Source organism: Colletotrichum orchidophilum, assembly GCF_001831195.1.
Source record: "Colletotrichum orchidophilum strain IMI 309357 chromosome Unknown Scaffold_1.1, whole genome shotgun sequence".
Lineage (NCBI taxonomy): Eukaryota > Fungi > Ascomycota > Sordariomycetes > Glomerellales > Glomerellaceae > Colletotrichum > Colletotrichum orchidophilum.
In genome coordinates, this window is record NW_019172957.1 from 393,124 (window position 1) to 457,115 (window position 63,992).

General features: G+C 40.3%; 15 protein-coding genes across 15 annotated transcripts; 8 read left to right on the forward strand and 7 right to left on the reverse strand.

Moving 5' to 3' along the window:
- Nucleotides 1-16,933: 16,933 nt before the first annotated feature.
- Nucleotides 16,934-17,509, reverse strand: CORC01_00071 (uncharacterized protein; the record flags this gene model as incomplete). Its single annotated transcript, XM_022611729.1, has 2 exons — nt 16,934-17,149; nt 17,429-17,509. 2 exons carry the CDS (start codon nt 17,507-17,509, stop codon nt 16,934-16,936), a joined length of 297 nt encoding a protein of 98 aa, XP_022481734.1.
- Nucleotides 17,181-17,555, forward strand: CORC01_00072 (uncharacterized protein; the record flags this gene model as incomplete). The annotated part of the gene is made up of 2 exons (XM_022611730.1): nt 17,181-17,374; nt 17,414-17,555. The coding sequence occupies 2 exons, from the start codon at nt 17,181-17,183 to the stop codon at nt 17,553-17,555; spliced, it is 336 nt and encodes a 111-aa protein (XP_022481735.1).
- A 1,204-nt stretch (nt 17,556-18,759) lies between these two features.
- CORC01_00073 (uncharacterized protein) lies at nt 18,760-21,130 on the reverse strand (the record flags this gene model as incomplete). The annotated part of the gene is made up of 7 exons (XM_022611731.1): nt 18,760-19,061; nt 19,206-19,497; nt 20,038-20,158; nt 20,441-20,535; nt 20,625-20,714; nt 20,940-20,972; nt 21,056-21,130. The coding sequence occupies 7 exons, from the start codon at nt 21,128-21,130 to the stop codon at nt 18,760-18,762; spliced, it is 1,008 nt and encodes a 335-aa protein (XP_022481736.1).
- A 147-nt stretch (nt 21,131-21,277) lies between these two features.
- On the forward strand, nt 21,278-21,890 carry CORC01_00074 (uncharacterized protein; the record flags this gene model as incomplete). The annotated part of the gene is made up of 3 exons (XM_022611732.1): nt 21,278-21,290; nt 21,383-21,534; nt 21,603-21,890. The coding sequence occupies 3 exons, from the start codon at nt 21,278-21,280 to the stop codon at nt 21,888-21,890; spliced, it is 453 nt and encodes a 150-aa protein (XP_022481737.1).
- A 1,158-nt stretch (nt 21,891-23,048) lies between these two features.
- Nucleotides 23,049-23,591, forward strand: CORC01_00075 (uncharacterized protein; the record flags this gene model as incomplete). Its single annotated transcript, XM_022611733.1, has 1 exon — nt 23,049-23,591. The coding sequence occupies one exon, from the start codon at nt 23,049-23,051 to the stop codon at nt 23,589-23,591; it is 543 nt and encodes a 180-aa protein (XP_022481738.1).
- Nucleotides 23,592-24,564: 973 nt separating this feature from the next.
- Nucleotides 24,565-25,336, forward strand: CORC01_00076 (uncharacterized protein; the record flags this gene model as incomplete). Its single annotated transcript, XM_022611734.1, has 2 exons — nt 24,565-24,567; nt 24,644-25,336. 2 exons carry the CDS (start codon nt 24,565-24,567, stop codon nt 25,334-25,336), a joined length of 696 nt encoding a protein of 231 aa, XP_022481739.1.
- A 5,155-nt stretch (nt 25,337-30,491) lies between these two features.
- CORC01_00077 (uncharacterized protein) lies at nt 30,492-30,755 on the forward strand (the record flags this gene model as incomplete). Its single annotated transcript, XM_022611735.1, has 1 exon — nt 30,492-30,755. The coding sequence occupies one exon, from the start codon at nt 30,492-30,494 to the stop codon at nt 30,753-30,755; it is 264 nt and encodes an 87-aa protein (XP_022481740.1).
- A 2,691-nt stretch (nt 30,756-33,446) lies between these two features.
- Nucleotides 33,447-34,550, reverse strand: CORC01_00078 (uncharacterized protein; the record flags this gene model as incomplete). The annotated part of the gene is made up of 3 exons (XM_022611736.1): nt 33,447-33,627; nt 33,760-34,027; nt 34,109-34,550. 3 exons carry the CDS (start codon nt 34,548-34,550, stop codon nt 33,447-33,449), a joined length of 891 nt encoding a protein of 296 aa, XP_022481741.1.
- A 2,699-nt stretch (nt 34,551-37,249) lies between these two features.
- On the reverse strand, nt 37,250-39,818 carry CORC01_00079 (uncharacterized protein; the record flags this gene model as incomplete). The annotated part of the gene is made up of 5 exons (XM_022611737.1): nt 37,250-37,877; nt 37,922-38,553; nt 38,713-38,944; nt 39,012-39,592; nt 39,804-39,818. The coding sequence occupies 5 exons, from the start codon at nt 39,816-39,818 to the stop codon at nt 37,250-37,252; spliced, it is 2,088 nt and encodes a 695-aa protein (XP_022481742.1).
- A 1,541-nt stretch (nt 39,819-41,359) lies between these two features.
- CORC01_00080 (uncharacterized protein) lies at nt 41,360-41,891 on the forward strand (the record flags this gene model as incomplete). The annotated part of the gene is made up of 2 exons (XM_022611738.1): nt 41,360-41,499; nt 41,618-41,891. The coding sequence occupies 2 exons, from the start codon at nt 41,360-41,362 to the stop codon at nt 41,889-41,891; spliced, it is 414 nt and encodes a 137-aa protein (XP_022481743.1).
- Nucleotides 41,892-42,849: 958 nt separating this feature from the next.
- CORC01_00081 (uncharacterized protein) lies at nt 42,850-42,990 on the reverse strand (the record flags this gene model as incomplete). Its single annotated transcript, XM_022611739.1, has 1 exon — nt 42,850-42,990. The coding sequence occupies one exon, from the start codon at nt 42,988-42,990 to the stop codon at nt 42,850-42,852; it is 141 nt and encodes a 46-aa protein (XP_022481744.1).
- A 354-nt stretch (nt 42,991-43,344) lies between these two features.
- CORC01_00082 (uncharacterized protein) lies at nt 43,345-44,160 on the reverse strand (the record flags this gene model as incomplete). The annotated part of the gene is made up of 3 exons (XM_022611740.1): nt 43,345-43,645; nt 43,702-43,805; nt 44,155-44,160. 3 exons carry the CDS (start codon nt 44,158-44,160, stop codon nt 43,345-43,347), a joined length of 411 nt encoding a protein of 136 aa, XP_022481745.1.
- Nucleotides 44,161-46,901: 2,741 nt separating this feature from the next.
- Nucleotides 46,902-48,599, reverse strand: CORC01_00083 (uncharacterized protein; the record flags this gene model as incomplete). The annotated part of the gene is made up of 2 exons (XM_022611741.1): nt 46,902-47,581; nt 48,062-48,599. 2 exons carry the CDS (start codon nt 48,597-48,599, stop codon nt 46,902-46,904), a joined length of 1,218 nt encoding a protein of 405 aa, XP_022481746.1.
- A 5,034-nt stretch (nt 48,600-53,633) lies between these two features.
- CORC01_00084 (uncharacterized protein) lies at nt 53,634-54,394 on the forward strand (the record flags this gene model as incomplete). Its single annotated transcript, XM_022611742.1, has 3 exons — nt 53,634-53,856; nt 53,916-54,000; nt 54,073-54,394. The coding sequence occupies 3 exons, from the start codon at nt 53,634-53,636 to the stop codon at nt 54,392-54,394; spliced, it is 630 nt and encodes a 209-aa protein (XP_022481747.1).
- Nucleotides 54,395-61,852: 7,458 nt separating this feature from the next.
- CORC01_00085 (uncharacterized protein) lies at nt 61,853-62,312 on the forward strand (the record flags this gene model as incomplete). The annotated part of the gene is made up of 2 exons (XM_022611743.1): nt 61,853-61,892; nt 62,239-62,312. The coding sequence occupies 2 exons, from the start codon at nt 61,853-61,855 to the stop codon at nt 62,310-62,312; spliced, it is 114 nt and encodes a 37-aa protein (XP_022481748.1).
- Between the last annotated feature and the right edge of the window lie 1,680 nt (nt 62,313-63,992).

The following is a 63,992-nucleotide window of genomic DNA, read 5'->3' on the forward strand; positions in this document are numbered from 1 at the left end:
TTATCTTTAGTTTTCCTTTTAAATAAAGACGTCGTTTTAAAAAAGTAATAAAAAGACTTTTTAAATATTAAATCTATTTTAAGTATTAATTATATAATTAATTTTAATATCTATTTTAATTATTCTAAATATTTTTATAGCTTTCTAAATTATTTTTGCCTATTATACGATATTTAATAAGGGTAATAAATCGAAATTAATCCTTAAATATATTTTAAAAACTAATAGGGTTAATATAATTTTATTAAGTTTAATAATATTGTTTAGAACTTTAATTACTATTTTAAAAATCGTTTTTTTAATTTATATTATAATTAAGTTTTTTAAATAAGATTTTATATATCCGTCGTAAAAATATATATACTTTTTCTACTTTTCTTACTACTTAATATACTTTAATTAATATCTCTTTATACAATATATTTATAATCTTCGTCTATGCCCTAAACTTTATTAACGTAAAATTCGTCCTAAAGTCGTATAAAATATAATTTAATAGTTTTATATATATATAAATCTAATATTTATATAGTATATTTTAAATATCTTATATAGAAAATAATTTTAAAAATATTGCCTTTTAAAAATTAATTTTAGTATTAATAATATATAGGATATTTTTATCTTTTAATCGTACGATATTTATAACAATTTTATAATTAAAATAATAATTATCTTTTAAAAAAAACTTAAATCTTTTTAACACTAGGTCGTATAACTAATAATAATAATAAAAGGTTTAAATTTTTTAAAAAATTAATTCGTTTATATTATTATACTTAATATCTTTTAAAAATCAATATAATCGATCCATACAAAGGTACTTAAAACGTTAATATAATTTTTAAAATTAACTTTTTATCAAAAATACTTTTATTTTTATACGATTAAAATTAAAAAATAAATATCCTTATTTCCTTAGGATTAGGATTATTATACCGTCTCGTCGTATAATAATATTATTTATATTATTAAAATATACCCTTAAACGGTCTATATTTTATAATAAAAATAAAAAAGGCATTAAAATCTCTAAAATATAATAAATAATTCGTTTAATAAGGTTTTTAATCTTAACCGACTTTATAAATATTATATTTTTAATCATATTAAATTATATATTTATAAATCTTAAATTTTAATTAATTTTCGTATAAAGGTATTCTTTTAAATATATTTAAAACTAAGGTTTTTTTATTATTAAAAACTTAATTATTTTTATATCCTATAATTCCTTTTAATACGTCGTAAAATACGTATTATATAATAAAAAAAATTAAATATTAATAATTTTAAAAATAGTAAATATATCTTATCCCGTCGTATAATATAAAAATATTAATATCGTAAAATATATTAAAATAAATTCGTTATTATTTTTTTTTTCTTTATTATATAAAACGTTTTTTAATTAGCTTTTATATTTTAATAAATATACCTCGAACTCATCGTACGTATTCTATTATATTTATAAATAGTTTTAAAAAAATTATTTTTTAATCTAGTTACGTTCTTTTATAAAATAATTCCGAAATTAATATTTTACTTTTTTATATATAAAATATTTCTTATTTAGGAACCTTTAATATTAAAGCGTTAAGCTAAATAATTATACAAAAGGTTTTATATTATTCTTTAATTTTTAAAATAGCTTTTTTAAAAAGAGTAGTTTTAAATAATTATACGATAGTTTTTAAAAGCGGCGAAAATTTAAAATATAATAGTAGTTAATATAATTAATATTGTATAATATAAAAATCTTATTTATAACTATTTAAATAAATACTTATAAATTTGAAAAGAGCGCTTTATATATTAATTTTTAAGAAATTATTATTAATTTTAGTTTTAAAATACTGCGATATATTTTAATTATTATTATACGAAATATAATTTTTTTTTAATATTTTTTTTTTAAAATACGTTATATAATTTAAAATTTATTTAAGAGTATCTTTAGGACCTTAATAAATATTTTATTTAGGTTTTCTTTTTTTATTTATATAAATATAAGTGTTATTTAATTAGTTTAGTAAAGATTATAATTAATATTAGTATTAAAATAGCTGTTTAATATATTATAAATCTAATCTTATTTTTTATTTAATTTAATATAATATAAATAAAACTCTTCCGTACGATCGATAAATATATTTAAAAAAACTATATAATATTAATTCTTTATAATTCTAAAGCGACGATAAAAGTTAATAAATATTTACACTTTATTATAAAAAATATTATATAGTTTTTTAATATAATTCTTTTCTTTTTTTTATCTTTTTTAAAATAAAGTAAATATAATAAAATTATATAAGCTATTTTAAATCGGTCGTTTTAATAAAAGGTCGTATATAAATATAAGTTCTTTTTAATTTAAAATTATACGATAAGGTATTTATAAAAAAGTTTTAACTTCTTAAGAAAATTTTACTTTTAATAGGGTTTATTATATAACTTATTTAAAAAACTCGCTTAGGATTAATTAATTAATCGTATTTAACCTAATAGGTTTTAATTTATATATTTATTTAGTTCTTTTTTAAATTATAATTTATAACGGTAAAAAAGTAAATATAAAGATTATTAATATATAAAAAATTAATCTCTATATATTTTAATATCGTAAAGCCTCTTTTAACTTTTCTTTAAAGGTATTTATAAATTATATAAATTAATTAATATAGTTCTTACTTATTAATATAAAAAGATTACTATTTTTAAAAATTTATATAAGTTTTTTTAAAAAAATACGGTTTATTTAAAAAAAGTAATCCTTTATCTATCTTTTAAAATCTTTAAAAAGCGAAGTTTATAATAATCTTTTTATTAAATTAAGTTAGATAATATCTATTAAAGTTCGTACGAAATAGGTAGTTATTTATAAGTTTAATAAGTTTATACGGAAGTCGACGGGGTTATCTTAAGATATTAAATTAATAATATTAATTTAGTTCTTTAAAAGGATTACATTCTTATCGCTAACGTTTTTATATGTTTATATTGTTTATAATTTAAAATCTAATTTAGTTAAAAATTCGTTTATTAAAGTATTAACTTTAATCTTTAATTAAACTAATTTATTTCTTTCTTTTTTAATAATCAAGGGTCTAAAAATAATATTAATATAATCTTAATAAGTAATAATTATATCGAATCGTATAATATTTTATTAAATTTATTATATAATAGCGTATACTATTAATTTTGTTAATTATATAAAAATAATTCTTTATCCAGTTCTATTTCAAAGCGATAATAAAGAATTCTTTTTATATAAAAATTAAAATTAAAAATCGTCTTAAACTTTTTTTACTTAGTTCTATTAATAAAGTAATATAATTTTAATTTAAAAATAAAATATAAAGAGCTCGTATGGCTTAATTTATAAGCTTAAGTCTTATTTTTTTATATTAATTAATTTATAAATTATCCAATATAATTTATTAATTAATGTTAAACGGACTAAAGGGGGATATATATATAGATCCCAATAATAAATTAATAATTAAAAAAATAATTTTATTTTATAATAATCTTTTTAAGTTCGTATAATAAAGAAAGTATTTTAGAATATATCCTTATATATAACTAGAGCTAGTTACGTATCGGAATATCTACGTAACTAAATAGAGGTTTAATCACTCTTAATATACTATACGTTTAATCCCAGTTGTTATTATTCTAACAAAGCCCGTATTAATAAAGATATGAAAAACTATATTATATATATAAATATCGGAATATTGATTATTTTTATCGATCGATAATAGCTTATTTAATATATTAAAAAGCCGGTAGTTAAGTTAATAAGAATAAAAGAAGTATAAGGGATTAATAAAGAATTTATAGTTATAAAAAAAGCTATTTTCGATTTTTATTTATTTAGGTTTATTTATAAAATACAAGTTAAAGTTTATTTATTAATTATAGCCGGGATCGTTAATAACTTTATAGTATAAGTATTATTTAGTATTTTTTTATAATATATATAGGTTTATAATAGATTTTAATAAACAGATAATTATTTTTTACTTAATATATAATATTGTTTTAAATATATTTATTAAAAAAAGATTTTTTATTACGTATAGAGTTATTATAATAAATAATTATATAATTTTATTAAGCGAGTATAGAATTATATTTCTTAACTTTATTAACCTATTTAAATATAACAATAGCGATAACAAAAATATATTTTATATTTTATAAGGAATTAATATAAAAGCATACAGAATTAATATAAAAGTATATACCTTATAGCGGTATATATATTTATTATCTTAATTAGTTTAAAATTTTATTATTAATATATTTAGATTCTACTAGTTTATTTTTATATATTCTCTTTATTTTAAATTTCCTTTATTATTATAATTTTTATACTTAATATTAATATATATTATTTTTAATAATTAAACCTTAACGTAATTTACGCCGCCGAGCTATAAAATATAGCTTTAATAACGTAATATATTTTTTAAAACGCTAATATATAAATATATTATTATCTCTTTTTTTAATTAATAATCATTTTAATATTGGCTAATTTTATAAAGTTAGCGATTTTTAATTATATAATAACTTAATTAATAACTTATTAACTAAGCTATTATAAAAAAAACGATTATTATTTTATTATTAACTTTATTATTTTAAAATCGAATTAAGACTTTACTTTAAGCACCGTTTTTTTAATAAAACCGACTCTTTTTAACTTATTATATTATTTTAATCTTTTCTTATTTATAACGCCTTTTTTTTTAATATCGAGTATTTTAAATCTACGCTTTATTTTATATATTATTTTTTAAAAAAGATATAAAATACTTAATATACTATTCTTTTTTATATTTTATTAAAATAAAGTTTATTATCTTTTAATAATAGCTATTAAGACTTTTAATAACGTATTTTAAAATGTTTTAATAATACTCTTGAATTTATTTAATAAATTATTAATATTAATAAAAAGTTAATAACCGCCCTTTTTTAATAATATAAACTAAGCTATTATTAATAAAAAATATAAGGTTTTTAAATAAACCTATTATTTTTATATTTATTTTTATAATAAGGCTCTTTTTTAAATTTACTATTTTTTTAAATTATAACTTTTTATTATATATAATTTAAAAAATCCTCCTCTTTTTTTTAAATATTATTTTAAATTTATCGATCTTAAGTAGCTTAAAGCCTATTATAAAAGCCTTTTTTAATTAACTTAATATATTTATAAGGGCTAACGGACTCGGTATTATAAAATAATATAAATATAATTTTTAAATAAGTCGGTTTATATAATATTCGTTTTAATATAATCGATTTAATAAACCTAGTTTTTTAAAAAATATAAGTATTTAATAATAAAAATCTTAAAAGTACGGCTATTAATAATAAATAATTATAAATATAAAAAAAAAATAGTTTTTATATTATTTATTAAACCTTTATTATAATTAATATAATTATTAATTAAGCTTTAAAATATTTACTTATTTTTTATATTAAAAACTTACTTAACTTATTAAAAATTTTATTAAAAATATAAGCCGTCGTATTAACATTTAAATATATAACGTCCGTATTATTATATAAAAATAATTCTTAAATTCTATATTTACTTAGCGTAATATTTATAATATTAAAATACGCTTAAATTAAAAAAAGCTAAATAATTATTTACTAACGGCTATATTAATTAAATTATTTAATAAATAATAAAATCTTTATATTATTAAATAAGCTAATAATAAACTAGACCGCTTTATTAAGCTTATTTAGACCTTTTTTTATTATCTCTAAATATAAAAGCGATTTTTAAAAATAATTAACTTCGATAATATTTATAATATTAATCGTTTTAAACTTTTATTATTTTTAAATAATTGAGTAAACGTACTTTAAATCTATTTATAATATAATATTTAGTTTTATTAATAACGAAAAATTAAAAAGCTTTCGATTTCTTTTTAAAAATATAAAATAATTAATTAAATAATATTTAATTCGTCGCTTTATAATTATTATTATAAACTATAATGAATAAATAAAAACTAGACTTAGCGAAAAGTTTTTAAATATTTAATAATAATTTTATATTTATTATATTAATTTTAATATTATATTTAAATCTAAATAAAAATAAATTAAAACTAACGGTAATAATAATAATAATAATAAATTTAATAAAAAAGATCTTTATTTAGTAATATAAATAATAACGGAGCTTAATAAAAAAAACTGCGTTTATATTAATATAATAATAAATTAAACTATCTTATATACTTATTATAGGGTATATATTATATAAAAGCTTATTATTTTTATTAAAATAAAATAATCTTTTAAAAAAATATAAAAAAAGCTTTATAATAAGTTTAATAATTTACGCTTAATTTTATAATATTTATATTTAATATATTTATTTATAAAAATACAATAAGCTCGCTATTTTATTCGCTAATATTAAAATTTTAATATTTATATTATTTTTAATATTAAATTAAATAATAATAATATTAAAAGTTATTTTTTTAATAGTTTTAATTATTTATATCGGCTTATCGACGTTATATAGGATATAATTAATAATTAAAAACTATATTTTTATTAAACTTATATAAAAAATAAAGTACTTACCGGCTAAGATTATCTCGGCCCTTATTTAAAATATTTTAATAAATTTTAAATTATAATTTTATTAAAATATTTTAAATTAATTATTAAATAATATTAGTTAATATATAAAATAACATTTTTTAAAAAAAAGCCGTTTTTATTTCTTATTAAAAATATAATAATAATTATTTTATATTAATTAAATTAAATATCTTATACTATTATAAAAAATTTTTAAAAATAATAAAATCGTTAATTTTTAATAAATAAAAAGTTTATTTATAATAACGGTTTGAAATAACGTCTTTTTTTAATCCCTATTATTAGATTTTAAATTTAAAAATTATAATATTTTTTTATAATAAACTAAAAAACGTAGTATAATAAGTTTTTATAAAGTTTATATTACTTTAATAAGGTTAATAATTTTAATATTAAATTATTATAATATAAAATAACTAAAGCTCAACCGGCCATAAATAAGGCCGCTTATTAAAAAACCGTAATAAATTTTCGTTAATTAAAAGCTTATAAAAAGCCGGCTATTTAATTTTTAATTAAGCTTTAAGTTAATCTTAATAATAAATAAAAAGTTAATTTAATATTTTAATAGAAAAAAATAAAAAAAAGCGTATAATTAAAAAGCCGTTATAATTTAATATTTAAAAACGATAAAATAAATAAAAAATAACATTAAATAATAATAAATAAAAGAATTTATGATTAAATTATTTTATTTATTATTTAAATAATTTATTATAAATTAATGTTATAATTAAAATAAAAGTAATTATTTATTTATTCTTTCGTTACCCCTAAAGATTTTATAAATATTTTATAAAAAATAATTTAAAATATGTATTATTTAATAAGAGTTTTAGAGTTATTAAGTTATCGAAATATTATTATAAATACCTTTACCGCTTTTATAGGAATATATTATAATTTTAAATTAATTAGGATAGTAAATATATATATCGTTATAAGGTATATGCCTTTATATTAATTTTATATGTTTCTATATTAATTCCTATTTTATAATATTAAAATTAATTTATAATTAAATTAATTTATACGCCGTTTTAATATTTAATTAATTTAATAAATTAATTTTTATTAAATAAAGTTCGAAGCTCGGCGGTATTATATTTTATAACGGGAATAAAGAAATAGCTTAAATAATCAACAATATTATTTTTTTTATTTATATATCTTTAAAAAAGAAAACCGTATAAATTAATAAAAAAATACGTTTTTTTAATTATAAATAATTTTAATTATAATATATTTAAATAGTAAAAGGACGTATTAATATACAGGATTTTAAAATTAAAATTAATGTTAATAATTAAAAATAAATACGGCGTCGAGGTATATAATTAAAATTAGTTTTACATTAATAAACTTATTAAAATATTTAATAAAATCGATTTTTATTATAATTATAAGATTATTTTTATATTAAACAAAAATAAAATATATATTAATTTTTTAAATAAATAGTAGAATTAAAAATACTTAATTTAAAAGTTTTTATTAAATATTATTAATAAAGTATTCGCTAATATTAAATTTAGGAAACGATACGTTTTAAGTAAGATAAAATAGATAATAAGGCTAGTAGTTATTATTTATTTTTATTTTATTATTTAAAAATACGATACGAACGGGAATAAAATTAAAAAGCGTATTATGATTAATATAAAACCGGTTAATAAATAAATAATATTTAATATTTATTTTTTATTAAATAAAAACGATATTATAAAATTATTATATAAAAAAAAAGTAATATTTATATTTAATATATTAAGGTTTTTTTATTAATTAAACGTATATTTAAAATACCGCGACTATATAATTATAATTAGCTTTCGTAAATTAAAATATTTTAATATAATATTAATAGGATTTAAAAGTGTTTTAGTATATATTTAATAGTTTATAAACTAATTATTTTTTAAATACCGGTATTTTATATAAGTATATATTAACGATATTATAATTTTTAATAATAATAAAAAGGAAAATTTTGAATATTTTAAAACCGTTATTAATATTTTTAATAAAAACTATATTTATATTAACGTAGCTAAGTTTTTTATTAAATGTTTTAAAATAATATTTTTTAAATATATTATAAATAATAATAGGATTTATAAAATAAAGGATTATATATAATCGTTTAAAAAGTTAGTTTTTTTACGTATATTTAAAAATTTTAAAATATATTTTAGTATAATAAAAATAGCTACATACTGAGATTTTTTAATATAATATAATATTTTTTTAAATAAATAGAAAATACGCTTAAATATTAGCTTTTATATATAAAATTAATTAAAAGAAAGTAAATTCGCGCTTCTTATATAAAAATTATTATAAAAAAGATTTTTAAATTTATATTAAAAAAGATCGAAATATAAAACGTTTTATAATACTTTTTTTATATTTAAATAAAAAAGACTTATTATAAATTAAAAAAACCGCTATTTTTTTAAAATTAGTACGTATTTTTTAAAATTTAGTTTAATAATATTTTAATTAAACGTCGATTAAAATAAAAAAAGATCTTAAATAAAGATCTTATTTAAAAACATATTAAGCCGGTATTATTTTTTTAATTTATAATTATAATTAAAAAATAATATCGCGTTATAAAAGCCGAAATAATTATAATTATATAAGCTATTAAAAAGTTTAAAAAATTTATATAATTTAATTATTATAAAATAAATATTTTAATTAACTACGTTATTATAAAAAGGATCGTTATTTATATTTTATTATATATAATAAATTTTAATAAAATTAATTTTAAATTTACGAACGTAATAAATTATTTTGTTTAATTTAAATTACGAATTATTCATATTTTAAAAAAGCTTAAAATTATTTTAAACGTACTTTTACAGTTATTTATTAAAAAACTTAATTTTATAAAGCGTTTTTTTAATAAAAACTAATTAAGAAATATTAATTTTAAGGAATTTATAAACGTTCTTAACATAGTAATTTAATATATTATAAACGAAGGCTACGGATTAAGGATAATAATAATTATAATTATAATACTATTATAAGATTTAATATAAAAAATTATTAATAATGATTAATATAATAAATAATTACGTTTTATAAAGGGTTTTATATACGTTATAAAGAATTTAGGTAAAAAATATTATATATTATTATAAACTATTATAATTAATAAATTATTATAAAAAAAACGTTAAGGAGTATAGCGACCCGTTGCGCCTTAGTATTTAAATAAGAAAAGATTATTATATTATATTATAACTAACGATAGCTATCGACTTTATATTTTTAAATTAATAATTTAAAACATAATTTAATTCGTTTATAATAAAAACTTTTACGCCGGGTCTAAGCCATTATTTATAAAATTTAAGAACTTTTATTTTTTAAAAAAAAAGATTAGTTATAAAATATATTAAATATTACTTAATTTATTATAAAAATTAAATATATTGTACGTTATTTATAAAAAGTTTTTAATTTATCGTATTTATTAATATATTATATTATATAATTACGATCGATTTTATTATAAATATATTAAAAACTCCTTCGTAATATAGTTTTTAAATATTATTTAATTTTAATATATTTAATATTTTTATAATAATAACGTATAAGTTTTTTAAAAAGTTAATAGTTATCCTTAGTAATATTAAATATAAAATATATTATTAAATAAAAGTATTATTTTATACTTTTTTATTATATAACTAAGGTTTTTTTTAAAATATTATTAGTAATCGGGATTTAAAATTCGTTTTAGCTATTTAAAAAAGAATGTTTAAAATAATAGGTATTAAGCTTTTTATTTTTATTATATATTATTTTTAAATAGATAAGTAAAATAAAGAAAATAATTAAAAATAAAAATTATTATTTGTTTTTATGTTTTTATATTTATTAAAATATTATAAATAAATATCTTCCCGGCTTTATAATATATATTTAATAACTTATTAATTATTACGATTAGTTAATCGTTAACAAATTTTTATTAAATTTTAAATTTTAATCGGTATTAAATTATATTAAATTAATAGCGCTTTTAATAAGATTAGTAAAAGTATTCCGTAAAGTTTATTAATAAAAAGCTATAACGTTAATTAATATTATTAAAATAATTTATAAATAATAATATAATAGTAAATATTAAAACGTATTTTTTTATAAAAACGATAAAGTTTTTTTTAAACTTAATAATAGGTATTATTTTTTAAATAAGTTTAAAAAAGAATAGTTATTTATATAAGTAAGACTTTTTTATGTTATATACGTAATAAACTTATTAATTTATAAACTCGACTTTTTATTATAATAAAACGTTTATTTTATTATATTTAATATATAATTATAAAAAGCTTTTTAAAAAAAAACGATTTTTTTAATAAAATAGAATCTTTTTTTGATTTTATAATAATAAACGGTATAAATAAATATAAAGTTAAAAAACTTATTTAACGCTAAGTTACATAGCGTAGTAAATACTTTTTAATAAAGTATTTTATTAAATAAATAAATTAGATTTTATTTAATAATATTCAAAAGCTATATAAAAACTTCGTATTAAATATAAGTAATTATATTAAGAAATTCTTATAATAATAAATTTAATTAATTAAAAGGATAAATATTATAAAAAAAGAAAAAAACGGCTAAACGTAACGGCGTAAATAAGTTATATATAAAATAGGACCGTACGAATTAATTATAAAATTTTATATTTTTTTATAAATAAACTCCGTATATTATAAAACGTAAAATAAAACCTTAATTATTTATAGCCTTAGTTTAATAAAAAGGCTTTTAGCCTTTTTTTAATAATTTAAAATAACTTTTTTTTATATATTAATCTCGTGCTCTTTTATATAGCTACCGCGGTTGTAAAACCTTAAGATGAAAAAGTAAGTATTTACCTGGGCTCCTGCCGTTTTAATATCATTACTTTTAGTATTTAAGGAAAATCCGCTTAAGGGGTCTATAGACACAACGTGTCTTATTAAATAATATAAGGATCGGTCGAATTTAGGCTATACGTAATAATGTCACGCTTCTCGCGGTAACGGAGACGTATAATCGGTATTGCCTAACTTATCCTCCGACTCTTGATCTAAATTATTCGTCATTCTTATATCGACCCGCTATTTCATAATTCTTATTTTAAGTTTCAGATTGATAGTCACGTGTAGGGTCCAAGGTGCTGTCTCTCCTATGTAAGCGCCCATGGGTGTGAGGGGAGGTCAGTGGAGCCGGCGCTTCTTTGCGCTTAAGGACTTTTCTAGGCTAGAGACATTCTCCGTATTGTCGTTTATTAGCCTTCGCTTTAGCTTTCGCTTGAATATTTAGTTGAATGCGGTCGCAAATTCGTGGCTAGGCTGGTAACCGCCATGTTACACAGCGAAACGGAGGGTGTGGGCACTAATGTGCAGAAATTTTGAGAGCAGGTAACTTATGACGAGGCCGTTTTTAACGGCGCCGGTGAGTGGGAGACAAAATCGAGATTAAATTCCCTTTGGACGAAGACTACACAAACTCACGTTTTTTACTGTATTCTACTTTTAACAAGACTGCTGCTGCTGCTACAAATAATTTTAAGCTCACCAAGCACCCAAGTGGACATGTTCAGTATACATGATTTGTTTTGGAAATTCTGAGATGCTGCACTTTTGGTCTTGGTTGGCCCTTGGCTTATAGTACAGAGAAAAAGGTTCTCGCACACTCAAACGGTCACCCTATCCTAGTTTCGGCTTGTCACTAACAGCCTGACTGTTTCCTTCTATACCTTCCCGGGCTCTTAACTCTTGACTTAGCGCAATGCTGCGTGGCTCCTTTATTCCGAGTGTATCGCTTCGATGAGAAAAGAGATGTAGGAAGTGTCAACTGATGAAGCTAAGGGTTGAAAAGATAATAGGAGCGCCGTAAAAAGTCGGTTTTGGAGTGAACAAAGAACTAGGCAGCTTTTGCAACAATGGTATCGTCTCCGCACCGTCTCCGCTGCTCACTTTTGGCTTTTTTTGATCCCTCACTGCGCAGAGTATTCTAACATGACTAAGGAAGCACTTGAGGTCGAGTCCGACTGAGTAACCATCCTCGCGACATCCTAGCGGTAGTTTTTGCTTCTGAATCAGACTGCATGTGCGCGACTAGCAGGAAGCATAAAAATTCTTACTTCGGCGACCATCTCCACATTCTGCAATCTGACTTCGCTCCACTTCTACTTCGTTATTTACAGCAGGATACTCTGCAGACTTTGAGACCGGGAATAGCTCTCTTTTGGACTTACCGACGGCGTTGACATGCTCATTCACCTAGGTTTTACTCCATCTCACCACCGGATGCTGTTCCGTTGTTTTAGGCACGCTATGAGATGTAACAGACAAGGGACGTTGATCTGTACGCGGGCTGGCTATTCAAGAAATGGGAACTTATGGAAAAGATTACCTGAACAGCAGGCGACCTTCTTACGTATAGCGGAAAAGCCTTACACCTAGAGCGATGCGGTTCGAAATTCCTAACGACACCTCAGAGCCTGAATTTCTCATCTCTCCTATTCATAAGTCGCCCCAACGAAAAGGACTAACTCTATTGTCTGTCGTCGTATCCAAATAATTACTCACTTTGATATTGGATGGTTGCATAATGGCGTGGCACAAACTCCGCAGACAGTGCAATACCAAGAAGGACTGACATGTGCGTCGCATTCAGGGGTAGGGGATAAGAGTCTCACCAGCGGAGGCAACGCCAATTCAAATACATCTGTGCAAGGATGCCTTTGGAAGATGATGGACTTTTGTCACCTTGTCTGATACATACGACCATACCCATTGGAAAACTCGGGATCCCGTCCGCTCTCCCATAGATAAGCCAATGAGGGCCGGATTAGTAGTTGGGTCGTTGACGACCAGCGAATACCTGGTGTTATATGTACGTTACTTTTTTTGTTCATCTCTTCATTTGGTCTTTCGCGTGATAAGTAAGCAAGGACTCGTCTTGATACGACTACCACACCACAATCAACTAAGGTCAGTTACAGTGGTCACTGATCTAGAAACGTCTCTCTTTTCTACACTTGAGATCTAATCTTTAACCATCACTTTACGTGCTTGTGCCAATGTGATTACTGCTGTGGTGGCAGCAGCGAAAAGATGAATTAGTAGTCGTAATGCCGCTGCGTTGTCTTCCTGGGCTTGGAATGACCGGTGCTATTGCCGATGACAATCGAAATATCTGTCAATGTTTCTAAGTTCATAAGGTAAAACCACCTTTTAATATGCCTTTCAATGTGCTCCCTGTGATCTCCTGTCGATTTACGGGCTAGCCATAGATGTACTGAAAAAGCCTGTGCGATAAACTTGCCCGCAATACGGCTGACCTACGTCTTTCAGCTCCCTGCTCGAGGTGTTGTAACCTAAAGTGAAGGCTGGCCCTATTTCTAGCTGTAGCGATGCGACTCTTGGCTTCCATCTTCTGGCACTTGCAATAGGCCCTTCAAAGTGGACATCGTCGATCAACCTATTGCCTCTGAGATCCAATCTAATCCTATCGCCAGGCTCTGCCAACGAATGCTCAAGGTAAGAATATTGGCTGACGGAGCATTCCATAAGTAACTCGGGGACAAATGCCTTTTGAGATTGACGAGTGGGATGCTCGCTCAACACTCAACTGGAAACACTCAACTGGAAACACTCAACTGGAAACACTCAACTGGAAACACTCAACTGGAAACACTCAACTAGAGAATTCCACCAATTCCCACTGACGTCGTCTGTAGGCAAATTCAGCATCAAGTGCTGCGCTGTTTGAAATTGGGACAGTAGGAGCAAATTTAGTTTGATCTGGGGTATCTAGATGAATGGAGTTAAAATCCAGAACAGCTCAACCAGAAACAAACAAGCAGCCTTTTGAAAGAAAGCCTGGGTCCTGGACCTGCCTCTTTTAGTCCTTTTCTTCATCCTTTGTGATCAAACGAAATGATCAAGAAACTTTAGACAAAGATGCCTTCATGTGATGCATCCAAGTCAAAAACACGCACTGAGACATTTCGAATCGGTGCTACCTTTGGATGTCAAAATTCCGCTGTTGTTGCCACGTCCCCAAGGCCTTCGATGCGGTGGGTCGAGCCCTGCCCCTTTCCAGTACTTCGTAGGGCATTTTCTTATCAGAGATGGCGAATTACAGAGCATCTTCTCCACTAAATTGATTATCCTTAGGAGGCTCGTAGGGGAAATTATCTAGGGATATTCCGAGCACAAAGTACGGATAGACCTTTTCTCGGCTGTTCTCTCACCGACTCTCTCCTTGGTCCCGCCAAGGAGATAAAGCGTTCAGATCGTAGAAATCTTTACAGTTCTCCCTATTTGCCTATCCCCCCTGTCACGAAATCATCCTTATATGGGCAATCTTAATCAAATATATGTTAACGGCAATTTTTCCGGTTCTAGTCTTCCTCTGGACTTGGCAAAAATGTTGAACCCAAATTATAGTTGATGCATGTTCTAGGGGAATAAGCTAGCCGAAGTTCAAGAAAAAAGACAAATAGTGATGAATTTGTCAGCTGCTTCAAAACAGGCTAAGATTGGCATATGACAATTCCTGGGGTGTTGTTTGAGGATGGTGAACGAATGTGAGCGTCTCGCAGACAACTTGTGTTTATTATCCATTTCAAGATCGCCAGAGGTACAATGGCTTTCCATAATGAAACCACTATCGGAACCACGTTTTAAGTTCAAACTTCCGTTTAGTGCCATTTTGATCGTGCTTGTCTACCTAGCGCAGTGAACAGAATTTTTCAATAATAAATCGACGCTTGTATAGTTGAATGCTCTCAGAGTGAATCTGGTTCAAATGTGGGCAACAGTGAGAACGATGAAAGGGAATGCAGTACGATGATGTTGCTCTATTTCCATGTAAAGGGATTTAAGACTCGCCGATTCCAAGAATAGCACTGATTTTGTAGCTTTAAAAGTTATGATTACGTCGTCTAGAGCCGGTGCCAAGCTTCAATTATAAATATCATCACATCCTAGATCAGCAACATAGGCCAAAGACCTTCGCAGCAAGGCTAGACCCATGGAGTCTTTCACCAAGGACAATTAACCCTCCTGTTATCAACGACACCATGCAAGAAGATGTCGCAGAAAAGTGTCTGAAAGTCTCCCGCCTTGTCAGTTGAGTTGGCTTACAGCGGCTGCCTTCTGGTCCTTGAGTTTTTTACGTACTGACAGCGCATTTATGAACACCAACGTACAGCAACCCTCACCGGCCGTCGATAGAATAGACAGTACCGCCTGATGGGTGGATTTTGGTTGTACATGTTGGCCTTCCCGTCAGTCAGGCCAGCCTGAGGGAAAACGGCCTCCAGAGTTGAACATCGAACAGGCTGGAGGATGCCATGTCCAGGTATGCGTTGTTGGCAACGGAGAGTGAACAGTCCCGACTCTTCACATGGCGATCGAGTACGCGACATCAAATTGAAATGATGTGAATGATTCCTGGATGTATGCATCCTAGAGAGCTGTTTCGCCAAGATGAGACCGGGTGTTGAAGGCTTGGATCCTGACAATGTTGTGGGGGATGGTGGGAAGCTAGTCCCAGATGAAGATCAGAATCAGAATAATCGAAGCAGATAGATGTAACGATCAACACCGAGTTAGGCGCGGATGATAGCTATTCAACGGCCCTCAAGTTAGTGATAGCCCTGCATTGGAGGGAGATCGCTAAGGTTCAGGACGGACACTAATAAGGCATGAAGATGGAGATCGGAATTTTGAAAAACTTTGTGGCGGTGGATTCTTTACTTGATTAGACTCTTTTTCCTTACTGAACAATATTATATGAAGGAGCAACGGGTGGTGCGTACGCGACACAATATTCTAAAATAGGCTTTGGCAACGATGTATTGGCTTTGGTGTTTCGATCTTGGTCCGGGGCAGGTAGTCACCCGTGTACTTTTGGTAAAGAGCGCGGATGAAAGATTTGGCGAAGCACTCTAGCCAGTTGGTCAATGTCTTACCTCATGGGTATATACGGATGAAGACGGTTTGGCCAGAGAGAATCAATGGATGAGGTATTTTGTGGTGTTATTCTGTGGTGCTGCGGAATAATTTATGCGTCAACTCTCTTTGCCGCGAATCAAGCTGATCATCTACTAACCTCCCGTGGGCCGTAATGCATACAAGCCTTGAAATCCTTACTAAGAAGACACCGGAAACGTCCAAAGTGACCAAGGATTACCTTGCTGTCCCTCCAACACGGTTGACTGTAAATGAAATCACGGGCAGGGAAGCAAAAGCTCATCCACCGCCTGCTCCAGCTCCTTCATGGCGTCATGGAACTTCTGTGCCACCGGGGGTACTCGGGGCCGCTTCGCCATCTCAACCTCCAAAGCTCGGTCGGCCACACGCTTCTTGCGGACGGAGTTAGCCATGTCCTTGTCAATCTGCTGTTGGGAGCCAACCGCCTCTGCCTTTGCCTTGAAGACGGAGCACTAGGTGAATGGCGAGGATAGGACCGTGCCGATGACTGTGGCAGAGTGGGAGTTGCTAGATATATCCAACCACGCTGTCGAGGCCAGCGACCCAACCCGCATCATGCTCCAATGCTTATGGAACACCAAGGAGAACAGCATCACTTGGGAACCCGAGTGCGTAATCCAGGAGGACGCTCCCCTTGTCCAGGAAGCCTATGTTACAATCAACAACCATCGTAACATGTTAGACCCTCAAGACCGGGATCTCTGACATATCCTCAGTATTCAAACCCACACTTTCATCAGCGACAATAAGAAGGCCGACAAAGGGGCCGACGCCATCATGTCGGTCTCTTGGGTCGAATCTATGGAAGTCATAGATGTGTTGGAGTCGTTATCAAGGAGAACAGCCCCATACTGTTAGAGGAATTCTGGGAGAACGTGGGCCCTCGCCCCGCGCAGACGTGATTGCATGTTGCCACAGGCCTAGTGTGCCGAGAACCCGGTATACCCGCCTAGAGTGGCTCGGGAGCAGCCGGCTTATAACCTGCTGCGCTTAAGAACCAGGTCACGCGTGTGATGAACCTGAGTCCTATTCTTCGTACCAGTGACTTTCAATTGCCACGCATGCCCACAAGTGCTAGAAAGACTGTGTCACCCCCAGTTGCTTAAAGGTTTGCAAGTCAGTTGAAAAGGACGACAGTATGATTGGCCCACATCGTCGATTTTAATCATTTTGACGACTGAACACAAGCTCATAATTCAAATCTTCAACAGTCCAATCAGAGGACGCCGGTAACATTGGCTTTGGTGGGTCAATTAAGACCCATTTCAATGTCAGCGCCCAGAAAATGTGCTGCGCAGATCAGGGGGTTCAAGTAGTGATATATTGATGGGTTGTATTCTCCAACTATGGATCAGTCCTATTAATTGTATTTTACTCATATATCAGGGGTACTGCGGAGCTTCTCGATCGGGGGCTGCTCAACCACCCGACCGATCCTTCCACCTCACACACGCCGGCACACACACGCCGGTCTAGACCTCAACTTCCCCCCCAAAAGGATCTCGGCCTACCCCACTAAGCCTGATTCAGAAGCATATTAGTATTGGTACATATACATATTTTCATTATAATATCATCTTAGTATCAATGTGTTTCTATTATATTTTAATTTCAAAGAAACGCCTTAGAAGGTTTGTATAAAAAGTACCTTAAATTGTCATAAATCTAACCCTAACTTTAGTTTAAATCTTAACTAATAATCCCAACCATCATTAACTTATAATTATCAATATAATATCCGGATATCAGTTTAATTCTGATATCAGTATATATCAACGTACTATTGCTATGGAGGTGTGTAGGGGGGGTAGGCCGACATCCTAGGGGGTCAGTTAATAAGAGGTGACTGCTGCACACACGCCCAGACTGGCTCGTAGTCAAAATAAGGTTGGCAAACGGTCGTTCCCGCCAGACAAGCTGGCACTCGGTGAAAACCCGAAGTTGAACCGGACAAGTAGCGATTACAGTAGAAGTCTTCGAACACGACGATAACCAAGTGACATCTTCCATCATTCATCAACGTTCACATGCTCTCTACCCAACAACACCCATCAAACCCAGTTTATGTGTTGGCAAGGTACGCTGACTTATGCTCTGTCCACTTCCTCGCCCCAACCTCCACGTAGCCGTCCACGATGGCCGACTCAGACTGCCGCAGCCGGACATTTTCCTTGACCTTCGCAACCTGCACCACCTCGGCCGCGATCCACACACGTTCGCAGTGCAGCGCCGTCTTGAGCCCCCGCGCCTGGCACAAGGCCTTGGCGCTGCTCTCGCGCTTGTTATAAGCTTCTCCACCGGAGTGTTGTCCGCTTTTGCCTCCGCCTCCGCCTCCGCTGCGTCGGGTCCTCGGTGGCTTTTGAGCTGGTGCAGATGCGTCGTCGCTCGGTTGGCCAGCGTGCACATCTCAACGTCTGCGTCGCGCAGCTTGATTTCCTCGTGCCAGTCCCTGCCCATCGTGCACATCATGGCGGCGCGCTGATCCCAGGCGTACGTTGGGATGTGGACATAGGTTTCGAACCGGCGGTATGCTGCAGCTAGAGCCGCAGGCAATGGCCACCGCTAAGGGCTTTCCAGTCTGGAATGCGAGATGGGTCACGTCACCGAGGAGGACCCAACCAGCGCTGCGGAGCGCGACTGCGTTGTGAAAAGTAGGCAGGAGGTTTCTCACGGCGACGAGGGCGGCAGTCTCTGATGGTGGGAGCGTGGGGCAGGAGCCGGGTCTGCTAGGGCGGGCATTAGCCACGACCACGGCCATGATCACGTCCACTTCAACAGCCCGCAGGTAGAGGAGGAGATGCTGTGATAAAGGCTTGCAAGAGATTCGATCCCGGCCTTGATGAGCTGGAGGGTGACGGCGAGAGTGGTGACGAGGGCGATAAAGAAGAAGGGCACCCAGGGGCTTGCCGCTCCTCCATCACATGTTTGTGATCGCGTGCTGGGAATAAGATTGGTGATAGTGTTGATAGTACTAATGCCGATGATATTGATGCTGATGGTTTTGAATACGAAGGCTGATGAGCTCTGAAGAGTGTGGTCGTAAGAGACACAATCAAGAAAGAGAAGTCATTTGAATGAACGACGCGGCAGTCCCAAATAGTTACGGCAAAGAAAAAGGCTTCCACAATCAACTATGATGGTCATAAACCATGGTGATCTGTCATGTTCAAAGAGGGAACTGCTGCAAGCATGTTTCATGTCCATTAAGATTCAGAAACTGATTTCCACATCCGAGTTCCGTGGTCACAATCCATGAAAATCTGCCAGAATAACATTAAATGCTTCCAAAGCCAAGTTTTGTGGCCACAAGATTCAGAAACGGTCTTTTGAAAGAGAATACCGCGCCAGTCGTGGCGCTCCTCATCAAGCGTTGAGACCTTTCTTCGGTAAGCCCTGGGGGAGGGGGCTGATCAATATCAAAGCGTCCGTCGTGCTGCTCGTGCCGCAGGATCCAAGCCGGACTAGGCAAGGCGGACTAGGTGAGGCCATCCATCTGGGTGGGATTGGAAATGGATGGAATTGTCTCGTTTGTTGTATGGTCAAGATGTGTGAAGATTGGGCGATTTGACAGTCTGTGTTTCTCAGTCGCATCTCCCATCACGGCTTTTTGCGTGCTTGAGCACACACACATATATATATACCTCTAAGCAAGAAAGGCTCCAATTATGAAGGCAACAGGCAAACTCAGGCAATCTGTAGTCCTATATCTACCTCCTATCTATCATTATCCGCCGCCACAATACCACATGAGTCGGACAGGGGAGCGCCGCTGTGCTACATCGTCGAGTGCGATACCATCGATCTTCTCCCTCCTCCGAGCCCCTGCCGTCGTCTCTGTCTTTAGATCTGTCCTCCTTAATGTCAGCTACATCTACTGCATCTACTTCTCCTGCCTATTGCTTCTCACAGTGGCTATCGTCTAGTTACGATCAACTCGCCTAGCTCCTTCCTGGTGCAATCTTTTGCCATGCCCATAACCGCCGCCACCTCGTCCACCGCTGCCGCAGCCAGACCTTGCTCACATCCAACACGTTATAAGGTCACGTTACAAGGCCCATTACGGTCCTCGCTGAGCTACTTGCTGTTTCGGAAGACTGAGCTGTAGTTCTTATAAGGCTCTTTGCCGTTCAACGACCTCTGGTTGTCAAAGAGGACAACGTCCCTTCGACACATGACCCCCCCAACCATCACTCCTTCAAAACCGAGTACGACAGCAGCGACCCCAGTCACAACAAGACTCACCCTATCCCGCTTGCCAGGGGACTTATGGCGGAGCTGCAAAACGCAATAGCTGAAGCTGCGCCTTTCAACCCAACGCGGTCAATCCATGCCCGCTTCGATATCCTTCTACAGTCCACCGAGGCGGGAGCGTTCTGGGGCTTCGTCTCACAATCGCGCTCGGCTTCTTGTGGTCCCCCAATGTCCTCCAACATCTCAAGTAGGCTCAAGACCGAGTCCGGCCCGTCAAATAAACACTGGCCCTGGGTTCCTTGTACCTTGCAACCTTCACACGCACAGTGCAAACTTCCACACCACGACAACCTCACCCTTTGGACAGCGCGCATCACACATCATACATCATGCCCGGACATTGTGAGCCGTCGGGAGCTCCGTTGCAACCGATTTCGCAGTCACATCAAGCATATATCTCTTCGCTAACACGTGTCATCGAAGCGATTGAGCAGCTCGCCGAAACCCACAAAATAACCTGCTCGGCGCCATCAACCAGGTCGAAGCCGTTTCCACTGACAAGCCACACTCTCTCGACATCTCCAGCATTCTCCATCGCCTGCCTGACGCCGTCATTCGCGCTCTATTGCCGCTCCTCGAATTAGACGTGAGAATGACCAGGGCAAGCTCTTCTTCAAGGCCCTCTCCGCGTCTTCCAGTCGCTGTCCGGACAAGAACGAAGCCTTTCGCATCCTATCCGGGGCCGCACACATTCGACGAACCACCGAAGCCTTCGCACGAAGCCGCAAGGTGGTCGGAATTGCCCTGCAGGACATTGAAGCCGCCTCAAAACACGTGGACAAGCTTGACAGATCATGCAGTGACTTTCAGATGCAAGATGAGGTTTCCATGATCAAACGCGATTTCCGTACACCCCAGGATGAGGCGGAAATTTCTGTGGAGGCATCGGGCTCTGGGCAGCACTACACCCGAGCAACAGATGCTGGTGACGCGCGGGAGTAAATGACGATGCTGACGATCCCAATCTGAGCACTGCAGACACTCCTGTCATTGAGACACGGAAACTGTCACCAGCGCCAGCAGCGACACGCAGAGAATCATCTAAGGGCACCGAACAGTTTGAGCAAGCGCGCTCAGGGAATTCTGCAGCCTCTCCTCAGAATCCCGACGACTCTTTCTTAGCGGATGTCAGCACGGGAGATTTCGACAACCAGGAAAGGCCAGAACCGCAACGCAGACCACTTTGACGAAGACTCCTGCTTCTTTGCTAGGCTAGGCCTCCGGAATCAGTGCTTTGATACCCTCAGCGACACTAATAACACCAGGAGCAGGGACATGACATCCGAGCCACTCGTCAGTGACACCAACGTGGATGTTTCCAGCTTGCTGCGCAAACAAACAGCATCTCCTACGTTAGCCAGTGAATGGCGTTGAGATGGACGCAATCTCGGCCAAGTTGGACGCAGCCCCAAACCCTGACACCGAAGACGTCACCACGAATGACTCCTTGGACCTAGTTCTTGATGCGGCGTTCAAAAATGTGGTAGCTGCCGTGAATCTGGTTGAGGAATACCGGGTCTCATGAGGGGTCGCATTGGGGTTTGAAACCGTAACTCAGAGGGGCGGTGCACTTATTCGAAATACATGTATGGAAGTGCAGGAGAGGTACCACTGATGGTTGAATCGTGAAAAGGACGTGATAGCAAGATGTTTGTGTTTCTTCCTTCCCATCGTGGCCACTTCGCACCCTCGAATTCCGGGCCGTGGGGTCCGTCTTAAGGTACCAAGAGATCGACCTCCCGCACCTTCGCTTTAGACTTTTACCATTCAAATTCAGCAACAACCAACTCGGCATGTCTCAAACAGAAAATCACTTTGAGAAGAGGGCATAGACACCAACCGTGCAGTCTGTCCAGGTGGCCCCTAGCCGTATTTCGATTCCTCGTCTGTCCCGTGTGCGATATGTAAATGGCATAAGTTCTCGTCTGTTCAGGCCGCTGAGCAACCCTTTCCCGGCGGTTTGATTCTCTTGCAGTCTGCTTGAACTTGCGTTCATTTTCGGAAAGTTCATTTCTTTCTCCTTCAAAATGTCCGCATGTGAACGTGCATCCGACCGTGGCTCCCGCTCTCAGCGCAGCTCCCGTCGACCACGTCCAAGTGATGACCCGGCACGGCCTCAACATCACCCGACTAGTTGATAATCTACTCGTCGTCCTCAACGATGTTAAGGTTCGGGAAACGGTCCTGGACGCGACCTACCATGACACCCAAGACCCCTGGTGGATTTTTTCTCCCTGGGGATCCCCCGTTCGGGCAACCACCAAGCCATGCACGCCCATGTCTTGGACTCGCCGGCCTTCATCCGAGAGTGCCTACCCGGCAGACCACCTCAGCCAGATCCTTTGCATCGTGTACAGTAAAGACTGGGCTACCGCAAAGCTCAAACACAGCGGCAAGCTGGTCAACGCCCAGAAGACGAGGGAGCTTGATGTGAACATCGAGGTCATTCTAGAGCTGGACCTGGAGGCCTGCAAGAATAACGGCAACATCTCCGGCATATCTTCGATGCGGAAGCCAACCAATAAAGACCCCATCTCTTCTAGCGACATCTGCCAAGGCCTTATGCTCCTGCTAATCGCCCCAGCCGACGATGACGAGGCCAAAGACGGTCGTTCCTTTCTCGCTCATGGTTACTATCTCTAATTATAATCTTGCTCCTCCATCCTTTTGATTAAAAACTCAATCCAGTGGCAAGATTCGGTGTAGGTATTGCAAGTTGCCGGAACTGTGTCGAGTTCTTGACCTCGGCGACTAAAGCCCTTTGGCTAACACCCATGCCAGGCCTTCCGAACCTGAGAGTAGGCTTCAACGAATCAAGATTGAATGTTCGCCTTTTTCTCACCCGATGAAGGAGTTATGATTTAAAGGTTGTTTAATTGTCCCTAGGCGAGGTTCTGCCTAATCATACTCAAGTCAAACATGTAAGGATTCAGGATAAGTTCAACATTGAGAATTTGAGCATTGATCCCTTGGTTTGATCTCAAGATAATGGAAAGGTGGTGTCCGCAGCCAGAATTCCAAGGTCCCAGTCACATTGATCAAATTTACATTGGAATGGCCTTAGGAGTTGTACAAGGAGAGAGACATTAAAGGAGGAAACCATAATTAGCAACGAAACTATTGAAAAGAGCACTGTAGTCGATCGCTGAATGTCAGCCTACCTAGATGAGCAAAATTACTTGACTGAAATCTATTTATACATTACTACGCATCATATTGGAAAACTTGCGAGATACCGGGCGATATTTCCTTTTTCTGAGCTGTTTCTCACTATCATACCTACCTAGAAGAAGCAGGTGCAAAAGACGCACCTTCTTTCTTCACCTCCCTAAAGTCCTACGTCGCGTCTCACGGTTTTGCTAACGCGACAGGCATCGCGTCTTGAACGCAGCCAAAACGGGAAGCCACGACTATAAAACAATACATTTTGCGCCAGTATTCAAAATCTCTCGATCCCTTCTTCAACCTCACGAATTTATCACACATTCGCTCATCCCCACATCACCACGCGCGTTAGGCGGTCATCACGTTATCCTCAAGCTCATCCATATATCCCAATGCATTAAACATACATTTCCATCATCCGTAAGGCTATTTCGCTTGGGATTCACTCACGATGGTTGGTATTCTCATTCCCAAAATTTCTCTTACCCTTCGCCTACGTTCACGAGCTGAAGATTTTGCGGTATTCCCAGAGAGCCTCCAAATCTGCCCCCTCGAAGAAGACCCTTCGCTTCGCCCTCCTTCCCGCCCACCTCGCTGCCGATCGAAACGAGTCCCCAGACCCACTCTCCCTCTCAGCCGTCACCCCGACCGCAATCCTCCGACGCCCCGACCGCGTCGTCGTCAAGACCGAAAACCCCGAGATGACTGACGATGAAACAAATGGAACCGAGCTCCCCGACTCTTCCAGCGCCATGTCTGAAGAACTAACCAATTTCAACGATGGAGAGTGGGTATTAAACCGCACTCTAAAATCTGTCATCGGTCTTCCCAATGCACATCGCCACAAGAGGGCCAAAACGCCATTCGATATTGAGGCGGTTATGGCGGAGCGCAAAGCTGAGGCAGCAGCAGCAGCACTGGTGGATTCCCGCAACACGACTCTCGATCAGGAGCCCGATATCCTGCCTTCGATTGAACTGGGCACTCGTCCAGTGGAGCAGCTTTCCAACCTTCAACACGACGCATCTCGCGCTTCTGCGTTGCGCAAAGGCCTGTTTTCACGCTCGCCAACCAAGCCTGGAGACAAGCAGACACTCGGGGACCGACCAAGCACTACTTGGGAAATTCACAGAAACTTCCTGCGTGCCTGGGAGGCCCAAAAAGATGAAGCCAGGAGGATGGCGGCGGTGATTGCGGAGGGAGAGGATGTACTTTGGGGTTGAATTTGTGATTTTGGGATTTACTCTGGGAAAGATGTGATATGGGCATCGTAATGGTATCTTGGGATCTTTAAGTCTCGCTGTTCCCTTGATGTTTTCCTGAGCTCATCCGTTTCCTGGTCTTCTTGTACGACACTATCTAATTTCCATTCTCCTTAATATTGGATGATGCTGTTGTAAATGACCTTTTGAATGTTAATATTACATAACTCTGACCATTTAGGCTGAAAGCTATGTTTATATGTGTACGGAAAGCCATTGGAGTGTTTAAAATCTGGTTTCGCCAAAAAAGAAAAGAGAAAAGGAGGTACCGATGTTTCATGAAGGGTTTTAAGCAACTGCATCAGCCTATTAAACAGGTTCATCATATTGAAGAAGTATTCACCCAACTTTAACTACGCCGTAGTCTTCATTAACATGTCCAGCTTCTTTTAATGTCGTCTTGTAGTTCAAATCTTGGTTGCGATTGTCAAAATTTGAGCCTGGATATAGCACCGGTTCCATCCCCAAGACCGTTTCGGTCACCCACACCACTAGAATTACATTGATTCCTTGAAGCAGCTACAAATTCTTCAAGCAATGAGTGCGAGAGACCCTGAGATTCCCTTAAAGTAAAATATGGATGGAAGGAAGTCTTATTACGTACACCATCTATTAATATTCACTAGCTTTAAAGAATTTTCGACGATCTTCCTGCCGTTGCTTGCCGCTATGCTTTGGACCTTTCTTTCTCTGCATTTTGAATATATGTTGCAACGAACCCTTAGTTTTCTGCACTAATTGGAAAGATCCATAACAGTCCTGAGTCTGACATTGTTCATCACTGTTTCTTCTCCACTTCCTATCACGTTCATCTTTTCTTCAACTGGCGCGCCATCGCTTGAACCTGCGAGTGGTGAAAAGATTCTTTCTGTTGTTGTGTTTCATTCAAAGATAGTTTAGAGTGCGCCGAGGTTAATATTGATCAATTCGTTTTATATTCTATGATAGTAACTGATAAGTCGGCTTTATCTCGTGGCATTTCAAGTGTCAATTTAAAGTCCAATAATGCGACGCTTGCCACAAATAGCATGCACTAAAGAGCACCATCAAATGCGGATTGAGGCGGGGACGTTAGCGACGGCAACTTGACTCCTGCTCCGTTGCTGCAAGACTATTTATTCCGTATTCTGATTCCCCTCTTACCACTTTGGCTCCCAAACGCAGATACGCAAATTTTAAAAGAATACTAAATTTAATATTGCATAGTCGTTCCTATAGACTCGTCTCTATCGGTCAATATTTTTTAACCACTGCCGGGACCGTAAACGATGGAACTATTTATAGATTAATAGAAGCAATAAGGAAGTAGGGAGGGATTAAAATAAGTCGCACGCGAACCCTTTTGCTGCTCTCCTGGGTCCGCTCGCTGTGCATCAGGACGTACTGGGAACACTTGTACCGCCAGATTGTGAGTTACCCTTCTGTTACAGCCATAGTGACATCGAACACGCCGTCCCGCGTACTCACCGGTGCGGCGGTTCAGGTTGTATTTGAAGCTTGAGAATGCTTCCGCCCTTGGAGGGGCAAGGCTGACGGTGGCGGACGGGGCCATTGTGTATAAGGCCACGGCGGCGGCAGAAGATATCGCTGCACTTGGCTGTTTAGAGAAGGCGTGAAGCGTAAGGAGGTGCCATGTTGCGCTTTATGAGGCAGTCGCTGGTGCTAAGTAGACCGATACCCTCTTCATTGATCGCTTAGCCCTTCCTGGGTTTTCTGGGAGAGTAAAGAGAACTGGAGCAAACATCGGTCTTTCTCATGACTCGGAATCAATCTCTAACATTCAATCACTGCATGTAACAAGAGCGAGACGGTCATGAACAATTTACCAGAAGCGGCACCCTTGCCACTCTACAAGACCTATATGAGCCTATATGGCTGGAACTTTCGAGCAGAATACCCACTTGCATTTGATAGAATCTTATCTCGGCCACATTATCTCTAGAAGCTCCTTCAATATCCAGCGTTCCCTGTAGGCACCAAGCATGATTGACACTCGCTCTAGAAATAGTCTTGAAGGACACGAGGAATAAACTGAGAAAATTTAGTTGAAACCGTTGTGTGAGAACACCGAAACTTCATTCCTCGTCAATATTTTAGAAATTAAGAAAGTTTCCTAATAATAATTGTATAAATATTATTACTTAATTATAACCAGAGCAAGTCATGAATCTTAACTATATAGATATTTCAAGATAAAATTATCTTCAGGGTGGCAGGCAAAATTAGTGAAAGAATATTTAGCTCTTAGTCATGACATAGTTTTTGATCAATTCCTTACTTCGACCTTCTTCAGATCCGTTCTGCTTAACACCAAAACTGTTAATAAAAGGATAGTAGAAATATTATTTTATGAGATGGATCAGGTTCTAGGCACGGGAGCAATACACACCATCTATTAACGCTTAATTACTCTCCTTCGATTTAAAAGACATGAATGTAGCAGCGCAATAGGATTCGTGGACCAGAGCCGATGCTATGTCAAGATGAATGACATACCTCACCACCGCCTTTACTATAGCGCTGCCCACCGAAGTGTTACAAACGTCATTTGGCTGCCGCAAAAAGGAAATCTCTTTTCAGGAGAGGTATTCAGGCACTAGCTCCTTCATATTTGGGCCAGGAGTTGGCGTACGGGCTCAGCAAAATAGTAGTTAGATCAGGCGTAGCTGCCCTGGTAGCGTGAAAAATAGTGGGCCTCCTTTCATACCTTTGACTACGTCCTCTATCCCTTGGCTTCAATGCCTCTTAATTCATTCCATCTTACGAGGTTAGGTGGATCCAATATAATATAAAGGTTACCAAAGGTATCAATAAGAATCGTCAAGGCGACTGTAGCTTTCTAGGTTAAGAGTTGGTAGATAATCTAGAACCAAGAATAGGGCTAGCATTCTTGAGGGAGGGCTGTCAAGAACCATGGCTACAACCATGTCGCGAGGTAGCATTCCCAAGAAATGTTCCATACTCCTTGGACTTCTTTGTTGTTTCATGCTGCTTAGCCCCAATCCATATTTTTAATCTTAGCTGCGACCCAAAACGAGCAGCTCCACGCCCCTGTAGGGCGCAAACTTAGTGGATGATTCCATCCTGCAGGTCATGGTAAGCGTAAACTATCTTAAATAAAGTATAAAAGTTTGGAAAAGGACATTCAACTTCAGAAAAGACGTCCTCATCGGCAATATCTCTGCCTCGTCTTAGCAACGCCTTTTGCATCAGCGCAATTCTTAGGAGACCGCAGCGCTGAATCTGGCAGCGCACCGATGATAGCGCGCAACGACTAACCAAGGTTAAGTAGTTATAGAAACTACTTCTAGTACTAATTAGACAGAAGTGAAACAACACCTGTGGAGTGGATGTCGGAGTATGCAGTGTTTGTTCAAAGGTGCTTGCAGGCTTCGACACAAATTCACGGCCCTTCGTCAATGTACCTTCATCTCCGGCAAATCAAATAACTTTGAAGATACTTGACGATAGTTTCATTAATGCCACGCACATGAGCGGGTCTTTCTATAGTCCGAAGATACGATCAAAGATACACACAACGGCTCCTCGGTCATCTCGGATCCAAATCGATCATGAGGAATGCTGCTTTGTGGCTGGGAAGGTCGTAAAATCTGTCTAGAAGACTATTTCCAGTGCCTTAAGACGGTAAAAGACTGTGGAAGTACTCGGCCAACCATTTAGTATTCTCAGCCTTTCGATCGCCGTCGACGATCCAAGTTGGAGGATGAGGCTGGAAAGCAACCTGAGAAAAGTGCGGTTGATGTGCTTTAGAATAAGCATTATCCTACCTGGACTAGTGGAATTTTTATTTATCATAGGTGCTTTAAGCACCGATTGGTGTAAATGCCACCAGATATCTACCTTGTAATCGCAACGTCAAGTGGGAAGATTATAGGTGTCTGTCAAACATCTGGATCCAAATGTTGCACTGGGTCACCAAAAGAGACAACCTTCCAAGCGCACGCCCCCTCAGTGACGGCCTCGTTGGCGCTGAGGATTTGGGAGCATGGCCCGCAACTGGTCCTTGGATATTAAATTGAAGTCGGGACGGACGTCTGGTTGTATGGGCTTTTTTGGCAACCAAGCGGCGGCATTTAGTTGGATTCACCACTGTGGATAGAAATTTTTGCCACGACTTTCAAGTCTGTGCTGCAGTAGGTAGGCAGGCGCCTGGGCTGTCAGTCGCCTGGCGGGACATTCGGGTTCTCGGGCTGTCAGCGGGGGCATAGGACTTGAGAGCTCCAGCATACTGACCTGGCCGACCAAGGCACGCGCTGTGGATAGCACCGTATAATCTCACGGCGCCAGGTTCTGGCCCAAGAGTTCAAATAGCCTCAAATTGAAGAATGCTTGGTCTTACGCGTGCAGTGCGCCGATGTGGGCACCCTCCTGGATAAAACGTGCCGACCATTCGAGTCATGTATGTACAATTCTTTCAATAGATAATTAAGCAGAAAAACTCTATCTTAACTATAATTTAATAAGCTTTTAGCTAATCCAAAATCGTATACACCGCTATTGCTCTTTAATAACACATTAGTCATGTTTTACAGTGTTTAATGTTTCATATTTAATAATCCTTGTTTCACTGTTGCAAATTCAACTGAAAAGCTCCAAGACCCGGCGGATGATTTAGCCGGTACTCATGTCTGATGTAGCCATAGTTTCAGAGACACCAAATGGCCTGGTAATACAAGTCTTACATCACTTGACAAGAGTCGGTAAAATGAGTACTCTGGAGACTCGCGAGGCTCATATCTACGCTTGCCGTGCTTTCCGTGTCCCACATAGCTTTTGGCCAGCAAGGGCCTCGATTCAGAATCCAGATCTCAACTGATTAATTTCTGATGGCAGAGATCAGCGTGATTGTATTACTGAATAGGGGCCCTTATTGGCTAAAAGCTATATAGGACACGGAAAGCACGGCAAGCGCAAATACGAGCCTCACGAGTTTCTACGGTACTTAAATATTGTAAAAGCCACCTCTCTCCTGCACATTTCTCAATAGCGACTGCTCCTTAACTGAACGAACAAACTCCCCTTTATATCTTGTTTATCTTTTCTCTTTATAAACAGTTTTCTCTATCATCTTAAGCTCATAAATACCAACGGAGCCATGAAGTTCGCCGCTGCGATCCTCGCCTTTCCAAGCGTAGTCCTCGCTGCCGAAGTAACCTGCTGCGCCGTTGGCGACGAATCTTCAATCAACAAGGGCGATATTGAGTATGCCATCAAAAATCGGGCGACCGAACTAGGCATTCCCGGAGGCGCCCATTACACATACAGATGGACAACGTGCGTTAATGAAGATGCCATTTCTCGACCTGCAGCCGTCATTTCCACACCTTACTGTAAGTTTCGCATGTCCTTCTTTTCGTAATACTCGCAATAGATAAAATAAATACGCCGATGTATTGGACTACGTCCTCAGGATCGGTGTACTCCTTTTCTTTTTTTCTACTCCACTATTTACCTATACCTCGCGCATAATAATAAGGCATTACTAATCCGCATTTGTAAAGTTACCACATTGAACGGTATTACCACACTAGCCGATGGTCAAGTGGAGTGTGGGGTCAATGGGCCAAGCTGGATTGTATGTCAAAATTGACGATGCAGCATTTCCCAACCAGGGCTTGCGTGGCTGGAGGTACCACGGGGTCTGCGGCACGTGCCGCACCACATGCTTCGCGCTGAATCACAGTGCAGTATTAGTGTGGGGTCGGTCTCTCAGATCTTAGGGTTATACAGCTTAAACCATAATTGATCGGGTTCGTTAATCATTGCGCTAAATCGCCGGGTGTTGTCTTAAAAGAATCTTCTGCCCATACAAGGACAATGCACGTATTTCTTATCCCAACGCACCAGCGTAAAGCCAAGGCGTGTGCGGAAGATGGATAATTAAAGGTCGATCAGCCTTCTCCCTACACCGCTGATCGCTAGTCGCATCGTATTTACAGAGCCACGCCAATACCTTGGGCTCAAAAGTTTCTATGAGAAGTTTAAACCGTGGAATTGATTGCTTGAAATTTCCTGATAACACTAGAATTGAATTATCTGTCAAGCTGGCGATGATGCGAGTATATTGGGCAATGCTGCAACCTTGTGCTAAGGCTCGCCGTACTCCATCCTTGAACATGGTGTTGGTTACTTTGGCTTTTCAGAACCACGGTCGCATACTTTTCCACCGTCAAAGGAATAGAAGCCTCCAGGCATGTGCAGCCCCATGCGCGGCCGCATCATCCCAGGTAATCGAATTGGAATTCTCTCTCAAACTGGCGGTGATGCACGCATTGTGGGTGGCGGTTCAGGATTTTTAGGCCAGGCGTTGCGGTATCATCATCACCTGCTGCCTTCCCGAAACCTAAAGTGTGTATTGGATTCAGAGCAATGTGCTCCTACGATTTCCCAAATAAGCGGCAGATTTGTTGTTCGCCCAATCACAAGAGCTCTTTACCTACCCGAGATGGGGGGGTTTTCCAAAGGGATCCATGCCTATACCCGACTTATATATAGTGGTTAAGTTTTATCTTTCTGCCTATATAATAATAAAAATAAATAGAAATTATAAAACGACTTTTAAAATCATAAAATACTAATCTTTTTAATAATATCTTAAATTACCTAAACGTTTTTTTCTTTCTTTAAATATTTAAATAATTTTTTTTTAATTATTTATTTTAAAAAAGAATTTTTTTTAAAAAAGGGAAAGAATAGTATTTTTAAATTTTATTATTTATATATCGTATTTTAGATCTTACCTGCTTCGGTAAGCCCTTATGACCTCTAAGATCACTAAACGTACATCCTTTCTGGGCACTGTTGAAACACCCCCCCTCCAGCCCGTATAGGTAGAGGAGGCCCGCAGGACCACTCCAGGCGTGTCATATTTTGGTCGGTAACTCTCAAAGATGCTGCCGGAGCGGCTGCACGGTAGTACGGGTCAATGAAATGGAAATAGCAGATCTTATTTGTTAAATAGAGGGGATATCGCCTGCTATTAGCGTGGAAGATGCTGTTAAAGACGGATGGTTTGAAAATGTCCAAAAAAGTCTCGAGCATATGAGTAGGTGACGAGGACGCGATCTTACGCTGGTTGCCAAACTAGCAACCAAGCGAGGCAATCTCGCTGGAGGCCGATGTAGAAGTCGTGTAGATCTCCTCCACAGTGCACCCAATTTTACGTGCTCAAGCGTCCAGAATTTTTATGCGGTTTGAGCAATGTGCATCTGGAGTTTGTACATGTAAGCAACAAGCCAAACATTCCTAACCTCGGAGCGACTGCTTCCGCTGCGTAGAACCGCCATCTACAAGCCACACCAAAGGAACTTTGTTCAATCTCCTCCTCAAATCCCGACCGCGAATAATGACACAGACTGAGGCATCTAGCTTAGCTATATGAGAGGTGCATAACCTTACGCTGAAGGATTGAAGCAGTTGGATGTAAACGGAACAACCAGCATGGCTGGCAGGTGCTTATGGCACTAGGCTCCTTGGCTTGTTGAGCACTCTTTGTTCGGACGTCGCTTGTCCTAAGAGCTGATGTCAAGTATCCATCCCCTAACCTTGAGACTTGGCAATGAGCTTTAGAGGCTGAGTTTTTATTTATTCCAATATACTATCGCGCAATATGTGACAGAATAGATGCTCTGCAAGGCTTGGTCTCTGCTTCTAATGCTTTGTTTGACGAAGACGTCAATGACAGCAGAATAATCAAGATAGCGGCAGATAACGACTGCGACAAGCAATTGGAAGGTTGACCGAAGCCCGCAAGATCAAGTAGCACAACATATAGCAGAGCTTACGCATAAACAACATATATGTAGATGAACGCAGCAACCCTTCAAACAACACCGACCACAATCACCACCGAGCTGGTACCGCCAATATCAATAGTATCCATATTATAGTCGATATTCTAGGTAGCATGCACGAGGACCACAAGGAGGCAATTACCTTTTTCTCCACCTACTGAATCTCGGGCTGCACACTCGCGACTTTTCAATTACAGCATGTAGCCAAGCCAGATCGAGTGGAAGCTAGGTCCCCGGAAAACAGACTTCGCCCTCTGTTACCGGCCCTCAGAGTTGCCACGCACAGTCACCGTTGAGAGAGAGAGAAAGACATCTTGACTCGCCTGCAGCAATGTCTCAAAGACAAGACAATCAAACGCAGCGTTCCTCGTATGCTGAGAATCTGCAATGCCGCCACCAGCAAGCAGAAGCATCAGCTCTACTCCCTGGCTGAGAGATCTGCTATACGGGGAAGTAAGCGGATCTGTTGCAAGGTGGCACGAGCATCATCATCTCTCTCGTTTCCGAGGGGTCATATGTTTGGGCCGGGGCCGCAACGCCGAGCGACCCAGCGCGACAGCATCCCTGTACCTCCTGACGTCGGCAGTGCAGAGATGAGTGTCCGATATTGCTCGCCCGACACTGATACGGTGACTCAGAGACGTCACCGCAGCGATGGCGGCTTCAGTGACAGAAAGAGTATTCAGCTTCCATTGATCAGCAGCCTGAATCCAGGATTGCTTTGCGTCCTCAATGGCGCGGAACAACGTCGGGAGACGTGACGCCAGTACTGGACTCGAATCCGGAAAACCTTCATCGGGAACTTCCGCTGCTTGTGCTGCTTCTAGTGCTTCTAGTGCTACTGCTCGGGATTGGAACGGCACTGTCGTCGACTACAGAGACGCCACGGCCGCATCACCCCGTGCCTTGGGCAACTCACCTGGAGGCACCATTGGCTCCAGGTCCTGTTGTTGGTTGAGCCATGCCGCGACATGGTGTCCCATACGCCCCGGCAACGATATCGGCGGAACGGAGACCGGGGATGGGTAGATGGCGGTTTGTTGTGTTCGGTCTAGTTCACAGCGTGCTAGTGGGAAATCAGGGCGTTTAGTCAGCTCCTCGTTTTCATCGTGTTCCTGTTCCTCGACGTTGGGAAGAGATTGACGTAAGGCCTCCGTAGGTGCCTTTCCACGCCGTCGCCATCTGGATCGAGCGCCGAGATTGCTGCTTGAATCGTTGGAGAAGACGACGTCGCCATCCGATAGCAACTGCATGGCATGGAGAGAGTTCTTCCAGGCTCTTAAAGCCGGTGTTAGAGATGCTCTGCTGCCTTGCTTGGATTTCGATTTGGCGTAAGACGGGTTAAAGCTGGTCGTCGACATCCCGCTAGATGCAAACGCGTGCGATGAGTCGGTCAAACAGACAAAGTGTGGATCAAAGTCTGTTGTGATCACGCCATATGCCGAAGAATCTCGGTCTTGGGCTCATCAGGTGGGAACGGTAGCAATTGTTACAGAGGGAGGCTAGTACGTGGGATCAATACTCATGGTAGACGTAGCAAGGTTGATGAGGCTCGACGCCTTCTTCACCCCCTCCTTACTAACTGGAGGACTAACGGAGGGGGGTTGAGTGTCGCCATCCCAGTCGGATTTGGTCCACGATGCGTTCCATTTTGCCTAAAACCAATTGCCGTCCTTGCGCTTCACGACGGCCTGATCCTTAACAAACTGATCAAACTTGGCTTGAAAAGCGCACTGCACTTGGGCATACACGATTGCTGCGTACTCATCCTTAGAATGGACGTAATTAATTTTGATAAGGAGCTTTTGGAAGTTAAACTGGCTCTAAGATCGCTGGGCAGGCTTTTATCGGGCGAGATGGCGGAACAAAGCGAGGTGCGCGCCAATGTATTATACGAGCCTCTTACTTTTCTGCCCTCTTGAAGAACTGGTGAGGGGTATAATTTCAACTTACTGAATGAGAATGTTAGCATGGGACTGGAAGCGGATGGCTCAAGACGATGTTGGAGATAACCTCGGCAGTGTTATTTCTGCACATTTTGTTTGATCTCGGAGCTGGTGGCCTTGGAGCTGTTAAAAGAGAGAGTGGGAGAGCTAGAGGGCGAGAGGGCAAGAGTTTAAGCCTACAGGATTCCAAAAGTTCAAAATTTCAAGCACACAAGAGTGCCAGAGAGGAAGAGAGTGAGGAAGGAAGAGAGAGAGAAGTTGAGGGGAGAAGAGAGACGAGGAGAAATAATGAGATATGGGAGCATGTCATTCCTGAACATGAGGGGTAAATTCAAACGAAGAGGAGGGTTCTTGACCAACGAGAAAACGAACAGCCACGCTGATAGAGAGCCGCGTCTGGCGGACAGCGTGTAAGTCAAGAAGTTGAGACAATCCTCCATCTTGCGTTGAAGACTGAATGAAGAGTGGGCATGATGCGGAGTGATATGAGTAAACTCCGAAACCAAGCATGAGGTTCGTGCAGGATTCCTAGGGGCAGGAGGAGGCGGAGGCGGTCGGGGAGTTCGTCCGGGGTTCCTGCGATGCAATTGGACGTGCAAGACCCGCCGGTTCGTATGAGTTGTCCCTCATGATTCTACGGCAACGTAACGATGGGGCATTTCATGCAATTCAGGTGGGTGGAAACGAAGATCATAATAGAAACCCAATGACGGATGGTCGAGTGGTTCATCAGAGAGGATGGCGCATGTGTCGGACGCAGGATATGAACACTATTCAGTCCAACTCCCTCTCCAACTTTCTTTTCAACTGTCTCTCCAACTCTCCCACCAATTCTCTCCCCAAACCCCTCTCTTACCAATCCCAACCATCTTTACCAAAAGTCTTCTCTTTCTTGCCTCAAGCACGATCGAGTTGGCATGTCAGCACTAAGTATCGCTCCGCAAAGCCACAGCTTAGTGCTGTACACGCAAGGCGATCACAGGCTGGTGAGCACATTCCCATGTGTTTGTCGGAGACTGAGCGTTTTCGGCAGAAGGAATGGTTCTCTTTGATTCCACTGTGACGATGTGCTGCAATTTCGAGTGTAGTTGAATAACTGCGTAGCAGAAAACCAGTTCGCCCAGCCTCGATGTCTTTCGGGAAATCGAAGGCCTTTAGACACACTCTCGCTTTAGATGACTAATGCGAAGCGTTTCTGGTAAACGGTATGGTTCTCTTTGGATCTGTGGAGATGATGCGCTACGATTTGAGTGTAGTTGACTAACTCTGCCGGGCAAGAAACCAAAAACCTCTAACCTCCCCGTCTTCCAGGGCTTGTCCGGATCGTTCAAGAGCATCGACGAGCCCGTAAATACGAAACGAATAGGTGAGGATGCGTCGTGGCGGGCGATCTAGGCGAGTGACATGAGAAGAGAGAGATTGCCTTGTGGCTGCCGACGCCAGCGATTCTCTCTTCCACGGAACGAGCTCCTAGGTCGCCCAACCGCGCGATCCAATATCCTGAGCTACCCACGCCCTTGTATTGCGGACTGTTCACGCATCGCGTCCCGTTCGTCTGGATCGCCCCGATTGTCTCATTTGCCTCGTGTCGTCTTCCGCAACCACGTCCCGTATCCTCAATGCAACGATCATGCTGCCTCACCCACACTCCTCCGTAGTCCGTCATCTTGTTTCGTACCGTCAATCGGTACGGGGAACGCCAGCCAAGACGCTCTACCGCTCGAAACAAACAACTACACAACCACACGCGTCCGCACTCAAGTGTCGTATCCTCATTGGAATGGCTACGGCAAGGGGCGCCAGGCAAGACGCCTTACCATTCGAGGCAAACAACCACACACTCTTTTATTCACTCATTCACGTGCCCTTATTACGTACCCACACAATCCCACGCGTTCAGATGATGTGTACGCCGTGAGCCTGGTCGAGGCGTGCAAGGTGGCGGTCTGGCCAGCTATGACTTTGCGCCCGCGCCGGACTCCAATGTACACAGAACTTCGCAACCGTGGAAGTGAGGCGATCTTGGTATGGGACTGGGGGGGTAGCAAGGGCGGCGTGGTCTATTGGGGGTGGTTGGTGGCTTGATTTGTATTCCAAGGTATCGGGTATCTCGGTTAACCTGCCGTGCGCCGTTTGCACGCGTCGGGGTTGGTCTGGCCAGCCGACTTCGACGTAGTCAACGGGTTAGCATGGCAGGTAAAGGATCCAAGAGAAGGCGGTAGAATAGTGGATAAAAACAACTCCATAAACATGTCCATCATACGGTGCCGTCGTCCGACCTCGGACGTTGCTGTCGAAGCCCAATGCTTAGCCTTGCGGTTTTCCTTGATGTTTCTTATGTAGAGCTGCCACTCGGGTTCGTGAAGCAGGCCCTCGAGCGTGGCAATGCTGATGTCGCGGTCTCGGATACGTTGCCTGCAGTGTGCCGAGAACGACAGGCAAATGGGAACATACATACCAGACCACAAACTAGTCCACTCGCGGGCCAACTCGGGGCGGGCAGAAATCCTCACACCGATAGGCTCGGGAGGCGCGCTCTGTTTCTGTGTCTCCGCTGTCGCCGTGGAGTCCCGAGGGAAGAAACATAAAAGCAGATGGTAGATGCTGAACTTCCACGGAGAGTGGCCCATGTGCCCTTTTCTGGACCCTGCGTCCGCCTCATTGCCTGCCTTCTCCGCCTTTACCTTGACGAGAAGGTCAAACGCCGCGTGAATGTTGCGAAGGTGGGCCGCCCGGGGCGACCTTTCCTGTTCCTGTGCTTGATCTGGCCTCCGAATCTCATCCACCTGGAGCGACTGCAGCATGCAAGCTGTGACTCTAGGCAATCCATGGCTTGATTCAATTCGATGGCGTCGGGTTCGAGCGTGATGGTCGTCGATGAGAGAATCCACTTGTGCCATGGGGCAGTAACCAGTGCGGCTGGGTCTTGGCCGTGGCGCTGGGGCTCTAAAGTCGGTGGCAATAAGGTAATTGGTGGAGGCATGAAGCCGCTGTCGTTCCTATGTTCATCTTCCCTGTCTTCCTTGTCTTCCTTGTCTTCCTTATCTTGCCATTCCTCATCCGCATCCTCGAAACGGCAAAGCGTGGCAATGCAACCGAGGGAGATGTCGTACAAACGAATTGCCAGCTGGTTGTGAGAGCCCGTCCAGCCGTGCAGCGACGACGAGTTCCACAACGGGGCTGCCGTTTCTGCTTCGCCTTGACTGTCGTCTCTGAGGTCCCGAGGGGGCATGGACAATGGTGGGACGGCGTTCGCCGCGACCAACGCAACGCGTAGATCTTCGTCTTGCTTCAGTGCAGATGTTATCCGCTGCGAAAGGACCCTCGAAGACTTTGTCGGGTCGTCAACTAATGTAAAATCGGCACGCGTTGGCTCCGGGTCGGTAAGGCAGGGCAGAGCATATGTTTTGAAGACGGTCTGAATGGGACCAAGGAGAGGTCCGGCTTAAACGAGGAGGAGGGGCAGTTGAGTGATGTATCGCAGGAGCTCAAGACGGCCGTCAGTTAGGTGAAGATGGCCGTTGGCAGCAGCTGAGTAGGAAACCTCAGGGCTCGGGTAGGACAGGAAAAGACGAACGACGCTTGGAGCCAGCGGCGAGTCCATGTAATCGGAGGAGGGGGGAACTTTCGCATCAAGACTGAGGATCCCCTCGGCGAGCCATTGCCCGAGGTAGTAGACATGGATGGCGGTGGGCGAAATCGTTGCGTTGATATTGACAAGGAGGTCGACGGCGTCTACGAGCCGAGTAAGGACAGCGGTACACACTTGCAGCGGGGGACTGTTGTCGGCGTCAAAGTCAAAGTTCAAGCTGAAGTCTGTCGAGCTTGATATGGGTTTTGGTGCCCGTGGTGTGCAAAAGGGGGCAGCAGACTGACTCGGTGATGCTTTTGAGGCGGCGCACGAGGGCGAGGGAATGACGTTCTCTCTCGGGGTACAAGTCTTGTTTGATATCTGAAAATAGTATTAGATCCAGAGGGTTGTAGGCATGGAGAAGATTATTGATGGGTCGGTGAACAGGGATGGCGAGGGTGACATGGCGTTGAAAGGCCGGCAGCGAAGCAGACGCCAAAGCCGTGGCGGCAAAGAAGAAAAGGGCGGCAGATATAGCAAGGCGGGCCATATAACGCAGCCATGACCGGTTGGATTTAGCCGCCCCGCCGGGGGGGGGAGGGGGGGGCGCCGAGAAGAGAGCCAGGCTGTTGGAAGCGGCGGCGGCGTTGAGATAGCCGTCGTCGTCATCATCACCACCGTTGATTGGACCATCCTTGTCGTAACGAGGGGAGGAAGGTTTAAAATCGCCAATATGATCGACATCGTCGTCATCGGCAAGGGAATACAGGTTGACGACTTCCGTCAGCCGGACCTTCCCGTAGGACCGTCTTGGAATGCCTGGGTGTGGGGCATTAATAGAGTAGACGGAGCCAACGTCGTGGAAATGGATGACGAGGCTCTGTCTCTAGCGCATCGTCAGCTTCGCTTAGTTTCGCGGGGAAGCATCAGATGGGATCAGATGGGGACCAGATATAGATCAGAGGAACAACCCAGACGGGGGAAGAAGGTTTACCAGCGCGCTTCAACAAATGGACCCACGATGTCACTCGCAAGGGCTTCCGCTGCGCCCAGGAAATCGCGTTCGTGGCCCGCGCAGACAGCCGCGACCCGTCTACCACCGTTTCCACCATGATATGATCCTAGCTATATGGAGTCAACCTTGGATAAGCCTATCTCCATCACGCCAACACCGCCAAGCTTCAGAGTTGGACGACCGAGAATGTCCGATTGGAAGATGTCGCAAACCTCCTTGGAGGAGACCGTTGTTGAGAAAGCCACTGGAAAGGACCTTGGCTGAGCTTAAACATAAAAGACGCGGTCAAGTCGAGGTAGCCAGTTTTTAGAAAAGTGGACGGCAATTCAGACGCTCAAGCAGTGGTAGGCACAGTCTCTCCCCCTGAGGGGGGCCTTGGTAAGTTTGTCACATTTGGATTTTCAATCCGTGGTTCGTCATGCCGACCCTACTCTGCGTCTTCCACGCCGTACGCTTGATAAAGTACAACTTGTCGATGATGATGTTCTCAAAACTCGCCCAAAACCAAAACGAAGTCGAGAGATTCCGAACGACATTTTTGCTTAATTCCTTGACCTCTCCGCTGTCTGAGAGCTGGAGGTTGGTCTGGACCACTTTGAGCGTGGTTTTTTTTTTTTTTTTGAGGTGCGTTAGTGAAGAGATATGGGGCACATGAGCGAATGACTCCTTGATTCCGTGACGGATGTGTAGGATTTGAGCCAGAATCCAGGCCAAACCTAAGCGCTTCAAGTATAGATGTATACGAAGTGGAAGGCCCATTTACGGTGTTGTCGTGGAGTCCATCTCTTGCAGCTGAACGCATCACTGAGGGAGTACGCCTGGATATATTCTTTCATTTACTCAAGACATCGCTCATGAGACCTGGTGGATATTGCCACGAAATGGGCTGATAAGCTGGTGAGGCAGAGCATCATGTGGATACCATGCGAGTCAGACAAATGCGTCTAGACATAAGGGCACGTCAGACAGACCCGCTGAATGCCCTCGTTGAGGCAGAAAAATCAAACTACAATCGAGATGTCAATTCCTATAAGCTGTTGAATATGCTAACTCGTGACAGATACTTAGCAAGCTAGTTTGGACCCTCATATAGATCATTCCTGGATGTTCCAACCAATTAGTTAGGTGTGTCTTCTACTTGCCAGTTGAGAGGCTTGAATGTGTCTCCAGCCCCAGGGCGATTGCCCGTGCATGTTGCGATAAAATGTTAATGCAGATCATAACTCGAACTTGAATCTAATCGATACGTTATTATTTACGATGTAGGATGTATAGTTTTCATTTAGAATCTGTCATTTACATCTTTGATTACAGATTATCGCCGTACCTACCAATAGTGTGCTTGGTCGCGATTCCTTATTTTCTTTGGAGAAAAGAAGAGAATCCATTTTGGGCAGGGTCTTGCCAAGTGATATAAATAAATAGCGTTCGGCGGTTTCGGGCTCCGGAGACATCAATAATTTGAAACTCAAAAGACGGAGGATGAAGATGAAAGCAACGACATCTAGTGAAGTCGTGGATAGACCTGAAAGGCCATGTGACCGGGTGCATTGCCCAAAAGACAGATCGTCTGTCCGACTTCGTTCAACTAGGTCATCAAGCTACATCCGGTAAGGTAAGCTAAGGTACTCCGCAAACATGCCTTCATTTTGCACCGAGGCCGCCGACAGCCCGCAATCCAAGGCATTTAAGGAAGGCATCGGAGCCACGACGCCCGGGTACCACATTCGCCACACGTGGCTGTGCGCTGGACCTCCTGCGACAGGAAAGCTTTTCGTGTACTACGTAAGCAAGCACTCCGTGTGGGGGCGCTGAAGCGGGAGATGTGTAGCGAGAGATGTGTGGCGAGAGATGTGTGGCGCACAGCGGTTGGTGGCTGAGGCATGTTCATCAAAGGGTCCGTGAGCCGAGGCGCTCCACTCGACGCGTCGAGGCGCAGCACCGCGTCGAGTGCTTCTCCTCTCTACACCAACAACAAATAGCCATCTTCTATCATCGCAACACATCACTTATCATCATGTCCGGTACTGCAGCCGATAGCCAACTGGCAAAGCAAGCTCGGGCCGCTCACGCGCGTGCTGTCAGAGTCGCCAATAAGGAGAAGAGGGAGAAGCTCAAGGCAGCCAGAGTCGAACGCATGGCGCGTGCCCGCGCCGCAAAGAAAACTTGAAGTCGGCGCATTCTTGTTGAATGAAGCAGGAAACACGATGCTAACTTTTATCGCAGAGTGCATAGACTTTGGGGGATAGGTTGGAAATGAAGCCATGATGTACGTTCAAGTGGACTGGTTGTTGGGTAGGAGGACATTCCTGAGATTTATAGAAATATGTAGACAGTGGAAAAGAGGGTCCTGCAGCAGCGTTGTCAAGATCCTAGCAAACAGTCTAGCTGGAATTAGCTGCACGAGTGATGACTTGCTTGTGGGTTGGTTTGCGGTGGGCAGCCAACAAGGATCTCATCACAGGGCCTTTGGGCTTTGGCTTCTTATCAACATCTAGCATGGAAGCTTGAACCATTATATTGCATATTATCAATGAGCGTCGCGTCTGACGCTTGATGTTTGATTGTGTTGCCGCGCCGTAATCGGCCGTCCAAGTAGAGGAAGTGAGGAATTAACGCCTTCGCGCTTTCATCTTTCGATAGGGAAAGGAGCAAGGCAGAAGGATTCTGGGCTAGGTTATCGGCCGCTGGGGTTGCGTGGTTTTCTTTGTCAATATTTTAAGAGATGACTCCAACTTGTCCTATCAACCCTTCAAGACCATGGCATCAAGCTCGTAGGGCTGGCGCGAGGGACCGGCGCGGAGGCCCCCGCTACGGGTCCGCTATCTATGGAGTTGGCTGCAAACTCGCCGCATGGACCTTGATCTGTGAAAAGCCACTCTTGATAGATGTTGGCGGGGATACGCCTGTGGTTATCCAAGTGCGGAGTCGTGTCTTGAGCGACTCAATTCACCTTGAACCTATGGGCTATAATGAACAATGAAGCGACGACCTAGAAATCTAACTTATAACCAACTGAATTGAGGGGTATCATTTCTGTAAAACATGACGCTTGATGCAATGCAATACAATGCTCTAATCATAGACCTGCCGACCCAAAACCCTCAAACTGGTTCTACCTACGCCATTCAGCCAGAGCGTGCCGGGTGCAGGTCTAGCGGATCCGAAGGTAGACGATGCCGCGATCTCTTCTCCTCTCTCGAAACAGTATCCGCGTTTGTTGGGCCGCTTTCACTCGAGTGTGGCGAGCGCGGTCCTCTCTGTAACATCCCGAAAAGACGGTTATCGGATGACGTGATCGCTGCGTAATCTTACCCGACTTTCGTAGATAGACTCCCGTCCTTCTCTGGCTCCTTAGGCGCCATGAGCTCTTCCAACGTCACCCGTGTAGACGACACACCGTGGAAATTTTCTAATCGTTTAGCCGGCGACACCAATGCCATCTCGTCGGCATGTTCAGGCGGAAGCAGACGCCTCTTCGTCGCCTGGGGCGGAGTTTTCTGTTTCGCGCATTCCCCAAAGTTGATGAAGTTTTGCTCGTTCAAACCCAGGATCGACTCCAAAGCGCCAAAGGCAGAATGAGCATACGTCTGCACGGCCTCCCAAAGCCTGAGTTTTGGCGGCTAGTAGGCACCGCCCTCGGCCTCATCAGTATATGTTTCGCAATGGTCCGCATCGTCGCCAGAGACCTGCCAATTCTGGTATTGAACATCGTAGAAGTCCACCAGACAGCTAAGCATCCGAACCCGCTGATATGTGATCGGGTGACGCAGGGTGTAAAACTGTTCTGCGTGCTTCGGGAAATGAGTCTCATCGGGGAGCACCGGGCCCTCGTCACGGAGCGAGACGATGAGTTCGATAGGTAAGGTAGGATTTCCCAGCTTCTGGTTCCTGATGTAGGCCAGGATCTCTACTCGTGTTTCGCTTCCGAATCGTCAATCCGATTGAGGTTTCTCTTCTCGGTGGCATCGATGCATTACTGAATAAACGTGCGGATCGACGCGAGCTCGTGGTTGAGCTGGTGGTCTCGAATGTTTCTAGAATCAAAGTATCCCTGACTCCTCAGTTTATCCGTAGGATGCGCCTAATTATCAAGAGTCATTAGGGTCACGTGCTATCCAGGGCCGCTCAAAACAAGCGGAGAAAAGGGTCTGCGCAGGCGGTAGCACACAATAAAAGTGTTAACTTAACACATACACACACCCAAATTAGCCCATATTAATAAGCCGACCTTAATTTAAGAGAAGTGGGCTAGCTATATATTCAAAGAAGCTTTTTTGTCAAAACGAACCGATGCTTTATAAAATTATAATAAACTTAATATTTTTATTAAATTCTTAAGTTTAACTTTTTTTCGTTTACAGTTTTATTTAAATTCTTAATTTGTATTAAAGTAAATATAATTATATAGTATATATAATTATATAACGTACATACATAGCGAGTCGCCTATCATAGCGAGTCGCCCACTTCTAAATACCCTTCTATTATTTATGTAAGTTAATTAAGCTATATCGTACGAAATTAATTAGAACTACTTATTAGCCTTTTCTTTAGAAGTCTCTTAAATTACCTAATATATTTATATATTATATCTAGTCTTTTTATAGTTATTATATTACCGCCCGCGCGATTTAACCCCCTCTATATAAGCATCCTTTTAATATATATTTTCGCTTTTAATATTAATAACCTTTTTTTTTATTTAGATTACCTCGGCCTTAGTAGCATTAAGTGAGCTTTTAAGACGTAATTATATTTTTTTAGCCCTCCGGCGTTTATTTAATATCTTATTTACCATATAAAGCCCGCGGCACTTAGTTTTAATAAAAGCTAGTTTATATACTAATTTATTAATATTTTTAGCTTATAAGTTAATAACTTTATATAAATATATTAGTAAGCTATGTTAATAGTTATGAATCCGTTTTTTAAGTAAAATAGAGCTTTGTATGGCGTTATATGCTGTAGTTAGTGTTTTTAGGTCTTAAGAGCCCTAGCTATTTAAACGTAAATTAAATAGTATTAGCGTTTTTAGTTTAAAATCTAAGCGGGAAATAACTATTTTTGGGTTAAAAAGTATAATTCTAGCCTATTTAAAACTAGTTTATACGTTTTTTTTACTTATTAAAATAAAAAAGGCTATTTTAAAAGTAAAAAAGAAGTCGTTTTTAATAATATATATAATTTATATCCGTATTATTTTTTTAATTTTTTTACCGTACGAAGCTTTTAACGGGCTAAAATAATTAATATTAAAAAGCTAAAGCTCGTACGATAAATATAAAGGTATATAAAAAGCGATAATACTACGCTCTTTATAATAATTATCGAATTTGGTCGATTTATAGTTATTATAGCTATTAAAGATTAAGAGCCGCTTAACACTTTTCGTACGAAATTTTATATATTTTTTAAAATATTTTAATTAATTTAGGCCGATCTTATTTATAGTCTATCTATTTTTACTAAAGTGGATATATTATTTAGGGGGGAATTAGCTATTAATATATTATAAAAAGAGGTGATATTTACTTTTTATAATAACGTATAAAAGCAGCGCCTAGTTATCCATATATATACCTTAAATAACAGAAACCTATTCTCGATTATTAAATTATTTTATACGAGGCCTTTTATAACGATTAAAAATTATAATAACTTTTATATACGAAAGTATTCTTATTAAAAAGCCCGTTTTATTAAAATTATAAATATTATAATCGTATATTTCGTACTTTATAATCGTATTTTATACAAAAGTAAACTAAGTTTAAATAATTATAAGATCCTTAGCTAATACTTTTTAATAATCGATTTTATATTAAAAACGCGTCTTTAGTTATAGTTAACGTTATATAAAGTTCTTTACCTATCGCGGTCCGATACGCATCGCGTCGCGTTTAATAAAAAAATAATTAGCTATATTTTATACGTCGTTAAGTTACGATAGAAATCCTTAATTAATTAAGTTAATAATTCGTTCGAGAATCACGGTTTTTTTTAAAGAAATTATTTTTTTTAAATTCGTACGAGTTTTATATCAAAATAATAAGCTAGCGCGTCGATCGCGAAGTATTATTTTTAAAATATTATAAATAAAAGTTACTTTTCGTATAGATAAATTTAGGTCTTTTTTAATAGTTTAAAATATAAAAATAATACGACTTTTATTTAAAAAAGAATCTATAATCGTACGTAAAGAAAAATAGTTATTAAGATGGAAGGTATAGAAGGAAAGGAAAGTGGGCGACTCGCTATAATAGGCGACTCGCTATGCATGTACGTTAGTATATATATATATATATAAATCTTTAATAATTAATTTTTAAACTAATATTTAGAAATTTATTTACTAAACTTAATTTTGCTTTTTAGTTCAATTAAAATAAAACAGAAAGTTAAATAATTAATAAATATATAAAATATAAACTAATTATTTAGCTAAGTATATTTTATAATTAATATACGTTGTAAAATAAAATGTTGAATTAAATTTAATGTTTATTAAAACTCTATTACCGAGATCCGATGCTAGACTAACGAATCGATTAAAGCACCTATACAGTCAAAAAGAATTACTTGCCCTTGCGCTATTTGCAGTAACAGATCAGTACAGCAGCCCGAGGGCCTATGTAGGCCACTCTGATAAGATTCTTCAGGGTTCAGATGGCCTCTGACCAGCGGGGTGTTTCCCGCACAGCTTGCGTCATTTGGCAATCACGGCGATTCCAGGCGTAGCTACAGGGACGGCGTCTACTACAGTCCATGCAGCCCGAATCCTTAATACTGGAATCTGGTCCACAAGAATTGATGTAGAGGTTTCGCGTAAAGCAACAAGAACTTTCAAGGGGATCTCCCGTGAACAAGGGCCTACTTGAGTTTCTTCGTGCGTCTTTTAGGCTAACATCAACGCCTTGCAATTGCGGGTCGCGACCAATGATTTAGACTCATTTAATTAGTGTGTTTCTAGATATAGAAATCTTCGACCTCTTATGAGCATCCCAAACTTTTACTAAGTAGTAATGCTGCAGTACGGTACGGACTTAAAAGTCTGCGTTCAGTAATGCAGGAGTAGTATCATTTCTCTCTTTCTTGAGCCCTGAAGGTGTAGGCCCTTCCTAATATCTAAGTTACAAAGGAATTCAAACAATCTTCCGCTTAGATACCTGTGTGTCAGCTAAGTCGCAGCTTCAAGTGTTTCCCGAAATCGAGAAACTTGAGCACCTAAGCGGTGCACTTTATCTGCGTCTGCTGGTTGCCTTGCAAGATCCATAACGAAGTCTTCGTGGAGCTGCGACAAGTCATCAACATGGCCCGATAGCGAAGAACAGATCGACTGTAGCCTGTCATTTTTCCTTCTTTGGCGCTGTAGCTCTTGTCGAAGATCCTTCAAGATTCTCTGCAGTTCTGAGTTAATAACTTCTCTTGCTGCAAATCTCGAGTCATCCACAAGATCAGGGAAGTCTTCCGTGAACAGAAGGCCAGATTCGTTTGGCTGTATAGTCTCCATCTGAGGGTAGCGCTCTTGTGCAAAGTCGGAAAGGCCAAACGGCCCACCCGGTCGCGATTCCAATCCAGGCGCCGCATCATGGTTATTGAAATGACTAGCTTCTGACCACAGATGTTCCACATCGGCATCAAAATCGGCATTCCCGGAAGTGACTCCCGACGAAGTCATTTCACCAATAGCAAAATTGCCATCGTTCTCTGCGAATTGAGACTGCTGAGTTATGTCCAGAATATCCATGTCGGTTTCCTGATGCGCTGGACAAGTCTCAGGTTCGGCAGGCGTTGTTCGGTGACCCAGATGAAGGGCAGCTGGATAGTGAACTGGCAGGACCGCTCTGAGATCATAATCTATTCCTCGTTGGTCAAATGGTCTTTTCAGAAGATAAAACGAAGCACTTACATGGATTGTACGTTTTGTCAAGCCCCTCAGGATTACCCATAGATAACTGAGGAAAAAGGTAGTGAAAAATCTTGAACCAATTTTCTTCAGGATTTTCACTGCTGAACTTTCTCTTCATAAGCTTCTCTTGTTCAACAGTCATCCAATCATTGCGCTTTTGTAGAACCGCTTGACAACGTTCCATCGCCTCATGACGGGCCTTTTTGTCCTGATTCTCGAATCTTCTCAAGCATCTCCCGCAATGCAGGGACTTATTATGAAAGGTCAAAACGTGCTGTCTGCGTCAGGACAGTTAGGCAGCTTCATTGACTGTGGAATCAAGGCAACTTACTTCACTCGATGAACAGTTTCGAACCCCCCACGGGGGTTGCGACCACTAGGGAAAGAGCATTGAGGCGATGCTTCGACATCATATTTTTGAAACGGACAGGCGAATCGTGGGAACTCGGCCGTGGCGAGATGCACCTTCAAAGTTCTCTTGCCATTGCCACCATCCTCATTGTCAGAGTTACCATCCTCTCCAGGCAGTCGCCGTCTTTTGCTCCGTGTGGGACCCGAGGCAAGAAGACTCAGGCTTTGATAACTTGAATCTTCCGAGACACTCTGACCAGATCCTGTGCCGGCTGAGGTTGACATCGAGCCCGAATTGGTGCCCATCCCAGTTTGCATCTTGGTAGGAAATTCATTCCTCTTGATCCATCTGAGAGGCCTTTCAAAACGAGTACTGTCCTGCTCTTCAGGTTCGGTCCAATCGTCATCTTCAGATGCGCTGAAAGACGAGTGACTGCCTTCATCATCTTCATCAGAGGCAACACCCAAATTTTCGTTGGTGTATTGGGAGACCTGTTCTTCAGCATGACCTGACGACCTGTTCTCCCTGTAAGCTCCATCGTCTAGTGAACGTGCTGTTGCACGATTCCACGGAATGGGCTGCTCGGCCTTCCGTATCGATGGAGATGTCGACATTCGGGTTTTTTCTGTAGGACCGGCAATTGGCAGTTTCCGAATGGTGCTTGGTTCCTGCGACGGCAAATGTTGAGTTGTCACGAAAGGCGTGCTTTTTTGCAACAGGAACCATCCAGGGGGACCTCTCAGATCTCCGAATGGCTGTTTGTGGAGGGTATCGGCAGCGGGAAGCCTGAATTGCATCTTCGTTACCTCCTTTGTGGGCAATGCGTCTCGTGTGCTTCTTTCTGGCTCCACAAGACAACTTGACTTTGTGTTGTGACTGCAGACACCAAATTGCCCCAGGAAAGCCCTCATGTCCTCCAGATCTTGAGGTTTCGAGTCTAGTGTTGTCTTGGAGTAAAGAGAGGGGCATGATGGAACTTTAGTGCCGGACTCTTCGCTGTTGGCGTCATTGCGGACTCTCCAGATAGGCTCTTGCCAGTCCCAATTGTTGCGATCTTTAATCGGTATATAGCCGCAATTTGGTTGCATCATGTCAAGACTTGGCTCTTTGATCGGAATTGAAATCGGCTCAGGCTCCGGTTCCAGGCAGTGCAGACCATGATGGGCAGGACTGAAGCACTCGGGCTCTTGCAAAGACAAGGAATTAAGTTCAATCTATCGGAGTATCCATGTTAGAGATCAATCTTATTTCCAGATTCAGAACACAGGAGTTGTGATTACCATGGCTGAGTATCTCTGGGATTAATCAGAGGTGGGAAAGCGATTGTACTAGCTTATGGGTGCGATACCAGTGACTGACTTTGTGACAGCACATAGGTGGCTCAAATCATTTATGCTTGCTCAGTATCGCGGAAAAAGCAAAAATGCGTGCCTTGCACACCGACAATTGTGACTTGCATGGGCTGCTTATGCAGCTTATAGGGGGCGACAAGACCACCGGAGTCATGGACCACTTGCAATTCCCATGCCAAGCCAAGCTTGTAGCGCCGCAACCTTGATGAAACTCGGGTTATCTGCATTCGAGGGCGTTTGCGACCGGCGCACCCCTCATGGCGCGCACTGCAGTTATGTGCGCGCGCCAACCTAAGCGTCTTTGGTCCTGGGCACTGATCTGCGCACAGCAGTACAAAATCGAACCAGGAAGCTGGAAGTAGAATGTTTTTGAAGTATTTTCATCCATCTGGTATCAACTTTCCACCTACGAAAGGCGCGAATATTTCCACATTCAGTTTCAGGCCCGTGACAATTAATTTCAACGTGCCCTATGGGCAAACCTAACATCCTTTTCAAATCCCTATATGTTATTCGACTCTCCCTTTGGCAGTTTGTAACGGCAATAACATCGCCATGAAGCCATCGCAACAACTAGCGGAAGACTACCCGTCAATCCTGCACCTGATTTTTGAGGATCCTGTAATTACGCGCGGTACTTCACTTCTGTCTCCTGATGTTCGTCAGTCAGGAGCGCAAGAGCAAGATAGGTACAACCTCCACTGCGCTGAACACCCCCTTCACTTTTCGTATGAGATTTGTGGACGGAACTTGAAGGCCGAGCTGATGTAAAGATAGTCTCATTGAAGGCTGGCGAGTGAAAACAACCCTCGATTCAAGCACCAACGCTATTTATCTAGGGGTTTCTTCTTCAGTGATGGAAATTCATACTTCTCCCCAACTCGCAATGGAAGATGATGAGAGCCATGTTTGCTGCAGACAAGAATTTTGCCATACGTTCCCCCAGGCACACTATCTCATTGGAATTGGCAGTCAATTTAGTTATCCACGGGACCCAAATCAGCTGTGTTTCCTATTTTAGAATGTTGGGACGATAAATGATCGCCGCCAATATGCCGCACTTAGAAAACTTGGAATCATCCAAAGTAATGATAGGTGACGGCAAAATGCCTGTGCAAGACTTGTGCAGGAATACACTGACTTGAGTATTCAATAAATTATTGACGGCGGTCTGGACTTGACAAATTGAGGAGATCAAGCTAAGTTGTCATGGGGTTACCTAGCTTCTAGGTTCATGGACAGCTTCTGCCTTGTTTAAGGACAATGAACACAGAGTCACAGTCTGTGGCAGACTGAAGTAATTAGGGGAAAGAAAAAAACATAGACTAAATAGTTACAGAGACTCAAGTGTCCTAATACGAAGTCATTTACTGCCTTCGGTGCTAAATGCGAGATTAATTATAAACGTATAGCGAGATTGCATCGGATTATTACGTGTGAATAACCTACGCAATAACTAAAGTGGTTTTGGTTGTTGGTGATATTTAAAAATAGCCATTGCAGATTCATTCATCTTAGGAGCCAAAGACGTGCCTAAACGGCGTGCGTGTTCAGCTAATGACCGTTAGTAATGGGCGAAATTGCCGAGTCAGAACTTATATGTCCCTGGCAAAACGCTCATAGCTCATTCGAATATTCACCATTTTGATAGGCAGCCTGAAGCATGCCCTACGAGTAGTGATACACAGGCGAAAATAATAACAAGACGCCGCCTGTTATTTCTACTAAGGTCGCGGTGGCGCGGGTTCTGAGTAAATGAATAACGGACAAGTACGTATAACATAAATCACAAAGCAATTAATTACTATTACAAATAGAGAAATCAACTAAGGGGCATATACAATAGTATATAGCTTAATCGGCCAAAAGGAGCTTCTATAAAAAGTAGCTTATATATTTCTATTATATAAAGTGAGGCTTAAAAACAACTCTTTAAATAGTAAGTTATCTATATGATAGTAATAAAGGCATTATAATATGTAGCGCTACGATGATTAGTATATTAATTACGGTTAAGATATTAAATAAAATCTAAATAGGTCGATAACGTTAAGATACTTTATACTTATTTCAAATTTGATAAGTGTCGGATTAGAAGTCTAATTCGCCCTTGAGTCAGGGTAAACGCAGGGGCTATCTACGGACCTCTATGTCAGCCTCTAACCATCGATTAGAACTTCCCTTTTACACTTCACGTAGAGATTAATATGCAGTTAATTAACCCTTCGTCACTACGTAAAAGCTATAGTTTAAACCCGATTATCTTATGATATGGATATTAGTAATGAGTAATAGACTTAACTAGTGAACATAACTTCAAGAAAGAAAACTTTCCTTAAGCCTTAAAGTGTAAAATATTATTTTCCATCTTTAATTTAAAATGAAAAGCTTGATATGGGTGTGATTTGCGAACAGGGGAAATAAGGCATTAAGGTTAGCCGGGAGTTCCGGACCAAGGCTCAATGAATTATAGATTTTGCTTTGTTTAATCTTAGGTTCGACTCATCCTCAAAAAAGCTAGAAGCGTAGTGAGGAACCAGGTCACATATCAAAACGAATCTAACTTCGCCATTTGATCCTTTAAGCGTTCGTGTTCGAAGAACGTTTAGTTAGCTGATGTTTAAAAAAGAATAAAAATAAAAAAAGGACTTTCTAAAGAGTTCTCTCAATGGCCGACAGGCTTTTTTAACTTCTATGATGCGTAGATGAAGTAGCAGCCAAGCGAAGAAGCTTTAGTCGATTAATATCTTTAGCTCTGACCGAATGAAGTCTGAATAATGCACTCGAAATAAAGTGTGAGTGTGCATTGATGAGGAGGGCAAGTTCTCGGAAGCATCGTCCAGCGCACGGGCTTCCGTAAACGCCGAGCATTTCGCTCAATTAGCCAGGACGGCTCCGCATTGCCGGCTCGGCATTCCGGTTGAACTGGAGCCTTGGGAAAAGTCAATCAAAGTCCATACAGTGTACAATTAAGACTGCTGTCTAAATTGATGACAACAATACTGAGGCCCGTCCAGATATCCTCCGAGCTTGAGACAACTTCTGAGCTTTTCATGTTCGTGTTTATGGGACTTCCATTAAATAATTCCCTCGATGAAATATAGCTGCTTGCTGCAAATAGCTACGCCCGCTTGACGAGTTCCGTTGTCAGTCGAATCGCTAAGGGAAACCTCTTATACTCACCATTATATACAGCTTATTTAGTCAGAGCTGGCCATGTCTTCCATTGGATTGCATTGCATTTATTGCATGCTGTGCTCCCACTGGTTAAGATGATATCATAAAATCTGCTCCTTCTCTCTTTCGCCTCCCAAGATCCTTGGCTATGTCCCAGTTCCCTAGCTTTGGTAGTGCTCAGCACCTTGTGTTCAGTACATAGGTTGCGCTGATCCTATCCTGATACTTGCTGTACGACCTCTCATTCTACACTGATGACGTGCTTTGACGAAGCATATAAACGGTGCTATTTGTATCACCGGCAGATAAAATCCCAGCGGTGAGAAAGTCCTTGAATATGTCTTGGCTGTGTTGTTATGGTCCTGTAAGTTGCCGGGATCTTGGATCCTACAAAGGCTGCTGACGATGGAAGCACAGGCCAGTACAACACTGCGGGGAACTATTGCGGTCCTGTATCCATATACCCGGCGGAATCTGGTTCGGAGCTGACGGGTCATTCATATTCATTAAATAAGCAGAACTCAAGCAGAGAAAAATGGGCCGTTCTGTGTAAGGAGACTAAATAAAGTTAAATTCTCAATTAGAGGTGCAGCGAAAGATCATACGACAGAACACCGATCCATAAAACACACTTCTAAAGCGAAGACGACGCTAGTAGGCTTCGCCACGTTGAGTGTCGTTCTAGACCCCATGTGATCAAGGTGGGAAAGGGATTAGCTAATCAACTTGCACTGTGCGACTTCATCACTAAAGGAAGCCCGTACATAAAATATCATGACACTCTTCTGGGCCGCTGCGGTTCGTCGCTTCAAGGATCTTGCTGAATATTATTTTACCTCAACTAACAGCTTTCCAATGTGGGAGACATTCTATTAAATGAGGAAAACAGTGCAAATATATCCGTAGATCTCTCCATTTCAGGTCCACTGTAGGAAATTGGGATTCGGGCCTCCCGGAACCTAGTTTTCAACATCTTGAACACTGACCTCTTTGCCTTGCTTTTTTTGGAAAGTTATAAGTACAGAGCTTGAGACTGGCACACAGCGGTAAGACTCATTCGCCATCATCAAAACAACTCATCTTGTCAGATTTCACAGTTTTCTTAACTGCGTCGCAATCATGGTTTACAAGTCTTTAATCCTCCTTCCCTTTATTGCTAGCGCCGCTCTCGCCAACCCCCTCCACAGCGTCTTACAACGTCAGGAAGCCGGGGATAATGTCACTTTTGCTGTCACTGCAGTCAGATACAGTGGAGAGGGCTGCCCTACTGGGTCTATCAATGGGACCCTCGATCCCAGTGGCAACTTTGACGTGTTCTATGCTGCTCTGAACACCACAATTGGTAGGTTTTTCAAAATGGCCTGTTTAAGTCTCACAATCATCACTAACATTCAATTTCAGAGCCTGGAGAGTTCAAGGAAAAGATCAAGTGTCAGATCCAAGTCGATATCCAGACAGCTGCTGAAAGACAGCTGGTCGTTTTGAGGTAAGGGAAAGATCTTTACAGGCCGTGATCTTGAAACGGTCAAATTCTACATTTAGACTGACAATATTGCAGCGGCACTTTCACGGGATACGTCTTGTTGACCGAAGGTGCCTGGGCTAAGTACGAGAACCAGTACAAGTACGCGGGAAACCCGGGAACGATCAAAATGGAATGGCCTTTCAAAGCACCCATTAATGCCGTAACCAAGTTCACTAACACCCTTTCCACCGAATTTCGCTCTGGCTGCAACTCTACTGGAGGCAAATTCACTCTCATCATCAACAACTACTTGAGTATGAGTAATGATGGAAAGGGAGAGGGTCAGATCTCTGTTACGGAACTCGATGGCGCCGTTAAACAATCAACAAAGTTGACGACATTGCCGTGCCCTTAAAAGGAAGTAGCCTCGCTGCCACTCATAGGTACAAGAGAGACAGACCGAGTGGAAAGAGGCTGTCTTAAGGCCAGTGGCTTTGGTGTCTTCTCTTTTTCTGAAGACGATTTAAGTTCTAGTTCAACGCGGATCGTGTGAATAGGATGAAGATCACCTACTCATTCAATTTCTTTCTCTCCGTACAGAACAGCACGCGTCGTCCAACGTTGTGCTTGGATTGTTCGATCCTCCTGTATCTTAGGCATTTATCTAACTAAATTTGCCCTTGTAGTCAAGTCCCTGTCCCCTTTTCTAGCTGCACATGCACAGTCAGCGTAGAATCCCAAATCTTACAGGATGATAATGACGTTGGATAGAAAGAACAATGAACTGCGAGGGGCCTTGGGATCGGGTTAGCCGGCCGCGTTAATTCCCTACCTCAAACCCAGTCTAACATTGCGTTCTCAGATCTCCATTATATAGAATGTTATCCGGATAGTGTAATTAATATCTTAGAAAAGGATTGGCCCACTCATGCGGGCGAAAGTGGCAGCCTGCATGCCTAGGTACCTGATAAGGCTATTATTATATCCCATCTTGCGAAAGGGACGCAATTACCAGTGCTTGACTTCCAGCTTGTTTTCTATTTTTTTGAGAATTAAATAGTCATACAAGTAGACCGCTGTTATGAAAAGAGCTAATACAGCGACAATAAAGGGCATGGATACTATGTGAGACAGATGAGGGTGTATCTAAGGTCATGTCAAAGAGACCCTTCTAAATGCCGCCGCTTAGATAGAAAACAGACCACAACTATGATGCCGATTGCTATAAGCTGTTTTATATGCTGATTCATGGCAATCGCTAACCTCGTCATTTAGCATCTGCCTAAGAAATATCTGTAGATTATCGATGCGTAGAATTGGAAGAGGACAGATAGGAAACTAGCGCTCTGTAGAAACCATCGAGCTCACACGGAGTCAGCCTTCTTACAGTACAAGAGGCCCTTGCTCTTTGACGCAGCCCTCTACTACATCACGGGGATGGATTCAACTGCTTACTTCTGGCCGTGGATGATTTCATAGTCCAAGATCTCAGTCCGTCATAGGAAATTACTGCATCTTATCCGTAGTGAGCAGAGGTATGCCGAGGAACCCTTCGGCATCCCAAGCCAATCAATAAGAGAAGAATTGAATTTTTGGTGGAGCAGAAACGAAGCCACTGGTCGAGTTATGACGTAATCTGCGCGGATGGCCAACAAAGAGTCAGCACTTGTGGCTATGCTAAGAACTTCGCAGGGGTCAAGCCTTCCATTGAAATTTGAGAGGTCTCTTACGAAGAGATAACAGGGGCTAAGACCTACCCCCCTACGACGGATCACCCCTAACGACGGATCACAGTTTCCCATACAAATTCACGATATTTTACCTATTAATACTCCGTATTTAATTAAAAATAAAAATTAATAAAAATTATTACAATTTAATAATAGCTTATGAATTTATAAATAAAAAGTTTAAGTTATTATTTTTAATTCTTTATTTAATAATATATTATAATATATAAACTGTTAAAAACGTAAAAGAATCTCTATATAAATCTTAACAATTTTAATATTTTATTCAAAACTTTAGGTTTTTATATTAAAAATCTATAAGAAATATTCAATATAATATAAACTTTAATTAATCTTATTATAATTTAATTAATCTTTTATTTATAAGTTATACTATCTTTTTTTAATAAAATCTAATATTCTTTAATTAAACTAATAAAATATTATATATATAGATAAGTTATAAACATAATAAAATAGAAAAATCAGTTTTGAAATTAAAATAAATATAATAAAATTATAAAATCTTAAAAAACTATATTTTATTAGTAATTATTAAAAAAAAATTAATATGTGAATTTTAAATAATATTTTATTAAATAATTAGTGATTATTTTATTTTGAAAATTTAATATTATAGGTATTTAAAAAACTCTAATATTAAAAATAGTTTTTATATATTTTTATTATTATTAAACTTAATAGTTACATATATGTATAAAAGTAGATTTTGTATGGGAAAGTGTGATCCGTCGTTGGGGGTGATCCGTCGTAGGGGGGTAGGTCTTAGATAGACCTTTGAGACACTACCCTAAGGGAGTAGTCAGCGATTCTTATCGTAAAATCAGGTCTTGTACTCCTCGTCAACCTTTCCTTCTGGCCTGTTAACCCTCAACTCGCCCTATCAGCCAGCGAATTCGACAATGCTGTGCCTGCTCATGACCGTTTAGGCATAGATAGACTACGTTGGATTTGGTCCTGCCCTGGTGCCTATCATCTAATTGAATACTCGCCAGCAGCTTGGCAAGGTCGACGTCCCAGTTTCAGGCGTCGACAAACACGATGGCTACAATGCGAATACGGTCCAGTATTGCCTCTGTGAGGTGCAGACGATCCAAAATCAAATGCGACAATACTGGACGGCTGGACTCTCCGTGTTATAACTGCAAAAAGAGCGGCAGCAAGTTTGTTTGGCCCGTCCCAGCTCCATTGCCATCAAAAGTCCTGCTTCCTCGCTTAGGAATAAGTAGGATGCAGGCTTCCCAGCTCCTGAGCACAAACAACCTCGGAAAACTGGCAAGACGATAATGCCAAAGAGCAGTCATCACGAGGGTTTACGGGCCATCCAGGGCATCGACAAAGACCTGTGGGATAGGATACCGTTCACTTATCAGCAGCATTTCACGGTTAAACTACCATTCATTCGTCAACCGACAAGAAAGAAAGCAATCTATGATCTGGCTACAGGGCAAAATCAGGTACCCTCAGACACCAGTCTGGTTTTTCTTGGGCTCTTAGGGTTAACTGGAAGATACCACCCAGAGCTCTCATCTTACGTCGAGCTTATGTCGGAAGAGAAATCAGTCGGAACCAAGTTCCGCCGCAAGGATAATACACCTCATGAAAAGGGCCTCGCTACTTCTGACTCATTTGCGAGGCTCTTGGATAAATCGCTAGGTTCTTTCCTTATGGCAACATCCGTTGGATCGGTCGAGCGCGTCCAGGCGCTGCTTATGCTTGCTCTTTGATCTCACCGAAACACGAGGACCTCAAAGCCTGTTTGCTCACTGGTATAGCGGGGTGTGTGGCTCAAGCGCTCAGGCTCGGGCACGAAGTCGAACCGAATACTGCATGCGAAGAGGCAACTGGTGAACGAGAACGCAGAACGATGTTCAGTTGCTCCATCTTCGATCATCTCGTTTCCTGTGGAAAAGAGAGGCCCTTCTTCCAAAGATCTGCACACATAGTTTTACTTCTGCAAAGGAAGGTTTCGATTTGAGTCGTCAAATCAAACAACCGCTTCTATCCAGCAATTTCTCTGAGCCCGAGACGCCCCGTGAATGCAGTCTCCTCGGACGGTTTGTTCAGCTGACGGACATAAGGGTTCGTATCTCTCAGGACACGAATACGGGAGGTTCTTTCCTAGGGAAGAGCCTCCCACCTTGTAGCCGTGATTCTACGTTCCATAGACTGCGAAGAGAACTAGAGATATTCAGTCACAGGCTTGAAAGTCCGGGAATGTTTTTGAGCATGGCCACAGCCAACTATTTTCGCCACGAAAACAACTCCAGCACTTACGTCCTCTTACATCTCTTGCTTTACATCTGTGCGATAATGCTCCATCGTCAGTACGTACCTTCAATTTGAAGCTAGTAACTGCCAGAAGCCGGAGGGTCCGTTGGACGAGCCTACCCTTCCGCAACGCAAAGCGTGGCCCCTCTCGAATTCTGGGAGGATAATGCCAGCGAATTGTTCAGAGCAGCGTAAGTTATCGTATCTTTGATCCGCTTATCAGGTGGCAGTCTTCCGCACTCACCTCTCGTCGTGTTCATTATCTACATACACAGCATCATTTGTGGCCATTTATGTCAGAAATCTTCCGTACATGGACGTTCAAGTTTCGCTGTCCACCAATAAAGAACTACAAACCCAAGACTGCGGAACTTTGTCAAATGGCGCTTGTAGCGGTACCTCTGCGACCATGTTCGACATTCTTAAGAACACGGCAAATTACTCCGAGGTGGCGTCGGCCTTCGTTATAAGATTTGGTGAAGTAGACCAATACTTATTTGCCATGGTCCAGGATCACCATCGTAATCTCAGGCATCGTACTTCATCTGATCTGTCCGGGGTTGGGAAGCTAGATGTACGCATGGAAGGCGACACTGGCGGGCTGGAAGAATGGGTGGAAAACTCCGACAGAATGGTCGGCAATAGCTCGTCCATTCAAGATGGTTATTGTAGGTGCGATCTTGATCAGATACGTCTTGAAGACATGAATTCATGGGAGGCGGCAGAACAGGAGGGCCCAGCTCGGTCTAGTAAGCCTACAGGGTTACTCGAAAAGTCTTCTCCAATGGTCTCAGCATCAGAAAGCTAACAAAGTACATTGGCCACAGAGAAAGATTTCTCGCTGAGAATTGTGTGCAGCCTCCGCAGTTGACTTTGCTAACCACGCAGGTCGCGAACGAAGATTCAGTCATATTACTAGAAATCACTGACGACTGGAGCTGGGCATTCCTTTATCAAATGTATCTAGCAAGTGTTTTATTCGATTCGGAAGATGTTGAATCTAGATTTAAACTTTGGTATCTTTTATTCGAGAGTCGGTCAGCGGTGCAATATAAAACTATAGAAAATCATCTGCACCAAAAACTTTTTATGAGTACTTACCTAAATATCTTTTGATTGTGAGGACTTGGTCATGAGAAAGGAATCCATCTTAGTTCTCATCTGTGACTACCACGGTGCCTATGTTCACTTGATGTTTGGGAAAGCTTTATGTTCATCAACTCGCGAGCTCGTTCTAGTCATAAGGTCTACGCCACATTTGCCACATGAAATTCACCGTTGACACTACGCTGATGATCTGATAGACTCGCACTACTTGGGTGCAAAACGGATGAGTCCCATGGGCTGATCCTGTCAAATGGCTGCATGATTGGAAACAATTGGTTCAAGGGCGTTACCGCTACCCTCGCCTGGTCGAAAACAATACAGCCAGTGATGCATGATGGGTGGTATTGGCCAAATAGTCGCCAGTGGCTGTCGGGTCGCCTTGAGAGGACATTGATGAAAGAACGTATCATAGATACTATAACTTATCATATGAGAGTATGCGAAAGCGATGTAGTAACGTGTTCCGCTCAATAGCAACATGAAGACAACAACTCTCCAAGGAGCCGCTGCCAAATCTCACTGACGTTAACTATGATCTGTGACTTTCAACGGTCAATATCTTCTAGGGTCTCTCACTCAAGAACCGCGGTATATTTAATGAGATCGATCGTAGTCGCTCGCTAGATTCATTAGGCTAGCGAGCAGCAACAGTGCTTCTGAGAAATTGGCATCGTTCGATGCAAAGCATCAGAGGTCCACAGAGGACAGTCAACGATTCGAGATGGCTCCCGTCACCAAGCTTATACGTAGCACCGATGACAACCGCACAATAGCAACCATTTCCTTCGTCGGTTTCATTGTTTTGCGAATCTACTTTTCTCTTGATGGAGTACCTTCATTTTGTCATAATTTAACTGAAGAGAGTGGATGGAAGTGAAATCACTCGCATACCTCGAGAGGTTTTCCTTATCACCTGAGGCTGGTCAGTCAGGTCCAAAAGACAGTTCGACCTGGTATTCGGCGAGCACTTTCGTCTCACTTTTTAGTGAAGTTTGTCAATGAAAGATACGGCACCAACCATAGAACTTTCGGTTGCATTCACTCGCCGGTCGTATGAACTGCCTAGTCATAATAGCCGTATTTGCACTACTTTCTTCAACAAACTCTATACGTTAAGGGCGAGACTGAGATGTTCCAGCTTGAATAATCCCCAGGGATTCTGCAATATGCGTCTTCAACACCTCCCACAAGAGTTGGGGTGAGGCAGAAACAGGCATTCCGGCGAGACCTTCGGAACGGCTCGGGAAACTGCTCCTGTGCAACCCAATTGCCGCCAGGTTCAAAAGAAAGAGAAAGTATAATACGTTGTAGCGGTGTTTTTATTATCTCAAAGCTTACACAGGGACTGCCAGGAAGAAGCATCGGCATGTGCGTTTTGCGCTGTGGGGACCTACCGCTGCCTTATATTATTGTGAACTCGACCTAGCTTAGACATCTCTTTCTCGCATTAGTTGCAACAATATCCATACATGTAGACTATAGGACCCGGAAAATCTTTTACTGGTGCACCAAGCTTATGTCTTAAACACCTGTCTGTAGCCACCTCCTTTCTTGATCTGACTTCTCAAGTGCCGATCCTATGCCAAGAATTGGACTGGAGCTATAGACCGTAACAAAAGCAGGGCAGCGCATCGTCATCCGGCCACCTTCCTTACGAAAAAGCTACTGCTGGATTTTGGTCCCAACCAATTCCTATTGCAACGTGATTTTACGTTTGACAACTATCATATCCCTCTGGATGACAACGCTCCCATTTTGCTGGACACTTATATTAGGTCCCTGTTGAATGGGAAGCCGAAACAGGTGACCAGTACTTTATGAAAGTAGGACAAGCGAAATATGGTCAGACTAACGGATATTGCATGCAAGCCCCGTCAGCGATAGCCATAGCCCAGCGCCAGAAGACCGATTAGAACGGTAGTACACAAGCGTCCGCTATTTAAGCCAGTGATCAATCAATACCCTTATGCTGAGGAATCAACTTCAAGTTCCGTAAGAGGAAGTAAAGGGATATTTCTTCCAAACAATTGAGAGAACATTCCATCAACAGTGGCTAATACAATTTGGAGGCTCACGTACTGGCTGACGAAAATTTATTTCGCCAAGGGATTTCCGTCGATCGACAAGACTCGCCGTTAATGCTTAAGCGTAAATGCGGAAGTAGCTGTCGGTCGAAGTCGCCGAAGCTAGTCGCCAGTTCTCGGCTCGGAGACTCTGAGACTCGGATAGACATTTGAAGAAAAGATGCAGTTTCCACGCCAGTCCTAATAATCGATGACCGAAGGGGTTTGGCCACGAATCTCGACTGCATAGCCTCCGTCGAGCACAAAGATGATAACTACGTGTTCCCGGCCATATCTCGGTCTGACTTGACTTTGACTAGGTTTAACTGTATTTACCAGGATGAAATGCTCGTTGACGGCCGCTAACACCACAAGTCCCCCAAATCAGGAAATCAATGATTAGTAAGACAAGAATTTCAGTTCGCATCCGCATCCAACTCTTGGGTAGACTCTCTGGGAGTGATCCCGGGGATCACGCTCCAGAGAAATTAATGAGATTTTCAGCATTATCGTTAAAGGTGGGACGATATTCGCTATGTAAAATTGACGCAAGTCGTTCTATGATGTAGACGCTTCCCGTCCATGTTCCCTTTAAACCACAACACATCAGAAGCCGGACATGGTCAAGCCAATTTTGGAAATTGGGCCATACAGTCGCCGCCTACGGAAGCTACTGAAATCATGTCGGCCAAGAAGGAATCGATCAAGGAGAAGGTCAGAAGTGAGTAGTGCTGCGGATCAGCGTTTAGTCTCACTCCAATTGGAATGCAGCTTTCTTTAGGTGAAGGGACCAAAACGAAAGGTGAAAGACGGCTGGTACGGAAGACTGGAGGGTCGAAGTTATACATATATCTTATTTGGTTATCTATGCCTGACTGTTTTATAAGACTCCCCTATCTTGGTCTTTGCTATGAATTTTACTTACTGGCCAGTCGCGGGGGCTGTCTACTAAGTTTACCGTCAGACTTACTGCTGTCTTAATTACTTCTTCAACGTTTTAGGTGTCTTTGCGTATCGCGTCAATCGTGATCTCAAAAGAAATACTCTAATTACTTACTCGCCTACAGACCAAGCATCCCATAGCGGCCAACAACACGAAAGCATCAAGGTTGGTGAAATCCCTTACGGATGTGTCATCTAAAAGGTGCCACCACGAATGTAGCTTCCGTCAATGGTTATGGTGCTGGGTGCGTAAGTCATTATTTGAGTGTCTCATTTTATGTCTTTACATATATCTCCAAGAATAAGAAGCTTATAGTTACTAAAGACAGATTGATCATGATCAGTGCTACAGTTAAGACTGTAACACAGCTGTGTCTCGTTCAACTTTCCTTAAATTAGCTGAAGCTAGTACGTAAGCTGGAACCACATACTTATTTATAAAAGCTAATAATTATTTATTAATAATTTTTAGATGAGAAGGTGTTGGAGTTTATTTTCACTTTTTAATTAGTTTCTAATTTTTAAAGGAAACAGCCAACTAAAAATTTTATATCTACCTCTTTCAATAATATCACATTGACGTTCTCACGTACAATATGAGGCCTTACACGCGCACAGGTAGATAACATCTAGCTGGGCGCGCCACCTTTTAGTTTAGTTGGTTAGGAACTGACGTTCTGAACGTGACAAATAACATAATAAAAGATTATATTTTAACGATTAATATAGTTTTATTATCATTAATTAGTATTTTAAAATTGTATAGAAGCGATCCTTTAACTGCTAAAAATAATTTTATTTATTAAATTATAATAGTTAAGCATAATTACTCTTCCGATTACATTCCTCGGCGTTCATTATTTCCCTAACACCCCTAAAAAAAAATGTTCGAAGTTCGTACTTGAGCGATTCGTAAAAGATGTTAGTAGTCAGCCGTCTACCGTATATCTAAAAAGGCGGCCATAGCATCGGCCCTCTATTACTACTGAAGTGTTAAGTAATGTCGACTACTCTGTGAGGTCCCTGTACGCCGTTGCAAATTATATTCGGTTGACAATAAATGAGCTGAATTCTCTTATCTTGGTCTCCAGTTTGCGCCACCCTAGAGGCCTGGACAGTACAGAACAGTTGCCATCCGGCTCAAGTATTGGTCTGTCCACTTCTCACCAAGTCAGATCAACATCCTCTCGGAGTCCAGGCTATCGGAATCGTCTCGAACATGTTTGCCACTTGCCATATGGATGTCACTGGCACTCGCATCCTCTGCTTATTCTAGCAATCAGCCCGACAGCTTGTTTACGCTATCCCTTAATCATACCCAGTATTCTATTTTCTGGCACCTTTTATTTTGCTCTTGGCCTTTCCGGCACTGTTCATAAGGTCTATTCTCTATTTTTTTTTTGGGTGGGTAAGTACCATCCTCTAGAGGAGTGGTGATGATGCTGTGTGCGACGTCACAATCCTTGCATAAGTATTGGGGGCTTGACTCTCTACGTGTTCTAGGGCATCGTGCTTTATTCTGCCTTTGAGGCACTGTACTGGCGGAAGGGATGCATAGTCATATTGTTTGCTGCTTTGTCATGCTTGGCTATATGTGGACAGTTTGAAAAGAAAGTCGAGCTGTGAAAGGCCACAAAAATCTCGAAATTTGATAACACATCTGGCTCGAAAAAAAGGCTCTTGAAAAAATACGTCCCGCTAGCATCACAAGACACCGAGGCCAAAGCTGCAGTATCAGAAAAGGTATCTGAGAACAGATGGATCACAGTAGGGTAATTCAGAAGATTTTGAGCTTTGCAGAGGCTATCAGCATTTGAAAACCAGCGCATATTATGCCCTGCGATCTTACTGATGTCGCAGCGGTTGTGCCGAGTGCTGG